Consider the following 51375-nt stretch of genomic DNA (forward strand, 5'->3'; position numbering starts at 1 on the left):
AAATAATAAAAATTAAACATAATAAAATAATTCTCACGACGTTTCGGCCACAACGCAAGCAGTCGTCCTCAGGTGAGGACGTAGAAGGGAAGTAATAAAATAATAAAAATAAAACATAATAAAATAATTCTCACGACGTTTCGGCCACAACGCAAGCAGTCGTCCTCAGGTGTTTCGGACACAACGCAAGCAGTCGTCCTCAGGTGAGAACGACTGCTTGCGTTGTGGCCGAAACGTCGTGAGAATTATTTTATTATGTTTTATTTGTATTATTTTATTACTTCCCTTCTACGTGACTTTACCGAAAGAACCAAGAAGATGTCGTCCGGTGTTGGGGCTGTTTGCGGCCCCGGCACCTTCGTGAATCGGCCGTGTTGGGCGGAGGAGGGGTGTACGACACACATTCTACTGACGCAACCCGACCCAAAACACCAACGACTCAGCATGGCAAGCGTTACCGGTGAGTGCAGGTATGCACAGATATTTAGGTATGTAAAAACACATCTCCGTATGCAGATGATTGCCATTCAGGAACACTAACTCTAATACTTATTAATATAGCCTCTAAACTTGCTGCTGCAATATCATTTGGAACGAGTCCTAAAAAATACATACATTTATATATTTCTTTAAAAGAGACATCTTTGGTGGAACACACGTGTAAGGCGGTAGTACAGAAAGCAGGTCACCCTATCAGCGTAGACTCAGGATGTCCCGCGGGTGCTCTGGCTCCTTCCCACATGGCCAACCAAACGCAGAGCCGACAGGCGTGGCGAAGCGTGGCCTGCCTTGGGAAATAGTCCTGAGACTCAACCGCACAAGGACTTGTTTCGGATCAAGACTCAACGTGTTTAATTAAACCAAAACCTTTTCAACACGTCGGCTTTCGCGGCCAATTATTCACGATTAAATCTGGCCGTCGCCTGATTATGCCGTTGTTGTGATCACCAGCGGAACGTCGTACTCGTTTGTAGATGTTGTGGGTTTGTTAACGCACAACCGTGTGGGGTGCTGAAGTAGTAACCAATTGGCACGTTTTGTTCACGTGACAAACCTTACCGATAGGCCGTGCCAGGTGGTGTTGGGTGTACGACGCAGTCACATTTACGCGATCTAACCCAAAAAACGTTACCGTGAATAAACAGTACCTTGAGAACACCCTCGTCTCAGCAGCACTGCTCAGAACCAGTCCAGGATGACAATCAGCCTACTTGCTGTACTACCACCTGCTGGTCATGTCATAGCCATACATGGGTGAGAAGTCCCGCAGAATTGGCCATAAATAAGCCCTGGGCAGGACCCTCCTGACATTGAGTCTTAAGACTCAGCAAGGCCTTCCCATGTAAAAACGCCTTTTTAATGTAGAAATCGCGAGTGCAAAGTACAAACTAAAATGTAATCCTTAAAATTATAAAACGTTAAATGGGCTCTCAATAATGCACGCGCATGGACGCGACTCGGAGATCACAAGGTCGGGTGAGCGACCGCCTTGCTGCACTGCCTCGAGCAGGCACGACCTCGTCACCCTGCAGACGGACGCCTCACAGAGTCTCCATCTCTACACGGTCCACCAAGCCTGCGTCCACGACACCGGCACTGCGCGAGCGCGTGGCAAGGCAGCCCCCCGAGCGAGCGAGCGAGCGGAGTCAAAAACGAAAGCAGAACATCGACGTCAAACACCTGGGCACGCGCAGCGACGTCCCAGGGCCGGGCCCTCGACAGACACGGGGGTTCTTCCAGTCATCGTCGCATCAGTCCCCCAGTGTCTGGTGCGAGGAAGGGCGAGCGGGCGGTGGAGGCGACGCCACCGGCGGTGCTGCGGCACGGCTCTCCCGCCGTGCTCGCGAGCCGTGCCGCGTGCCGTTCGTCGTCGTGTCCGACGTTTCGCGACCGAAGCAGCGGCCGAGGCCCCGGAGGAAAACTTGGGGCCTTTCGTGCGCAACGACGACGAAGTGGGCAGTGCAACTTGTGGGCCTGCCCACGGATCGGAGAGCAATTGAGGCTGTGGCCTCAATAGAGCCCTCGTTGAGATTGTGGTTTGAAGAGCTCTAAATTGAGATTGTCTCAACACAGCACATAGAGAATCCTGCCTTGATAGAGCTCTCATTGAGATCGTGCTTTCAATAGAGCTCACTGGCACTATTGCACCAATAGAGCTGTCACTGAGATCACGAGCCCCCATAACAGCTCTTCGTGAGATGAGTTTAAAGGGAGACACAACGCAAGACAACAAATCTCCTCTGGCATACTCGTTTGTTTCGTTTTGCGACTGGATCTGAATTTTAAGGGCGCCCATGTGGGCGATGCAGCGATGGAGCGATGGAGCGATGATGCAGTGAAGATGGTGTGAAGATGGAGTGAAGATGGAGTGATGATGGAGCGATGATGGTGCGGTGCAGCGATGGAGCCATGATGTGGCTAGCGGCCGCGTTCCGTTTGTTCCGTCGTGAGCGCCGTCCACGGGGGTGTAGGGGGGGGTTGATGTCTGCGTCTCAGCCGGCGCAGAACCCGCAGCAGACCTCCAGGCACTCGTCGTTCTCGCAGCAGGCGGCCGCCAGCTCGCAGTCGCAGCAGCAGCACGCTTGGCCGTCCTCGCCGGCGCAGCAGGCGTCCGCGCCGCACGCCTGCGCGCAGCAGCAGCAGCAGCACTCCTCGCACTCGCCGCAGCTGAGCAGCGCGTTGCACATGCTGAGGAACTCGCAGAAGAGGCACGCGAGCACGCAGCTGATGCAGCAGCCTGTGGGGCGTGACGGGGGGGGGGAGAGGGCAGAGTGAGATGACGAGGGAGTGAGAGAGTGGAGATGGAGTGAGATGGAGAGAGTGGAGATGGAGTGAGTGGAGATGGAGTGGGATGGAGAGAGTGGAGATGGAGTGGGATGGAGAGAGTGGGACAATGAGAGAAATTGGAGATGGAGTGAGATGGAGAGAGTGGGACAATGAGTGAGAGAGTGGAGATGGAGTGGGACGGAGAGAGTGGGACAGTGAGAGACGCTTCACGAATTTGTGTGTTATCGAGAGATGGGTTGGGACAGACAGAAACGCGACCAGTGAGTGAGACCGAGAGTGAGACAGACAGAGATGGCAGTGAGACACAGGGATAGACATGTCGGTGAAGTTGACGGGAATGATGATGAGTGGACATGATGGTGATGGTGGTTGGCATCGATGTTCGCGCTGAAGATGATGGTGGAGGTGACAGTGAATGTGATGCCGATTGGAAGCGATGGTAATGGTGGTTGGAGGTGATGATGATGGCAGTGGACGTGATAGTAATGATGGTGATAGCAGTGTACGTAATGATGTATCTTGACTCCTTCTTCCACACCGTACGTAGTCAACCCTGCGAATCGGAGGTTGGAAGTGACGGCAATGGTGGCGATGGCTAATGTGGTGGTGATGGTCGTGGTGATACTGGTGCAGGTTGCTGTGGAGATTTGGATCGTGATGGAGGAGTTGGTGGTGGCAGCGTTACAGGCGGTGCCGAGGCTCGCGGTTGACTTGACGCGCCGTCTGGGTGGATCTCAGCGCGAGTGTTCGGAGTCCACGCGTTCGTCGTGTGATGACGCAAAGCCAATGTTGTCTCTGCTTGCAACGGCCAATTGGCGAGCACGGATCGGTGGAAAATACAGCTATGATCGATCATCATCATCATCCCGACAAGTGAAAGTCAAAATGTCTGTGGGATTGTGGGTTTCTAGTCCGGGTTTGTGGTCTCGTGGTCCGGGTTTGTTGGGTTGCCAATTCAGGTTCTGGGTTCATAGTCCGAGGTTCAGGATTCTCAGTCCGGTTTCTGAATGCAGAGGTGTTCATTGTGCAGTGTGTAGGGTGTTCATGGTGCAGTGTGTAGGGTTTTAATGGTGTAGGGTGTTCATGGTGCAGGGTGCTGGGTCGACGTGGTGTTCAAGTGGAGTGCACGATGGACACCGGCTGATACGAGGAATTGATTGCGGTTTGAAAAATTTGGCCGAAGACGTATTTCATAATCCGTTCTATATTGTGAACTTTGTATATTTTTAACGATCGCACGCATCAATTTTTAATCTCGTAACGATCATGTTTGCCCACGAAGCACTCCGTGACAACGTTATTGTGAAGGGCGCCACGTGAAGTCACGTTGGCGAGCGCTCACCACCCGTTGGGGGCCTAGGCCAGCAGCGGAGTGGGGTCTCGTCTCTCTCCAGCAGCACGGCGAGTCAGTTGCCTTCGCACAAGTCGGTGGCGACCTCGTCAACCCCGAGACGACGACGACTCGTTGGGTTGACCCGTGACCACCGCCTGTGGTGGAGCCCCCCCCAACCACCCCCCCCAACCATCCCTCCCCTAACCACCCCCGCCCTGAACCCCTCCCCCAACCACCCCTCCCCCAACCACCCCCCCAACCCCCCCCCCCAACCATCCCTCCCCCAACCACCCCCCCCAACCACCCCTCCCCAACCACCCCACCCCCCCCCAACCACCCCCGCCACGAAACCCCCCCCAACCACCCCTCCCCCAACCACCCCCACCCAACCACCCCCCCCCCAACCACCCCCCCCCCAACCACCACCCCCCCCCCCCGACCACGAAGCAGGAGTAAGTATGGATGTGACACTGCTCACGAACTCAAGCGACTCGACATTGGAGTGTAAACACACTTTACTCTGTTCAAGTCTCAGGGTGGTTTGCGATTTGAAAACATTGCGGCTTTCGCGAGACGTTTCTCTTCTCCGGGCGCGCAGTTCACATTGTCACCCTCGTGCGTGCACATGCCGGGCGGGCGTCTCTACACACACGCAGCCACGGTGCCTAGGAGATGTTAACTACCTCGCCTGGTATGCAGGAGGTCGTGGGTACGATACCGACCCTGACGCCTGCTGCTGTGTCTCTCTCCCCGTGGTCGTGTGGACTTTTTCTCCGGATCCTCCGTTTTTTCCCTCGACATTTAGAGACGGACCCGCCTTTAGAGTATTTGGCTGCTAGAAATGTCCACGTGATTAGCCACTTCGTTGAGCTATCATTTGTGGCCAGGTCGCTTCTGAAAAAGAGCTACATAGCTCGGTGGGCCTTACCTGCTAAAATACAGCTTAGTTTAGGACACACACACACACAGCGTAACGACGCTAGCCCAACACTTAACAAAGCTACATCCTCATGGATAGTTTTCATTGTTCATACCGACGGATTTAAAAACACGCGCACACACATATACACACACACACCACACACACGCCACACACACACACATACACACACACATATACACACACACATATACACACATACACACACACGTATACACACACGTATACACACACACATACACACACACATATACACACACACGCACACACACATGCTCGCTCCATCCCTTGGGGACCGTCTCAAAGCCGGGAATCGCCCACGTGAAGAATTACAGAGAAGAGTCCCCGTGGACGGTAGCATCAGATGAAGAAACACAAACTCACTCTCTGCGTTTGTGTGTGTGTTGTGTATGTGGTTTGTGTGTTGTGTGTGTCTTGTGTGTTGTTTGTGGAGAGCGTCGGCGTAGTGGCTAGAGCACTGCGCTACGACCCCGGCTACCCGAGTTCGATTCCCGCTCACGGCCAACATCGGTGACGATTATCTGAACCGGTACTGGGCCTCGCCCTAGGTCGACTCAGCCTCAAATGAGCACCTTTGCGCGGTGTGTAGTAAACATCACCACTCGGCGACACGAAGGCTGTTGGGCGTGGTGTTGGCCACCCACCCCCTCGTGTGCCGTGCTGGCCTTCATAGGCGCTGCTCGCTAACAGCACTTGCTCCAACAGTCTGTTACAGGCTACACGGGGGATCTCTGACTTTGGTGCCAGGCACACCATCACCTAGCGTGCTGTGCTGACATTAATAGGCACTGGCTAACTCACACACACTCACACACGCTCACACACGCGCATGCACGCACGCACGCACGCGCCCCGGCAGCATCCTTTCTATAATTGGACGCCACGTGGGTGTTTGGGTGGGCGACCGCGCTTGGCAATGTTTCCTTTGTAAGTAAACGCATGGAAAACAGTGAAAGCACGAAAGCGATCGGAAGTGAAGCCGCGAAACACGAGTCGGTGCAGGCGCCCCCGTGCAGGAGGACTCGTTATTAAAAGTTGCAAATCTCATTACGGGCAAAGGCATGAATCATTGCGGGCGTTCAAAGCGGCCGCGGATCTCAGTCGGGAGACTTTAGCGCGGAACTTGAAACGCGCGAGTCAACTCAACGGCGCGGTGCTTTGGGAAAATTCTGCAAAAGTCCTGCCGATATGGCAGCGAGGAAGCCAAGAGGGCATTTCAAATGCAACCTGACAGCTCGTCCTCCGCTCACCCCCACGGCTGCTGGCTCGGTAACAAAGGGACGCAAACGCTAACAAGAGAAAGCGGTTTAACAGAGCGAGCAATATCCCGACGCGCGCTCGGGTCGGACCGCGTGACGTTCGGCACGGTGTCCGACGTTTCGCTCCACCCGCTTGGGGAGCCTCTTCAGGAATTGTTTCATCATCATTTAATCGAGCCGAACGCCAAGCGGTACGGCGCCAAGGACACATCGGAGAGAGGATGAGTGGCGGGCTGCGTCAGGACGGGTTGGGTGTGCAGCGTACGGCCGGAGGTGCTCGCCACGGAGTCATTTTAACAGCGTCAATTTCGATTTGTGATACAGATTCCCACCGTATGGATGTTACATACACGGTGATTGCAGATTTTTGTCAAATACGGCACTGAATGTTTTTTTTTTGCCTTATACCATATATTATGCATTCAAACAATCGCCGCTTAAATTGGCCAAGTGTGGTGGCATACCACCGCTGTACCGGGAAAATCAAATCACCCGAACATTTGGTATCTACGCAGGGGCTATCATGAAGGCGCAATGTTTCACAGACACAAAGTGCAGCAATTTCACTGTAGGGGGTGATGTTGCTATGTGGTTTTACCCGATTAAGTACTTTGCGAATAATTTGTTAAACTTCGCAAATTTGTACCGTGACTCCGGCACACACGGCCTGTTAGAAATAACGCCACGGGGCGGGGGGCTGGGACAACGTTCTCCTAAGTAAACGTTAACCCCCCCCTTGCATACTCACGGTTAACACATCCGGCAGTATTAACCTGGGGGCGGCCGACGGGGTTCGAACCACGAACCTGCACGACGAGCAGTGACCGCCCCACCGCCAGCCCGCCTGCCCGCTCGGTGCCGGCCCCACGTTGCGCAATGCGCGCGCGCGCACAGCGGCTAATTGTGGTGACACATTTCAGAGAGCTCGAAGCAGATCTCCAGGCAGTCCGCCACCTCCCCGCACGACTCCCCGCACGAGTCGCAGGAAGCGTCCTCCGGATGTCCGCAGCACGAGCCGTCGGCCCCGTCGGCCCCGTCGGCGCCGCTCGAGAGGAGCGGCCCCTCCAGCACGAGGGCGGCCGCCGCGGCTCCTCCGGCGCCGCCGCCGGCGGCTCCGGCGCCGCAGCAGCAGCAGCAGCAGCGACAGAGGAGGCAGAGGTGGTCGAGGCCGGAGAGGCAGAGCGAGAGGGCGGTGGTCACGCACGCCAGCGCGTTCGTCGAGCAGTGGCAGAAGAGGCAAGCCAGCAGCACGGACACGCAGCATTCTGGGGGGAGCGTGCCCTCCGCCGCGCAGCAGCAGCAGCAGTGGAGAGTGGAGAGTTGTTAGTGGGGAAACGAGCAGAGGAAGAAGTGTTAGTAGTTCAGGCTGCGATCGCATTAGTACCACGAAACCCAGCTTATTCGATTGTCTTGAACCAATGCTGCTGATGTTACGCGTTAATCAGAATGCCGTGTAGCTGATGGGATGTGCGACACATTTGTTTACGTGGATGGACAGATATGGAAAGGAGGCGTCTGGTCTTGTGTCATGACTTATACCCACCGCAGTGCAAAATTATTATTTGGGTTTATTCGTAAGCCCCGTGACGTAAGGATCAATCGTTGTGAGTGATGTGTCCAGTTTATACTACAGCACCTGCCTTCGTCGACCCACAGTGACTGGTGCGGTGAAGTATGGTCAAATAACCCCCAAGACCCACACGGCATGAGGAGCCCCTCATTCAGCAGTGATTCGACACAAACAGGGCTGTACACGTACTCGTACAGGAACGGGGAAATCCCACCACCCCAAGCTCATTTTGAGCACTCTGACTGGACTCAAGTATTATGGAGAAAGCGGCTCAAGATTATTGCTAACAAATAAATACTGAACAAATGACAAACGTACGCATTCATACAAGTGTATTTGTATATTTTTCGTTTCACCTTATGGGCCATCTGGAGACCGGGTTTGCACTTGCGGGCGTCATCAGTAGAGTCGGGCTTGTGAGATAAATGCCGTTGGATTTTCAGGCGTCATTGGCAAGAGCACTCCGAGTAAACTGTGGGACCCCCGTGCCGACGCAGTAAAGCAATACCGGGCGGGTGGCGACACGCCAACAGTGCGGGGAGCTGGTCAAGGAGGCGACTAACAAGGCCCCCGTAGTTTGAGAGGACGCAGTTCAGCAGGCCCGGCGTGACACATCGGCACGACTTCACGAGCCCGCGAGGACAACGGGGGAAAGCTTTGAGCGCTAAAATCGGCCGCGAGTTTCTGCGGCTCCAGTCCGGGTTGCCTGAAGCCATTTCGGCAATGACAGCGTGTCAAATATATTTCATTTTGTGCAATTTTAAGAGCGCAAGAGATCAGTGTGGTGAAAAGAAAGAGACATTGTATCTGTAAGTGGAGCAAGTCCTGGTAATGTGCTTAGATGTCATAGCTTATTTTATATATGTATATATATTCTTTCGTAGCAATAACTATGCGATGGTAATTTCAAGCAGGTGCCATTATATTCCAAACTCCATTAGGCGAGGTAAAATGTCAGTTTTCTTTATATCTACTAGGAAAGCTTTAAATATCCTAAGATGAACTTGACTCAATACATTCGAGAATACAATACTCCACAGGCTAATTTAATATGTATAATGTTTTGCAAAGACAGGAAATGTATCTGTATTAGGTGTCTTGACTAAAAAAAATGTCATCGTGTTTGTTTCTGAAATTATCTGAATACGATTTCCTTTTTATCTGAAAACGAGAGAATATTTAACTTGCGGAAGCAGGGCCGGCCGCTCCTTCGTTGCTAACGTAAGATATTGCGATCTAACTTGTAAAAATAAAAAATATTCCTTTAATATGTTGGGTATAATAATTTATAAAGAATACATTTAAAGGCTGACACGAGCATTAAACATTCATTTCGGTGGCACTACGCGCTTGTCATTTGTAAAAAGGAAAGTACTTGAAAATGAAATTAAACTACAATTTTTTTTAGACGTCCACCTTCACGATACGTGCTTAGCGCCGTTGCTCTTACAAGCGACATATCACGTGATACGTTGATTTGGCAGCGGTTCCTTTCTCGGTGTGATCAAGCCGGGCTTTCGTTAAATTAAACTGCTAGATTTCAGGGCATTCCGATAACAGAGAAGCGTTTGCCCCACAATTGTGGCAATCTTTGGCCGAGGAAGATTTTGTGAATCGCATTGCGGTCCCTGCCAACGACACCTAAAGTCTCAACGATGGCAAGAAAATACTGTACACAATGTACAGTACGTACACTCGATTGTGTGTGTACTTACGATGATACAAATCCTTGTGTTTCAGATTGAAGGTTATGCGGCCTTGATTACAATTAATATTCTAATTGTATTCGTGCACGACCGTGAGTGTGTGTGTTATTGTTTAAGTTGTTCAAGTAGAGGACAAAAGCCACAACCAGTCACAAAGTCATGCAAGTTCTGGTATGAGTGTCAAGAAACCTGCCTGTTCTACGACGGGGGAAAAGTAACTACATTACAATGGGCAGGAACAAGTTTAGAGAACAGAAATTGCCCATCGAAGCAATTTATCTCTGTATTCTTCTGATTGGCTTAACATGTTCATGGTTGACACTGGGACACGATAATGATTATACCTTGCCTGGGAATTGCTCTCGCACCTGATCATAGCAAGAGAGCCTGACTCCGACTGCGTTCACGCGCGCGGGCAGTTTCTGCACGGGAGGGAAAGGCGCCCACGTTCGGCTCGTTTGATGGCCGCGAGCCAGTGGCGGGAATTCGACATTTCTACGGCTGGGGACAGTCTCACAATCAGAAAAGCGTGGCTGATTTCTTACAAATCAGTAGATATATTGACCCCATAAAGATTCTTTGTTGCCGTCCCATAATTCATCTGTCTGATGTACATTGCTCTGATTTTACTGCCTTATAAATGCACATTTTTATTATATTTACAATGAGTCCTGAATACGTGTTGGCTATCTTATTTAAAATAAACCGTTCACATACAATAGTGTGACTTGCATTAGGGACTCACTCCACTAATTATGCACAAGCTACAAATAGGACTTATTATAATTAATTATTATAGAGTCTCAAATTGTTTTTAAAAGCACCCCCCACCTCCCCATTGTCAACCACTGTCCAGCCCCAAGTCACCAGTCTGCCTTTCCCCTCCGCTCCGCAGGAAAGGATAACACTGGCGGAGGTGATGCCCTTTTGTACCTCACTCACTCGCACGGCAGCGTGAATAACAATGGTGGTTATGAAACTGCAGCGTGCCATCCGCTCCCCGCCCGCGCCTCCCAACAACCCCAGCAACAGCCACAACCGTGTCACTTCCTGTGACACTTCCTGTGACACATCCGGAGGCACCGCACCACTTGATCCCTGCACGTGGCATCACAAGCGTGCGGGGTGGAGAAGCCTCAATCTCCGGTGCCGTAGCACGGTCAGACCGAAGGTTTGCCGCGCGCAATCACGGCAGCCCAAACGCGCCTCTTTTCGGCGCTTAATGGGCTCCCCCGATTGGCACGGCTGGCTACGTACGGTGCGAATGAAGTTCAACACACATATGTACATGCCAATTTCAGATGTTGAGCCACGCACTCTAATCACAGTCATACCTGGCCCAGATGGCAACAAACTGCATTGATAACCGTGCATGCAATTAAGTGTACGCATGCGCACAAACACGTACACGTGGACAGTAATACCTCGCTGAAAGCAGGGGGTTACGTTCCTGGAAAATGCCGCATTGGGCAAGACCGCAATTGACAAATAATAGAGCTTATGGGTAAAATAGGGTTTGCCTTCCTGGGTCTGAAATTACCACCCTCCCTTCCTCTTTGTTGAATTAATTCGACAATATTTCCACCCTTATTGTACGAAAGGATGCCAAGTCGCTCTCAAATTCGTGTGTGTGTGTACACTCTTAATTTTAAAATTTCACCTCAACACAAAATCCCCATCTCCAATCCTCTTCCTGTACCCACGCCCAACGCTCGCCCATGACACTGAATTTACGAACCTCGTTCCCCATTCGTGTGTACCTTCATGAACCAATCAACGCTCAAGTTTGGCGCAAATGGCTGCGGTCTGTCTGTGTATATCACGGTCACTTGAAGAACGTTAACAATTCACCTATCGAGGCGTCGATATGACCAACGTCCTCATCGAGCAGACGGCAAAACGCGTGCGTGATCATTTGCATTGTGCGTGAGCGTGTCAAGTACCACATGGCCAATGGCATTTGTCTCCCCAGTGGCGATGTTCACTGCACGTCGCTCCAGGTTGAGGCCAAGTCGACCTCGGGCGAGGCCCAGGACCGGTTCAGATTAATCGTTACCGGTGTTGGTGGCCGCGTCCGGGAATCGAACTCGGGTCGCCCGGTTCGTATCTCGGCACGCTAACCGCTGCACCACCGCTCCCCACCACCGCCGCTGCCGAGCTCCCACTTACCGTCAGCCGCCTCCACCGGGATCTGCGAGGCCGAGGCGATGCTCTTGCCGCTCGGTTTCCTCTTCTTGCCGTTGGCCGCCGCCATCGCTGTCGTCTTCTTCGTCTTCTTGCGGCCGCTCGGCCGGCCGGCGCCGCGCTGCTCGCCGGCGATGCGCTCCTCCTTGGGGGCGGACGGCGCCTCCGCCTCGCTCCCCCCCGCTCCGTCGTGCGCTCCCCCTCCGCACGGATTCGGCCGTCCCGACGCTCTGGGGGGAACGGTCACCACCGTCCCGTCGCCGCCACCGCCGCCACCCTCCTCGCTCCCCAGGCTCGCCAGCAAGGCCCCCCCGTCGCCGGCTGCGACTGACAAGACAGAGTCGATCGACGTCTTGTCACGGGTACAAAGTCAAGGGGTCATCTCGGGCAAGGCCCACGGGTGCCGCACGCGCACAAGTGTCCAGCGATGAACGAGGCTGCCGAGTGTGCTGTGAGGAAAACTAAAAGTCGCGAAAACGCGTTGCGTGAAGACCACGCGCTTCGCTAGGACTCACCGTACATGGTACGCGTGTGGCACCTCTTTCTAAGTGTTGCTGCGGTTTAACGGCAGTTCAATTCCCAGTCAGGGATTAACTCGGTCCTTTCAGTGGTTGTTACCTAAAGAGAGCGAAGCCCTCAAGGTAAAAAAACAATTTTGATCACTTGATCATTTCGCGGTTGTGCTGCTGTAAAAAAATGTCCCTGTCATGTATTTTCTTTGAGTTGTACCGAGCGTTGTTCGGCACGGTGTCCGACGTTTCGCTCTACGTGCAGGCAGCTTCTTCAGGAACTGAGATGAGCAGCTCAATTCCGAATAAAAAAATAAGCTCAAATAAATTTCTGAAGAACAGCGCACTTCCCAAAACCCGGGCCGTACAGCATGAACACACACGCTTCAACAATGTTTAACTTGCAGTATTTGCTCGTGTCAAATAAACTTCCAACTAATATTGATGAAGGGCTTTGCTCGTGTTTTTTTTTCCTGGCCAATGACTCATTTGTCTATTCCAGAAGTTACACAGCGAATGCTTGCAACACAAAAGTATTCAAGAGCCAATCCAAACTCTTTGATGGAAACATTAATCAAACGACGGATGGAATATTTTACTGCGGTGGCGCTGTTTCCTTGGCACGGCTCTTAAAGGAAGCGGTCGTGTTTTGAATTTACGTCAAAGAATCTGTTAAGATTAGAGATAATGCTAAAATCGGACACAGCTGCAGCTGCGGACGCACGCATTCCAGCGAAAAGCGCGGTCACGCATGCGTATCAGAGACAGCGGTCTGTGTTTTAGCCTCTTCGGCAGGGCAATAATAAGCAGGACTCCATTCCGTGGCCCTACGGGAAGTTGCTATGTGACGGTGGCATTGATGCGGAAAAAAGTATAACTCTGTACAAATGTGATTAGTCCATCGGCCTGTTGGATTTTCAGACCAATATTATCCAAACTAGACTACGTTTGACCTTCTGTGTCTCATAGGCCGCAAGGACCGATTCAGATAAATCATCACCGATGTTGACTGTGAGCGGGAATCGAACTCGACGGGTCGCCGGGTTTGTCGCGCAGTGCGTCAATCTCAATCAACAAAGACAAAGATCCCCCGTGTAGCCTGAACAGACTGTTGGGGAAAGTGCTGTTAGCGAGCACCTATGAAGGCTGGGACGGTAAACGAGGGGGTGGGTGGCCAGCACCACGCCCGACCGCCTTTGTCTCCCCAGTGACGATGTTTACACGCTGCACCAGGTACTCATTTGAGGCTGAGTCGACCTAGGGGAGGCCCAGGACCGGTTCAGATAATCGCCACTGGTGTTGGCCGTGAGCGGGAATCGAACCCGGGTCGCCAGGTGCATAGCTCAGCGCTCTAACCGCTACACCACCGCACCCACGCACGCAAAGATTCACCATGGACCATTTCACAGACCGTTGGAGCAAGTGGTGCTTAGCGAGCATGAGCGGGTGGTGTTCCAAGCAATCACGCCTGGCCACCTTTGTATCTCCAATGTTGGGTGTTTATACACCACAACAGGTACTCATTTAAGCCTCGGTTGACCTCGGGGAGGTCCACGAACGGTTCAGATATTTGCCACTTATGTGTGCCACAGGCAGGATATTAAATTCAGGTGAACGGGTTCGTAGTGCCAGCACGCTAACCGCCGCACGGCCGCCCTTCACACTACCCACACGCATGCTTGCACGCAGGCACACACGCACACAAAATATGCAGACGTATGCACGTGAGCGCACACAGGAACGTTTTACATATGCCCACACTCAAACCCAGCCATGCATGGATGAACACAAACACAAAGATTCCCCATATAGCCTTCACCAGACTGTTGGGGCAAGTGCTGTTAGCGAGCACCTATGATGGCCGGCACGGCACACGATGGGGTGGGTGGCCAACACTACGCCCGGCCGCCTTTGTCTCCCCAGTGGTGATGTTTACACACCGCACCAGGTACTCATTTGAGTCGATCTAGGGGAGGCCCAGGACCAGTTCAGACAATCGTAAACCTGGTGTTGGCCGTGCGTAGGAATCGAATTCGGGCTGCTGGGTTTATAGCGCAGTGCACTAACTGCTACGCTACCGCTCCCCATTAATACACACACACAAGCATGCACACACCGCTTTCACGAATACAATCAGTCTTCCAATGTTAACTTTAAACGGGTGGAAGAAACCGGAATCTTATCCATGAGACCACACACGAACGATGCCTCCTCCCCTCTCTGACGAGCCCCTCACAAGACGAGTGGCTCGAATGGGGATTGTCGACGTGGCAAAGGGGATTCACTCTCCAGCCGTGTGCAGCTCCCAGCATTCCCTAATGCCGGATAATCAAAGTAAATAGCAGACGTCCTTCTACAGGCACAAACACATCGTACCTTGGTACAGCACGGTCCACGGTACAGCCTGGCACAGCTAACACCGCACAAATTCGCCCCATTGCTTTTTTATTATGACGAGCAACTCGCACGTGCTTTGGATGTGATCGTCCCTCCACCCGTCTCGCCCAGCCAGCCAGCAAAACTTTTATTCTGATATCGAGCCCAGTCTCTCCGCAACTTTCTCTTGCCTTCTCTGTGCTGGATGTCCCAATGTATCTCGATGTATCGCTCTATCTCCATTTGTCTCTTCCTCTGTCTCCTCTTCCACCTCTCCATCCCTCCCTCTATATTCCTCTCCACCATTCGAGGCAGCAAGCCGCCCCATAACAAAACGTTTTTCAAACAAATTATAACTCTTGAGCAAATTTCCGAATCATTAGCTTACAATATACACCTTGGCAATTGTTGAGATTTCTGGGCAAGCTGCTTTGTCCGTACGGAGGTAGTCGCACAAAGAATTCCCCTGTCTGGTGTTGCCTGAGTGCCAACTAAGGCTGCCAAGGCTGCGGGCTGGAGGTGGCGGTGGGGTGGCCAGCTCCTCCACGCATGCACAGCCACACTCGTCACCGCGAGCTTATGTAATTGTCCTCCATTACCGCCCCAGGTACTCGTGTTTATTTTTGGCCGGAGTTAAACTGGCCGTGAGACGCTGCTACATCGTTGTTTAAGAATTAGCAGCGCACTGCACTTGCAACCAGATTCGATCTTCAAACACGTTGGCACGCCGAGTAGTGAACGATGGCTAACATTGGCATTGGGGAAAAACTGAAACGAGTGTTGCCCCTCCCCCCTGTCTTCACAAACCCAAGATGGCCAGCAAGGTGAAGTATGGTCGACCAACACACGCAACCAAACGTACAAGTGGAGAAGCCTTCATCCAGCAGTAGAGCTTAAGCTATTATTTTATTGTATATTGACAAAGACCCTCCCGATATAGCCTGAACAGACTGTTGTGGCAAGTGCGGTTAGCGAGCCCCTATTAAGGCTGGCATGGTACACAAGCGGGTGGGCGGCCAACATCACACGCAGCCGTCTTTGTCTCCCTCGTCGCGATGTTTACACACCGCACCTCGGGGAGGCCCCGGGCCGGTTCAGACAATTGTAAACTGGTGTTGGCCTCGAGCGGGATTCGAACTCGGGTCGCCGGGTTCGTAGCGCAGCATGTTCACTGCCGTACCACTACTCCCTGCCTCTACAGACACGTGCAGACGAGACTATAAACATAACTGCATTTCACTGTGGTGGGGTATTGTACGGTGTATCGGTTTGGCAAGTAGACATGAAGCCACAGGAGAGGCAGCTATGCAGAAGCTATCAGTTAACGACTGTTTTAAGACAAAGCGCTATTCAAAGCAATCTAAGAGGGCCTTGCTTTGGGAACAGCGTTCCTCTATTGGACTCCTGGCTGGGACCCATCACAGCCCCACACATTCCTTCACGTTGCACAAGATGTCTGCGTGCGCGTGTGTGTGGGGGGCCTAGAAGCCTTGATGCCGGCTACAGTTGCGCTGCTAAATGACCCAATTCAGACAGGGCCACGCAGCCACCCAGCCCACGCGGCGCTACGGCTCACACGGCCTCACAGCTCGTTACCACGATGCCAGGCAACCAGCGAAAACACCATAGCCGTGGATTTCTTAACATGCCCGAGTGACAATACCATACTTTACTCTTAGAACAACACAAACTCAAACAAAATCGTCAATAACACCGTGGCCTTAAAAAGAAATGGACATTCACGGTAAAAATTATTAAATGTTCCCGGCACAGTGCATTGTGGGAAGGTTTGTTCAAAGCACAATCCACCATCGGAATGCATTTGTGGACCCAATAAAACATTTCCCAAAGAATTTAACCGCTCTGCATTCCTGAGGCAAAGAAGTCCGAGATGTGTTGGGGTCTGTATTTGTTAAATTTCGCTTGCGCACCACCACTGCTCTACGCATCGCCATTGAGTTGTATCCATAACGAGGTAAGACCAAATGACGAGGGCTGTCTCAGATCTCGTCAATTCTCAGAAGCTAAGCGGGCATTGAGCCTGTAAAGTCCATGGATGGGCGGACACCGTGCGTAAACCGGGTTGTAAATACGTAATCAAAGTTTTTGGGTTTGATCACGTAAGTATAAACGTGTCGCGATCTAACCTTTGTCATGAATAATATCGGTCGCGAAAGCCTGCGTGTTAAACTGGGTTGTTATAGGCTGCTGCGGGACTAATGCAATGCTATGTTTCCATGTCTATGCTCATAGCCAACCCTCATTGACCAGTGGTGACGCATGCTTGGATGTTAGCCACACTGTGAGTGTCATGAATTATTGTTGTTGGCTTTCATCCTCGTTGGTTCTTCATTCTATCGATATTGTGAGTGCAGCAGTCATAAATGTCCTTGCAGTATTATTATTAAAATGTTACCGTATTTCGATTGGATTGCATCCATACTTGTAAGCGTTGTTTTGTTGTAAAGTGCTTTGAGATGTAATCAATATGAAAGGCGCTTTACAATATTATTATTACGTAGCAAAAGCAGACCCCATGACCTATGCCACGTGGGGAGGCCCTCATCCAGCAGTGGATTGACAAAAGGGCTGTACGCACACACCCGTTGAGAGCCAATTGAGCCCAGAAGGCTCTTTTTCAAGGGCGAAACGTGTTGGCGAGTATTGTGTAAGACGTAATGTGATAACAAAGCACATAGCAACACGCTCCTTCTTCACACCTATGAAGAGGGGGCCATTGTAGGAAACGATGCCTTTTATCATATTTTATCATATTTTCCACTTGAAGGCCACAGTGTTGCTGTACGTACGGAGGGTGAACTTTGTTCACACGCTGTACGTAGCCAACCGCGCTGATGGGAAGGTGCGCTTCGTTATCCGTTATCCGTGTGTGTTCAGCCTTTATTCGTTATCCGTGCTTGTGTGTGCACCACTGCCCAATGCAGCAGCGGGCAGCATCGCCAAACAATTCGATGTTGTAATCGGATGAACAAAAATAGCTGCCGGTAATCTCGCACTGCGTTGCCACCGAGTGAGTATTCAGCAAGAAATGGCATTATAATAACCTAGCGTGGACTGGCCACGTGCATGTTGTGATTAATCTGATGTAAGAAAAAAAGACTTGACTAAAAAAAAGCAAGAAGAAGCAATGATAGTGGTAACAGCTTGGCTTAATCTTATACAGATTTACATAGTGCCTGAGTCAGGGCAGTGGGCAACGAATCCATGGAGACCTCACCACAACAGCCTGCAGTCACAGCACAGCCGCAGACGGTAAAGGTGCAGCCCTGCAAGTGCCTGCTCTCGCCACCGCCGGTGGATGGGTCTCAAGGAGAGGGAGCTCTACACAGGCCCTCTAGCTGGCAAGACATCTCTGAGGAGGTGGGTAGTACCCACACGTCACCCCACCCACCACAAGCGCGACTCATCATGGCGTAGCCCATTCATGCTGCTGGGTGCACAGAGGGGGTCAGGGGGTAGGGGCAGAGGGGAAGTGATTTAAGAAACTTTGCTACTTTTTCAGCTGCCGCGCCGGGAGATTGAATCAGCCAAGTCCAGTGCGCTAAATCATCACACAATGGCAGCAGCTCTAATGATCAGCAAGATAGCATATATATATGAAACAGATGCACTTCATTTATAACCAGACGAGGCATGTCTGGTTTGCAAGAATAGCCTGGAGTACGTTACAAGTGGAAAAAAAACTAAACAAAATACGACGTATAGCATTTCGAGAAAAACATAACTGTTGCTGGGGATACTTCACCAACGGAAAACTGATTATAATGTTGTGAGTGTTTTAAAGCAAAGCACCTGAGGCGTTAACAATCTCACGAGAAAACGCATTTATCTTTTCGCCGAAGAGAAAAAACAAGAGACAGGAATTCACACGGCCACTTAAAATAACTTGGCTCAATCCCGTGTTTGGACTTGACATCGGAAAATATTTCAAAGCAAAGGAACAAAGTCTCACGGATGAAGAATCGCCGGTCCAGGTGGGTGGATCCGACGCAGATTAACATTCCTGCTGCTCACACCACCCTCCGTGCACGTGGAGACCTTTTCTTGTCGTTGTTGGGAAATTAAATGGGATTCTGAGTCCCACCGCCGACAGCACAACACTCCCCGGTTGCCTGTCGTGCAGGGGGACTGCATCTCAGCCATCTCTCCTAGTAATGCAAAGCGTCCCGTGGTTAAAATGAGTCCCAGGGAGGGCTTTCTCGTGGCTCTGAATCGGTGCTGAAAATTCCACATTCCTATGGCAGAGATCAGTTTCCCCATTAAGGTAAAAGATAAAAAGGGGCAAAGGTGCAGCCCTGCAATGTCTTGCTCATGCTACTGCTGGTGGCAGGAGGACCTCCACGAGGGGGAGCCACAGAGAGCCCTCCTAGAGCGTGGCTCTGGGAGACGTCTCCATGGCCCCACCCCACCTCAACTCGCTTCTCACATCTCCTTCCACGTTCCCTCCTCTTCATTCCCAATCTTTTCTGTCCCTCTTTCTCCCTGTGCCCAATCTTTTTTTCGGCCCTTCTCCCTCCTTGCAGCCTTCCACTGGAATCAACTTCCCCTGTGAATTGAGCAGCACTGCCCATAGACTCAACACTGCCCATAGACTCCACACTGCCCATAGACTCACCACTACCCATAGACTCACCACTACCCATAGACTCAACACTGCCCATAGACTCAACACTGCCCATAGACTCAACAATGCCCATAGACTCACCACTGCCCCTGTACATTAAGCAGTCCCCCTCCTGAACCGTTCCTCTCTTAATGCCCCACCTCATCTCTATTCCCCATTCTCTTCCTCTTCCCTCCTCTCGCCCCTCTAACTTCTTCCCATCCCTCCCCTACCTCTATCGTGGTCACCCATTATTCAGCCCTTGCATGCCTCCGCCAGCTAAATCATTCTATTATGTTAACCTGTATTAAACTACGTCAGGCACCTTGAGCAAAGACGCTCTACAAATGTAAAATAAGGTCGGAGTATATAAACAAAAGCTGCTGCTGACAACACGCATTCTCACAACGGACAATGATGTCTTCCATGCAAGACTAAAAATTACCGAGAAAATAATACCACTGGCAAATCTGAGCTGAGTCAGCATGGGCCATCACGGTACTACTCGTAGAGCCGAGCCAGAACCAAACCGCAACACGCCGGCCTCTCAAAGACGTCCCGATCTGCCTCGTGGGCCCAAGCGGGGCCGGTGGCGGGTGTTTGTGCGTGACCGCCAGCCGGGACTCCGTGAGGCCACGGCGTCGCCGCGTCACCGACTTGCGTGCGGTCACTGCGTGCGACGTCAGCGGCGCGCCCGTGTCGCTAACTCGACACGGCCCGGATCGCTTGTGCGGTGAAAAAGAGGTCTACGCGTACCCTACACGATACTCTCTGGAACACTGAGACAGATATGAATCTGCGTGAGCTTAAATTAATTGCGCGTTGCTTGCTTTGTGACAAACGGGCCGACGATGAGAATACCCTGGACAGCCTTGCAATCGAATCGTTCCATCCCAAGCGAGTTTACAGGTGGCATGTTTTTATAAATAAATCAAAATAAACATTCCCTTGTGCAAGCGCGACTACATTGTACGGACAAACTTGCTGCACAACTTGTCAACCTGTTCCCACCTCATTGCTCCTTCACGCTACATTCATTTTGTGACATGGCGCACACACACACACACACGCACGCCAGCCAGTCGGCGTTCAGTGTCAGTGCTTTTGTTAGCTTTGTTATCACTGCATCAGGCTGCTCTGCATGCGTGCCTTTGCAAGGTTACCTTCTGCACTCGAAACACAGCAGTGGTGCATAAGCAACTTTGCCATCGCGTGTGTGTGCATACGCAAGTCCATTTGTGCTACGAACCCGGCGATCCGAATTCGATTCCCGAGGCCGTGCGTGCGCATAACCACTGCGGTGAGCTGCGTTGCAAAGCGAACAGAGCAACAATACAGCAGGTGTAGTTTCAGATGCTCAAACACCAAATAGACGCCTATTGGCCGGCATCATCAGGTCGGCATTACCCACGCATCATCATGATTGCGGTGAAGGATCTCACGGACGGAGGCAAGGTGGCCGTACCTTCTCCGTTGAGCTCAGGAGCGGGTTCCGACTTGCGCTCTCCTCCCCGCTCATCGTCAGCGGCGGCGGCGGCGGTGGCGGCGCGCTGCCCCCGCTCCTCGCCGGGCGTGCGCACGAGTGCAGAGCTCTCCCCTCCCGGAGAGCCGGCCTCGTCCGCGCCATCGTCGGCTCGCTCCGACGGCAGGCGCGCTCCGTCCCCCGCTGCAACCCAAACATCACGCTCACGTTTGATTCTGTTGAGCCGGGCGAGGTGCTCGAGGTGAGCGGATGATGACGAGTCTCGTTTGCAAGAGTGACCTGGCTCGCTGAAAATGAGAAAAGCAAAAAGAATATAAATATATCGTTTTAATAAATATATATATATTTCATAAATAAATATATCTTTTATAAATATATATCTCTTTCATAGAAGAACAGCAACGAAGCAAATAGAAATAGGAGCGGAAAGAACCGCGCTTGCAGGAGGAACTGAAAATACCCATGACCGTGCATTGATAATCAGGGAAATAAATGTCCTGTAACACGTTGGCTTGGAAAAAATACTTTGAAATTGTATAACAATTTCGTTTATACGAATACGTGGTGATTATTGCACGAACGGTGTGCAACCAAAACATTACCAATTTCTATTATTTTCCATTTAAGGCCAATGTTTGTTGACAAATTAGTTGTTAAAGATCTAAACTAATAAGGATATATGTATGTCAAATACAATTGCAAGTACAGTTCACAGCATACATGCGTGCGTGCGTCTGTGGTATACGTGAGCAGCAGTGTGGCAGTGGTTAGCGTGCTGCACTGTGAACCCAATGAACTGAGCTCGATTCCCGTTCACAGACAAAATTGGCGAAATCTAAACCAGTTCTGGCAATGTGTGTTAACATCGTCACAATTGGGGAGATGAAGGCGGCCAGGCGTAATGCTGGCCAAATCACCTCCTCGTGTGCCATGCCGGTCTTCATAGGTGCTCACTAACTTGACCCAACAGTCTATTGTGAAGGCTATATGGGGGATCTTTGTGTTGTTTTTTATATGCACGTTTTAAGCACATATATAGGTTGGGAATGTCTTCCTAAGTTTGTTAAATAAAATTATATATAGGCTTTGTTTACATTAAATGCATTGTTTTGGTGATGGAATGATGCTAAACATTTGATTAAATGTTGAATTAATTTAATTAAATTTTATTTAAATGTATTATATTTTAAATACAAAAAAACGCAAAAAATTAAATAGATATCTCACAATCCATTATCAGAAGAAAATGTAACTCATCTCGAATAAAGTTGTATACCGACCAAGTCAGTGTGGCTACCTGCTCAAATATTCAGGCAATCAATCCAGAGCCAATGACGAACAGTTCACAATCCTATGGTGTGAGTCAGTCTCTACAGCACTGTTGACTTACCAAAAAGTAGTCCTCAATGTAATGATCTCAGGGGGATGATGAGCCGAGTTGACTCCCAGCCACAAGTTCAACTCACGATATTCCAACTGTGAGGCAGTCGAGGTCACGTCGCCATCACGGCAAATGTTGTTGATGTCGTTGCTAAGTTCCTGCTCTGAGACCTCAGAGTTGCTCTAACGTTGACACCTAACCACAAACAACGCTCTTATAAGATCCTACCATCAGAGGCTCTAGGTCAGGTGTCAGCAACCTACGGCTCCTTAATGACCGCTTCTGACGTTATTTATTAAGGACCAACCCGTCTCACATTCACGTTGCATTGTGGCTCTATTAAATATTTTTCACCGAATTTGACAAAAAAATCATCCACTTCTTGTTACTTGGTCTGCCGACCCTTGCCCTAGGCCTCTCCCCTTGGTTGTGTCACCAACTCCTGGTGCCACTCGGACGCCTGCCTCGGTAACATCTGCCTTGTTCAATCAAAGATGTACAGCGTTTACAAACGTGTACAGCGCCGTGATGATCCATTACAGGTGGCAGGTTTCTGACCTCAAGTTCAAATAAATCTTTAGTCTGACCGGGAATGGCATTTTAACTTGTTGGGTTCATTCTTCTTGTATTCGCGTGTCAAACTCGTTGGGCGCTGCACCCCTCATTGTGTTTCACAAGCGAGGGCTTTTTCTTTGTTCTACTTGTGTTTTTCATAACGGAAGATTTTATTGCGTGAAAATACATTTCGTTTCAAAGTAAATCGTTAACCTTTTGAGCGAGCAGCAACCTCAAAGCCAATGAAATGAAAAACAGGTGCCGGGTGAAATATTTAAAACCCTACCAAATTCCTTCTCCAGCAACAGCTGCAAACCACACATCACCAGCAGGGCATAGGCCGTCAGTCCAAGTGGCCCCATGTTCAGCTATGCAGCCACGGTCATTTCCACCGCCAACTGTGAACCAGTGGTGGACACTCCACATTCCTATGGTAATCCTTTGGCTTTATGGCTTTTCAGACCACTGTGATCAAGCAGCATTTGTTTCAGCATGCAAGCTCTGGCCTGGTTTAGAGCATCTGGGCTTCATATGAAGCTCAGTTTTGACACAAGCAACACATGGTTACATTACACTGATCGGGGTAAGGCAATTTCTTATACAAGCACAATCACTACTTTAGTTGTAAGTCTATGGACTTGTGTTTCTGGTGTTCATATTTTACTCTACCCAGGGAAGTGATGGGCACAGTCGAACACGGAGAGGTATGCGGTATTTCCACCACTGGGCTCAAGGCCAGCAACGCGGATAATAAACATTGCCCCATCGCTCGTTGGTGCAGGAAGACGATTTGACTTGTTTTGCAACTCCGGTGTGGATGGGATGTGTTTGTCTGTCGTCATTCCTGCGCAGGAGGGCTGAGATCATCGCCTCGCGACACAGGAGAACCCGGTTCGACCACAGGTGGGCTGGTAACACCCCACAACCAAGCACCCCCCCCCCTCCCCATTTAAACACAGAATCCCAGCATTGCTGGTCCAATCACTCGGCAACAATATTCAGAAAGTCTTTAAATTCACCCAGTCAACTCGTGTGTTTTTGCAAGTTGAAATGCACATTGATTTCGTCTTGAGAGTCTAATGCTTACAACCGTAACACTCCACTCAAATGACAACAGCTGATCTTGTTTGGGAGCATCAATAGCCCACTAAGCTAGCTGCGGAAGTGCCTTGGCAGTGGTACAGACAGGAGGCCGGCATCATCATCAAAGCCTTCATTAAGGAATCAATGCAAAGCCTTTCATGCATGCTTAACCCCTGAATCGCTAATGACTTACCAGCTCCAACCTGCACTCCAGCAATTGACCATTAAGTAGTCAATCTCTCGCCAAAACAAACAACGTCAACGTGGGAGTGCGCCCTTGTCTCCTCCCTCTAACAGTCCTCAGCCATTGGTACAAATTCAACATTCCTATGACGGGGGCCAGTTTTTTCTCCGTAGGATAATTGCTTCATAATTTCTCGCAAGGTGGTAGTCATTTTAGTGACCATGTATGGATGATGATGATGATGATGAGTTGACCCTTGACCAGGATTTCATCTCGTGACCTTCTGATTGCGAGTTGAGCCACCCAGTCGGATACTATGATAAACAATAATCACTCAACAACAATAATAATCACGTGTAGCCCCTTTCAGCCAACACACTGTGGGATGGGCGGCTCTCGACTATGCCACATCAGCGAAGGGGTTTGTATGGCCATACTTCCCCTTGCTGGCCAGTGCGGGCTTCATCGTGCACCAAGTAAGTAGCATCAGTACGTGGGTTTTAGAAACAACCATTTGCTCAGCGTTCAATTTACTGCAGGCAAGTACGATAAAAATCAATGTTGGGATAAACATTTCCCGAGAGCTGTTGTTGATTGGCTTTGCGTCATTTCCTTTGGCTTCGCAGGAAAATAAAACAAAGCCGGCTTGTGGTGGTTCTCCCACTAGTTTTAGAATTCTCGATAGATTCCCCGAGTTGGGCTCTCCCGAGTAATAAAATGTAGACCTGAAGCCTACCTTGTGATACCATATAAATCTAGATACGAAGATAAGATCAGTTCGGCTGAGGGAACACCGTTTGTAAATGTCTTTTTCCTTTTCATTTAGGATAGATGTAGCTATAAATTATCTGGTTCATTACATACTATTACAGTGTTAAATATATTTTTCTATTTGCAGCATTACATCTGAATCGTATTTTAAAATCGAGATCCATGATCTCATCTGCCACGCGGAAACCGTGTTTCCATTCGCGGGGAGAACCTCTCCACGTTTCAATGAATTCGCCGACGATCGTTACCTGGAAGCAAACTGGGGGCCCACTGAGACCAACGTCAACGTCTTGTGTGTGAGGGAGACGGGCGCGGCACGCGAGGCGGTGGTGCGTCTCACGACTCAAACGTTCAGCGCAGAATAAAAGGCAAGGAGTGAAGAAAGAAAACCCCAATGTGGCAACCAAACGCGACGGCAAAAAAGACGACATTTTTAAAATTAATGTGCTAGACACTGGTGACTCTAAAATTAAATGACTATTAATTTCAACAACAACAATAATAATCCTGTAGTAGTGGTAGTAATGATAAAGCACATTGCAATAACAATTCAAATCAGTTTGGAGGAGTTGCCGTTTTTGCATTTTAGATCGTGTGAGCTCGTTTGGTTTGGATCAGTGAAGCTCATTATCATAAAATATCCCTCGCCATAGGAATGTTGAATTTCCACATGTATCCGAGGAAGGTCAGCACAGTGCTAATTAACCAGGGGGACACTTTGCACAGTCAGACATGAGATTAAATTTTATACCTCTGGGTGGAGGGAGTGGTGGCGCAGTGGTTATCGTACCCCACTGTGAACTGGGAGACTTGGGACAGATTCCTGATGGCAAGTGATATCAACCCCCTCTTCATGAACTCGCACTGACCAGCATAGTGAAGTATGGTCAAGCATTGCTCCATGATCCGCACGCCAGGGGAGCTCTTTAAAGGGCAGTCTATTATTATTGACAAATTATTCAACTTTAGCCAGCAGTGGCCAGTGCACGCAATTGCAGGGCTGCACCGTTACCAATCCGACTTCTAACGAAATAAAATTCCGATACATTACATTGCCTATGGTACAAGGCTTTGTTATTCTTAAACGAAATGTCATGTATTCCGTACACTGTATCCTAACTGTTGGGCATGCATGTCAAGTTGAGTTTATGTACAGCGCTCCGAGACGCCTCAAATTGCTGTCCAGTGGGCTATCAAAATACGAGACGGAGCGAAGTGCTGAAGTTGACGAGCAACCCTGGCAAGGGAGCGAGCCAGCGAGTGAGCGAATCGCGCCGTGTACTCGCCATTCAGAAGAAGCGGCCTCTTCTCTTGCGTCTCACGGTCGTCGCGCTCTGAACAGTCGCCGGGCTGTGTGTCTGGACAAGCTCTCGAGCCTGACATCTACAGACCCAACAAACAGAACGGAGCGGCAGCGGCGGCACCAGAATCAGAATCTGTATTGAAACTGCAGGAGGAATCCGATGAGCTATGAAGCTCCGTCACACAGATGCCCAGTATGGGCGGGTCAGCAAGCTACAACAGCAAACAATACAACACACACCATAGGAGTGTACGCATAGAAAACATTGTAAGCAAGTCACTCAAGAAACACTAAGAGCGATTCGTTAAAGCTTGAGCAAGGGAGTAGAAAACAACAAAACAGTCCCAGATCACACCAAGGTAACGCCACACAGCAGCAGTCCCTCAATGTAATGGCACAATGACATTTAACCAACGATACACAGGTAAAGATGAAAGTTACAAATCACATTTGCAAATGTGACTGCTGTATCCTGCACTATTCTTCTGCTTCGAGATATTTTTGGAGGAGGATTTACGACGTTGAGGGAAGGAACAACGTCGTTCCACAACGTCGGTGCCGCAACAGCAAAGGAGGCTTTAGTCACCTTTTCCAATTCTCGTTCCAGGGATATTTAAAAGGCAATTAGATGCGGAGATTTTGTTTGTTGCAGTTCTTATTGTCAATGGCCCCATTATCGTTTACTGCATCGGAGAGAACACGATCCAAGATGCATTTAATTTGAATGCACAAACACAAACAACGACAACAACAACAGTATCGGTTGCCATTCCGCTCCTAAAGCGGCAGTGATGTCCCCTCGGCAGTTGTGTGTGCCAGGCCAGGTGCACTTAAGGAGGCCACACATGGCAGTGTTGGTCATACGCAACGGGACAGAAAAAAGTGTACACCCAGTAGTTTTATTATGCCATGTTAAGGCTTCTTCTTCAGACGGCTGATGTTCGTGTACAGCAACGGCTATACTTTTACATTGGAGGCGGTTGAGGCAGTTAGGGGAGTGGTGAATCATCGCTCCGATGACGACGATGCCTCCTCCTCCGTGTTTGTGAAACGGGCGTGTCAAGGGTAGTAATGTACAATTCAACATGCCCGTCTCACCAACAACGAACTTAAAATCGCTTTCAACCCTACCACCTCGCTGCCTCTCTGAGCCAACGTTTCCTGATCCTTCGAAACGGGCCCCAAACCTTGTTCGCAAAAGGGTTTTGCCGATAAAAATAGGCAACCCAACAAATGAGTGATAGAAAACACATTGTCTTGCGGAGGGAGGTGGTAGGAACGTTGGGTTGCTCGGCCAATGGCCAGGGTCAACGGAGGCGTGGTGTATTCCGCAAATGTGGCCAACTGTGAGGGCGGGCACAAGCCGTCGTGAGTAGGTTAAACGTTGAGTTTTATAAGGGCACCACGGGTGACCAGTATCCTCCCCACCCAGCCCTTCCCAGCCCCTCCCTACCCTCCCCACCCAGCCCCTCCCCATCCTCCCCTCCCCACCCAGCCTCTCCCTCCCCACCCAGCCCCTCCCTGCACGACGGACACAATAATCTCCTGTGGGCTGGTGTAACCAGGAGGTTCCTACCAGTAAAAGACTCCAGTTTAGCTCTCTGCGTGAAAATGGGCCCCACCGTGTCGGGCCTGTGTGTATCAGGCCTCACACTGCCGATGGGACTCAGAAAGTGAAATCCGGCTCACGCGTCTCCTGCACAAATGCTGCTGCAAAGCAATCATGTGGAATATTCACGCATCTTGGTCCGAGAGACGTAAATGTGTGGGATTCCTTTTTGGCAGCGAAACAAGCCCTTGTCTGTGTAATAATGATAATAATAGTAATAATTTATTATTACCCTGAACCCACTAAAGCAGCGAACAAGACATTTGCAGGCCACACTTTCCACAATGGAGAGAGCAAACTGCCCAACGTGTTTGCCTATGCATGAGCAGACACTTTTGACAGGTTTTTTTTTAATCCTACATTTCATGACCCGGTTTGAACTCCGTGGATGGGCAAGACTTATTACATTATATCTTTGCAATTAATCCACCTTGAAGAAATGCTTTTCAGAGGGGTTAACATTTCACACCGGCTGAGTAATGAGTGGTTGAGACGGCTCCAGTGGAAAGAGCCCCGAGGCAAAGTCTTCGCTGACAGAGTCTGCTGGACGCTGAGAACGTGCGCGCCGCCACTCGGAGCTGCCCCGAGTAACGGGCCAACGGATGCGAAACGTATTAAGGGGGCCTGTCCAGACGAAAGAATGACGGTGGTTGTGTTATCATTATTATATTCAACGCTCGCAAATCGGGAGGTTTGCGAGTTCAAATCCTGGTTGGCGGTCGACTCGGCCCATCAACGCTCTTGGGGTCAATAAAACGAGCACCAACTTGTCAACGGTTCTTTTCCTATGACTCAACCGCCCGCCATAAGAATGTAGAATTTGCACCACTGGCTAAGAGCTGCATACAGGCAATGAGTACCGACTCGATGCTACTTTGAGGAAGGAAATCACTTGGGATTTTTGTGTGATTTCCATCCTCAATCAGCTGAAGGGTCCACAAAATCTCCGATTGTCCTTGGCCCCATTCTTTCTATTATCCAGGAGTAAATTCACGGGAAACCCTGCCAATGATCGGATCGGCGACACTGGTTGCACACAATTCCGCGGATAACAGAAATTATCCTGTAGTTCTGTGGAACGAGCGCTCAGCTCACGAGCGGAATGCTTCGAGTTCAATTTCCATCTGGTGCGGGTGGGGGGGGCTGTGGTTGTGGTGGTGGGGGAGTGAACTCAGCATATCATTCCTCCAGGGGTGGTAAACCGCGTATCATCTTGTGGGAGGTCAACCGTGATTGCCTCATGAAGCGACTGGCATGTGCACAAAGGCTACGTAATTTCCCACACTGCCTGAGGAGCACCAATGGGGGTTTCCAAGTGTCTTTATTTTGTTTAACTGGGTGGGAACGGAGACGGTTGAGCAGTGATTGAGCCGGCTCGTCTGAGCGTGAAGGCACTTTGATAACAGGTAAGGGACAACTGCAAATGGCATTACCGCTTGTGCGGGTTACGTGCTAATTCAGGATTTGGACGGTGGGAACAAATCCCAAGTACTGTATGTGCAAGTGTTTGAGCCAGAGAACGAGTCAAACGGTGAGGCACTGTGGAAAAAGTGAGCTGCTGCATAAACAAAGACGAACGTTGGTTTTAGGATGAGGTAATGCGAATATGCTGGTAATGATTTACACCACTCTAAATTTCAGTCTCTTGCAATTCCTCTTTTTAGTCAATATAGTTCTTTGTTTAGTCGGGAATGCCTCAGCCGAGCACTTATTAAGGATGGCACGGCACATCGCGAGCAGGTGGTGCAGTTGGCACCACGTCAGCCCATCTGCCTTCAACTCCCCAGTGCACCTGGTACTCACGTTAGAATGAGTCAACCTACAGAGGGAGGGTCCAACCAGATTTAGATGCCACATTTTATGGCACGAGTGTTGTTAATTGTAGCCAGGAATTAAACCCACGTCATCACGATTGTAGTGCAGAGTGTGACCTACTTTCCAAACCACGCATAGACACAACAGTAGACATTTCCTACTCAGTGGTGGTGATGTTACTATAGTGCTTGTGCCAGGCTCGGTGCACTTTGATACAAATACATTTTCTGTAAAATACTACAATGGGCAACGATGTGTGTAGCCACTTCATGAGATATCATCAACAAGTCCATGCCTGACATAGAAAGCAATGACTGTCCTGATGAAACTGGATTTATGTCTACATTGTACCTCCGTAGTCTAAATCACTCTTTTCATAATTGTTCCAAGGCTCGAACCCCTGCCCAGAATAATTTAGGTTACTCATCAGATGTGTATTTTCCTCAGACCACTCATTCCCAGCAGAAATAATTAGCATGGCAATTAGACACTGGTTTATCTTTAAGACATACATTAACTGGGGAAAAGCCATGTCTAGTGAGGATACATTTTCCAAATATTTTTCATCAGATTTGTCTGTATTTTTCAAGATGTCTGAATTCCTCAATTCTCACACCAACACTGGGAAGTGATTTAAACTGCTTGTAAAACATTACATTAACTTCATCACCAATACAGTTGGTTATCCTCAAAAACGACCCGGTGAACTTTGAAAACAATTACGTACTTTTACATAACATATAGATTGTGTTGTTAGAACCACTCCAGCGTGTTAGGCCATGGGATTCCTTAATAATCCTTTGTACACCACCATAGTGATCGGTAGGTAAACCCAGAACAATAATAAACTCAAGTCAATATTCAAACCCAGGCCAGGGATTTGACTGGGCCCATCATTAAGTGGTTCACCTAATAATTATGCATCAGTGTTCCTCTGCACCACTCAGGTGCTGCCCAATCCATTACATTCTATGCAGCTGCTGGTTTTGCCCGTGGGCCAAGGCAGCTCTTGACTGCAGCGTTAATACGGATGCCTCATTACGCTGTGCCCCCCCCGCCCCCTCTAACGTCCTGACAACGTGTAATTCGTAATTACGGTGCAGAGTTATCAAACGCGTGGCCCCATCTGCTTAGCGAGTGTTGACATAAAATACCGCACGTTCACCATGTTCGCAAGAGCAGACCCATTATGTGACAGCGGTTGTAATAAAATAGCAAAGCCTCCCCTCCTCAGTCCCTTGCAATAAATTGAGTAATTGTACCTGCATTAAAAACTGGGCACATTCCCGGGGCTAATTTGCCATGAGGAAATATTTGCCACTTTTTATAATGAATAGGAATATAAAATAATTTACAGCCCTTTAGCAAAATCCACTGCGCAATAAAAGCCTTGTTGTGTTGGTCATGGGTTGTTTTATTTTGACTTATCAAACCTCACCATTATTGGATCAGTGTGGGACTGGCTCAGAAATCACTCATCTCTGATTAGCATTGGTCACAAATTGATCTCAGGTCACCATGTTCATCGCGCAGCACGCTATGTGACGCTGCTCCATCCATTCATTATTATGAGTATATAGCATACACTCATCTTGTTGGTAGCTCTGCAGTTAAGAGTCCTGGCCTCACAAACAAGGTTTTGAATTCATTCAGTTCGTTAATTATCTGTCCAGGTCAATAAAATGCGTACCCCGTTGTGGTAATTCTTCTAATCAAGTCACTGGCCCATGGAGATTCAACAACACCCCACCATGGGAATGTGGAATGGTCATCACTGGCTCAAGATTGCTGCTCCATTGCTCCCAACAATATACAGACACTTCGCCTTCACCTTTTGACTATGCAGCCAGTCAAAAGGTGACTCAAACTCCTCCATGTATGTTTTCTAAAAGTAATTTGATGAAAAAAATTATATAGCGCCTGAAACATCGGGATGTCGCAGAGTGCTTTACACACGATAAGCGACTTGCATCATTTCTCATATGTGGAAGGGCACCCCCAGTGGCAGCTGTCCCTGTGGGTACAAAGTGACTTGGCACCTGGCCTGCAAACTGGAATTCGTCGTCTGCCAGTAGGGGTCAATGATTGCTGTACGTAATTCCAATTGATTAATTTGTGGGTAATGTTTCGAATTTGGCAATATTTGGACGATGACGCTATCACACAATGGCTTACGACAGCAGAACTACAATAGTCTGAGCTTTTATAATCCGTGAACTCCTGTAACTTATGACCTAACACAGACCCATATGGCAGATTCATGCCTTTTGGGTCTCAGAAAAATGCATAACCTCGGAATCCACAAGTTTATCGCAAATTAATTTAGCTGCTAGTTCCGTGCCCACGCTACTCCTGTAATCGGCAATATTTTTGCTGATGCAGTCGGCAAATCCCTCCCCTAATCCGAGCACACCGTGGCGGTGTGACTTTTAATGGATGATGGATCTCCCGCAGCGTGCCGCGGGTTTTGCGATACGGTTCCACCCCACCCCCAAAATCGCCGCAGATAATTATTGGAGATCTGCCGGAGTTTCGAATTACGTCAGGGGATCTTTAACGTCCACTGTGAAGTGGAGGTCACGTAGTATTTAATGGTTTGTACCTGCCCTGGTATTAACCAGGGTGGCCGGTTGGCTCGAACCGCCAAGCTCTGCGACAAGCAGAGAATGCGCTACTGCTGGGCCACGTCACATAAATGATAATATATAACAGTTCATAACAAAAATGATGTGCGTACTACTAAAGGTCTTTGAAGATTTGTCATTGAAACGTGTTAAATTATGAAGATGTGTTTAATGTCCTTAATATGCAGTTACAGACATCTCAATTTGCAGTGGCATACTGTCGGTGGCATTCACGCGGAGTGATCTGGACAACAATCCCTACCCACTTGCATTGTGGGGGCAGCAACAATGAAGAGCCTGATGAGTGGTCAAGCGTTAATGCCGTCTCGCTGTTGAGATCCACAAACGTGCAACTTAGAAGCTCAATTTCTGCAACGTGCACAATCACCGGTGTGTCATGCAACTCCTGTTCAAGGGACCACCTCGGTGTAGGACCGTGCGCAACGAATGGCAGTGCAGCCGTATAAAACACAGCCACACGTGACGACATGTGATGACCACGTGCCGCTGTATAAAACACAGCCACACGTGACGACATGTGATGACCACGTGCCGCTGTATAAAACACAGCCACACGTGACGACATGTGATGACGCACACGTGACGACATGTGGTGACTCACAAGGGAGGGGCGCAGCCACCGTGGGTGGGTTGTGGCTGTCTGGGCACTGCCAACATTGTTAGAGACGACCACATTTTTGGACAAAAATAGTGGTGTCAAAAATGTTTTTGTTATTATTTTACTTATGTCATCGGCCTGTGCAGTACACACGACCCCAGGGACAGGACACGGGCGTCCGTATGTGAATAATGATCCTCCGATCATTATTCACAAATGGTTTTGATCCCAGATACAATTTCATCCTATCTCATCCTATAATCCGCGTTGGTCTCACTTCTGATTGGTCCCCTTTTTTCACTCCACCCCTAATACCAATACCCCGCCTTTCGCCACCAAGTGGCGGTGACGTCACCACGGCGCCTGTGCCAGGCTAGGTGCACTTTGAGGCCACGTAAAGTGTCAAAGACTTGCTGGCAGCAGGTCTCGGGACAGACCCGGGTGCCATGGGTTGGCCGACTGAGATGACTGGGAGATGCAGCAGCTGTGCCCCCTACTGTGCCAACTTCTGTAATTTATCCACCCAGCGCTCCGCTCGTTGTTGTGAGCGTCGCTCCTCTGCCCTCCGTTATTGCTAGAGGGCGACTGCCTCCAGCTGCCCAGTAGCAGCGTCCTTCACGAGCCTCCTCCACAGAGGCCGATCTTGACACCGCAGGTACCAGTCATCGGCAAGTCCACTCAGCTCCACATCCTCCCGTACCGTGGTGAAAACACCAAACAAAATAAGCTCGTGCTAGAGACTCCACCCCAACCCCCTACAGACACCGCTGGACAATAATTGATTGGCTCAACTATCTGCAGTGTAACTCACGGATAAGAGGAGTTTATGGGAAAATGCATCCCAATTCAACACACAACATGCTCAGCACCATGCAGAAAATACCCCAACGCAGGATACAACAAGCGACGTGCCTTCCTCGAACGCGTAACACACCTGTAAGACAACATCCCCGTGCATGCCTGTACAAGATCACAACACACTCATCAATAACCCCAAATAAGACACCAACACAATACTATGACACGGTGCTTGTGTATACACACCAAACCTGTCAACCCCTTATCAGTCCCTACCCTATTACAGACAAATTAAGACCATATTGATCACGCCGTCCATCCTCCAGCGTCCCACCACAAGGGAGAAATACAAACAAATAGACAAATAGTTATTGTTGCCCTATTGAAACAGCTGTACGCCGTATGGACCTCAAAACTCAATTTCCCTGGACAAGAATACGAGTAATCCGCATGGGTTGGCAGATCTGACGCAGTGTACCATAACGTGTGTGCTGAACCTCTTTCGCACCGTACGTCAGCCAACCGCGCTAATCGGAGGTGCACCATAACATGAAACCCAAAACGCAGATATACATAAATCAAATAACACGTAAATCAGAGCGTATGTGATATATAACACGTGAACTTGTACAGTTCTGTACTATAAAAACAACACTCCTTTACATCAAACGCAAACATAACTGCCCTTACAATGACACACCCATTATGTACTTACAGAAACTGGCAGCATTATCCACCTTGTGCTGTACATAAGTGACAAATGATAATACCACACACACACACGTACATAAAGTACGATAAGACTCTTAGCGACAAATACTATGTACGATTCATAATTTACATAGATATTTTCTGGGTCTCGGAGTGAAATGTGTGTGTTTGTCGTCCACCCTCCTCCACCCGACACGGCCAGACACACACGCGCTGTCACATTGCCGAGTGAGCTGCGTGACGAGCTGGGCACAGCGGTCCACACGTGCGCGTGTTGTGTGTGTGGGGGGGGGGGTGTATGTGTGTGGGGGGGGGGGTGTGTGGGGGGGGGGGGTGTGTGTGGGGGGGGGGTGTGTGTGTGTGGGGGGGGGGTGTGTGTGGGGGTGTTGTGTGTGTGGGGGGGGGTGTTGTGTGTGTGTGTGGGGTGTTGTGTGTGGGGGGGGGGTGTTGTGTGTGGGGGGGGGTGTTGTGTGTGGGGGGGGGGGGTGTTGTGTGTGGGGGTGTTGTGTGTGGGGGGGGGGTGTTGTGTGTGTGTGTGTGGGGGGGTGTTGTGTGTGGGGGTGTTGTGTGTGGGGGGGGGGGGTGTGTGTGTGTGTGTGGGGGGGTGTTGTGTGTGGGGGGGGGGGGTGTTGTGTGTGTGTGTGTGGGGGGGTGTTGTGTGTGGGGGGGGGGTGTTGTGTGTGTGTGTGGGGGGGGGGTGTTGTGTGTGGGGGGGGGTGTTGTGTGTGGGGGGGGGGTGTTGTGTGTGGGGGGGGGGGTGTTGTGTGTGTGGGGGGGGTGTGTGTGTGTGTGGGGGGGGGGGTGATGTGTGTGGGGGGGGTGTTGTGTGTGTGGGGGGGGTGTTGTGTGTGGGGGGGGGGGTGTTGTGTGTGGGGGGGGGGTGTTGTGTGTGGGGGGGGGTGTTGTGTGTGGGGGTGTTGTGTGTGGGGGGGGGGGTGTTGTGTGTGTGTGTGTGGGGGGGTGTTGTGTGTGGGGGTGTTGTGTGTGGGGGGGGGGGGGTGTTGTGTGTGTGTGTGTGGGGGGGTGTTGTGTGTGGGGGGGGGGTGTTGTGTGTGTGTGTGTGGGGGGGTGTTGTGTGTGTGGGGGGGGGGGGTGTTGTGTGTGGGGGGGGGGGGTGTTGTGTGTGGGGGGGGGGTGTTGTGTGTGGGGGGGGTGTTGTGTGTGTGTGGGGGGGGTGTGTGTGTGTGGGGGGGGGGTGATGTGTGTGGGGGGGGGTGTTGTGTGTGTGGGGGGGGTGTTGTGTGTGGGGGGGGGGGTGTTGTGTGTGGGGGGGGGGTGTTGTGTGTGGGGGGGGGGGGTGTTGTGTGTGGGGGGGGTGTTGTGTGTGGGGGGGGTGTTGTGTGTGGGGGGGGGGTGTTGTGTGTGGGGGGGGTGTTGTGTGTGGGGGGGTGTTGTGTGTGGGGGGGGGGGTGTTGTGTGTGGGGGGGGGGGGGTGTTGTGTGTGTGGGGGGGGGTGTTGTGTGTGTGGGGGGGGTGTTGTGTGTGGGGGGGGGGGTGTTGTGTGTGGGGGGGGGGGAGTGTTGTGTGTGTGGGGGGGGGGGGTGTTGTGTGTGGGGGGGGGTGTTGTGTGTGGGGGGGGGTGTTGTGTGTGGGGGGGGGGTGTTGTGTGTGGGGGGGTGTGTTGTGTGTGGGGGGGTTGTGGGGGGGGGTGTTGTGTGTGGGGGGGGTGTTGAGTCACGTCAGCACCAGCGTGTATGAACATGTGTGTGTGTGTGTCGGGTGGAGGAGGGTGTACGACACACAGCCTGGCCATACAACCTTGCGCATTCTGGACACAAGATTGAACTCGCCTGTGTATAACACACACACACAACACACACGCACGGCATCACACACACAACACAACACACACGGCATGACACACACACAACACACACACGGCATCACACACAACACACACAACACACGGCATCACACACACACAACACACACACACGGCATCACACACACACAACACACACACAGCATGACACACACACAACACACACACGGCATCACACACACACAACACACACACACGGCATGACACACACACAACACACACACACGGCATGACACACACAACACACACACGACACACACACACGGCATGACACACACACAACACACACACACGGCATGATACACACACAACACACACACACGGCATGACACACACACAACACACGACACACACACACGGCATGACACACACACACGGCACAACAGAAGAGCATCCAAACGTTTAACGCAGCAACACAGCAGCATTGAGCACGCTCCATTAAATAACAACAGTGACGACAAATAACTTCGACGAAGATAAACTTCGCGTAGGAGACGACTCACCTGTACATCAATCAAGGCAGGGCTCTCCCAAGTCACACTTCGGACAGAGCTTCGAGACTTCTACGACGTCGTCTCAAGCGTGAACCCGAGCCGCGTTCATTCCCGATCTTAAACTTTGCTTCGCTTCCGTCTCGTCTTGCCACTCGTCTCTCTCACCTCCCCTGTCTGCCTGGCGTGTCCCTGTCTGCCTGGCGTGTCCCCTGTCTGCCTGGCGTGTCCCTGTCTGCCACCCCCCCCGCCCCGTGTGCCTCCTCCTCTGGGCGTGCTGCTGATGCTGCTGCTGCTCCCACTCAGTCCGACTCCGGGGTTTGTGGACCCCGTCCGCCTTAACAGGAGCTCGCTAACAAAACACTTGTGAACGAAGAGGTTGGGACCTTTGTGTTGGCAAGCTGCTGCTGCTGCTGTTGTTGTTGTTGATGATACTGGAGTTGAAGAGCCGCAGTGGAGGGGAGCCGTAGCAGCAGCAGCCTCGCTAATTCTCTGCGTCTCTCGCCCCCCCCCCACTGCACAACTCACGGCGCTGAGGCTGCGTCTGGGGGGGGGGCATCGTCGTGGTCGGGGCTCGCCCCAGTCCATTCCCCTCTCGAGACCCAGCCCGGCCACTGCCGTCACATCCGGAGCACCGTGTGTGCGTGTGTGTACACGTGTGTGTGTACACGTGTGCTTAGACAGCAAGTCATGTGTACACGCGTGTGTTTGTGCTTAGTCTGGCAGAGCAACTCGTGTGTACACGTGTGCATGTGTGTGTACACGTGTGTGTGTGTGTACACGTGGGCGTGTGTGTGTGTACACGTGTGTGCTTAGACAGCAAGTCATGTGTACACGCTTGTGTTTGTGCTTAGTTGGCAGAGCAACTTATGTGTACACGTGTGTTTGTGTGTGTACACGTGGGCGTGTGTGTACACGTGTGCGTGTGTGTACACGTGCGTATGTGTGTGTACACGTGCGTGTGTGTGTACACGTATGTGCTTAGTCAGACAGAGCAACTCATGTGTACACGTGTGTGTACACGTGTGCGTGTGTGTACACGTGGGCGTGTATGGGGTGCGGTAATGTAGCGGTCACCGCTATGCCGCGTTACGAACTCAATTCCAGCTCACGGCCAACACCAATGACGATTACCTGAACCGGTCCCGGGCCTCCCCAAGGTCTACTCAGCCTAAAATTAGTACGCCGTGTTTAAACATTGCCACTGGGGAGACAAAGGCAGCCGGGCGTGTTGTTGGCCACCCACCCCTCCGTGTGTCGTGCCGGGCTTCATAGGTGCTCGCTAACAGCACTTGCCCCAACAGTCTGTTAATGCCACACGGGGGTCTTTGTCTCGTGTGTGTGACCCGCTGGGTACACTGTTTATTTTACCCTCTTTCACCAATGCGTCTACCTTCCCAGCACTTAATGTTACGCCCCACACACCACTGCAAGTGGTAGGCGGTGACTGAGAGCGTCTGTGATGCAACGAGCTGAACGGCTGTGTGCAGGAATGTGTGCGCACTGTACCCATGAACCCTCCACCACCGCCTTGCGATCCGCACACACGTGGGATCAATTAGCCCGGGCCAGCGAAAAAAAAACCCACCACGCTCGCAACGCACGGCAAGCAGCCGTGTGTTGCGGCCGCTCCATCACTGCCTGCCTCGCACAGTGATCGCAGAGAAGAACGGTCATGATCATTAATCCAATGCTCTTTTTTTAATTTCTAAAATGTGAAGGGGCCACATAATTGGTGGGTTTTTTTTTCCGAAACACAGCATCGCAGGGTTACGCTCAGGGAGATGCAGTCCGATTTTTTTCAATCAGGTGCCTAATGTATGTCACATCCTACTTACATGTGACTCACACAAAGACCCCCACCCAACCCCCCATAATATGGCCTTTAACAGACTGTTGGGGCAAGTGCTTAGTAAGATCGGCAGGGCCCACAAGGGGGTGGGTAGCCAGCCCCACGCCCGGCCGTCTTTGTGTTTACACACCGCACTGGGTGGCCTCGCGTGCACACTGACACACACACATACACACACATACACACACACACTGACACGCACCACGCGGCGAGAGAGCAGAGTTACTTTTCAGAAGTAACTGCAGAAGTAATGCGATGACTGAGACCGTATTCTCAAGATAATCAGACGCACAAACCCTTGCCGGTCCACACACACACGCGTACAGCTACCGGATTATAAGACGCACCGCCAAAGCTCCTTTAAAATACAGGGAGGGTGAAATGTGCGTCTTTTAATTAATCAGCGTAATATGGTAGATGTAACAATGCAATCTTACAATGAATGACTGGGATAAAAAAAATAGCCACTGGATGTGTGTGTTTGTTCGTGAGGTCCTATGTAAACAAATTAACTCCCCCTCCATCCCTCCCCCATTGAGACGAGTCGAGACACGCTTTTGCTCACATGAACCGAAAACGGATGACACCATCGATTCCTCCTTTGTGAATGTATTCTTAAATTTAAACACAAAACGTAATGCATGAGTAAGTGCACGCTTAGTAAGAGGAATCTGACTACACGTGGCTGTCACGATACGGGATGGGGGTGGTCCTATGAACATTGCAACATGACATTAATTTTCGGCCACAAGTTAACATCTGTGGCGAGTGATATCTGACCCGGTTTTGGGCCCCCTTTTCACCAACCGGCCCCACTGAGTGGCATGGTGAAGTAGGGTCAAACAACCCCCACGATATGACTAGCAGTGAACTGACAAAATGACTGCACATTATTTGCATGTTTATATAAGTGCGATTGTTGGACGGCCATTATGTTTCAGTATGGTGCGTCGGCAATTTAAGCAAACAGACGATCGTTTTTTTTACGGAACGAATAGCGTAAATGAGAACAGTCGAATCTCGATTAAATTTGGCAGCTATGTTGTCTCTCTGGAGACGAGGCCCCCCCACGATGTCTTATGAAATTTGGTCGTGTAGTTTTTGCCGCAAACCACAAGGACGTTAACGTCGAGTTTTGCCAACTTTGTAGAGGGGGCTTCAATCGTTGCAGCCTGCGTGGGAGACACATAGATAACATGCCCTAAACACTGTTTTTGTAAAACAAAAAAACGTGATTTTTCTGTTCTTGTAGTTACGTAACTACTGGCCCACAATTAAACGATATTATGGGGGGAAACGTTTTGCTGGATGACTTTCTGCCTGGATTCCTGCCTGGCTGGATGGTGCGCGGGTAATTGGGCACGAAAAGCACCGTCACTTAATGGCACTTTTGGAGGAACAAAACGCATACGTGATGTCACTTCCTCGAACACCATGTTTTAGGATCAACCCGAAATGATATTTTCTTCAGACCATCGTAAATGTCGGATCTAGGCCCAATTATCTCGATGTTTCAGCTTAATCCGAAAACGGTCATCAGATCCGTCGTAAGCGGCATTTCACGAACAACTTGCAAGCCAAATTTCTACCTGCAGAAAAGCGTGGCCAAATGTTCAAGAAGATTTTGCTATGCACGGTCAAAGTGTGGGCGCGTGTGTGTGATTCAGAGATTTGTTGTGATTGGGTGGTAAGAGTAAAAGGGAAGGAGGGCGGCTGAGGAGGCAATGGTGCCAGTGAAGGGTGCCGAGGTGAACACGGTCGGTAAGAACGTCTCTTGTCACCCCACGTCATATATGATTGATGCAGCGAATTGACGGATTGCCAGGGCTGTCCGTGTTTACTTTAATGGAGACAGCTGTGACTGCCTGAACGTCTGTCTTTATGAATGAATGAATGAGACCCAACAGCTTGTTAAAGCTTCCAGAGGCGCGTTGACTCTGTGTGTAGTCCCTGGTGTATAAAACGCACGAGCGTTGCAAGCTGTTGCTTTCAGAATGCGAGCATTAGGTTTCACGCCGTGGTTGATTTAGCTATCAATGGCGGAGGATAATAGCGTGTCTTATTTGGTTAGTCGTATCCTGCAAATTGGTGGCAAACTGTTTTATGAAGTTGCAGAGGGGAGATTGCTCGGCATAAAAATTGTCAGTTATTTCTTAAATATATTGTCACTACTTAAACATGATGAATATTGTCGTACGAGTATATGCGGTACTTATATGGTCGCATAAGTAGATACATTCATTCTCTCTCTCTCTCCTTTCTTCTCTGTGTGCACAGTCTCGTTTCCGATATTTCTCACTCCTTGCACCCTACAACTGGAATAAACTTCCCCCGTTTATTAAGCAGCACTGCCCATAGACTCAACACTGCACCATAGACTCAACACTGCCCATGGACTCAACATTGCACCATAGACTCAACACTGCCCATAGACTCAACACTGCACCATAGACTCAACACTGCCCATAGACTCATCACTACACCATAGACTCAATATGGCCCATAGACTGAACACTGCACCATAGACTCAACACTTCCCATAGCCTCAACACTGCCCATAGACTCAACACTGCACCATAGATTCAACACTGCACCATAGACTCAACACTGCCCATAGACTCAACACTGCACCATAGACTCAACACTGCCCATAGACTCAATATGGCCCATAGACTTAACACTGCACCATAGACTCAACACTGCACCATAGACTCAATATGGCCCATAAACTCAACACTGCACCATAGACTCAACACTTCCCATAGACTCAACACTGCCCATAGACTCAGCACTGCCCACAGACTCAACACTCCCCATAGACTCAACACTGCCCATAGACTCAACACTGGCCATAGACTCAACACTGTACCATAGACTCAACACTGCCCATAGACGCAGCACTTCCCACTGTACATTGATCAGCCCCCCTCCTTAACCTCCTTCCGTTCCTCTCACCAAACCCTTGCCCCATCTCCATCGCTCATTCTCTTCCTCTCCCACTCGCCCCTCCACTCCGTCCCGTCCCTCCCCTGTAGCCCTTTCGTGACCCCGTGTGCCCTCACTCACGGTCACTCGTTCCTCGACCCTTGCACGCTCCTGCTATCTAAATCGCTCCAGTTGTTGTCACGCTTTTCAACGTTGTTATAAGATCGCGATGAGATTAGGCGCTCTTTAATGTAACATAAGATAACATGTAAAAACACACACACACCTACAACGTACACATAACTACAGTACAGGGGCATACACACATGCTTAGCCAGGTAAATATATACACACATATCCCACTACAGCGATACAGACTCGTGATGGTAGTGGACACATAATAAAGCCAGCACAATACATGTAGATGGGCCATGCAAGTATGTAATAATAATGTTCAATATACTGCTGGATAATAGCCTCGCGACATGCTGTGTCAGTCAGGGTTTTTTTTACCATACTTCACCATGATGGTTCAGTGTGGGTTCGGTCCAGAACCAGCTCCAATATCCTCATCGCTGCTGTTAGCTGTGGCTGGGAATCCAACTCGGGTCTCCTGGGTTTTAGCGTAGTGCCTTCACCAATGCACCACCGCTCCACCCAGAAAATGCATAAACAGCATGGTACATAGAGATTCAAAATAAAATGACATACATTCAAGCACAACAGATAAATATTACAAATCAAGAGTGTAATGCACACAAACAGCACTACATGATACAGCTCTCGATCTGAACGTGTCCATGGACGACTTTACACATCCAGAAAGAAGTCGTCAACACAAATGGTGACTCCGTTTTCGTCTGCCCTTCTCGTCCTTGCCCCGCACCTCCGATCAGCACGGTCGGCTACGTACGGCGCGAAAGAAGTGCCACATCCACGCATGCGCACTGCATTCTCCACAATCGGATGCCACGTCCAGGGATACCGCAGTGTGCATTTCCCCCCTCTCCGCGCGCTCCAATCGCGCCGTGCAGCAGTGGAGGAGGCACGACGGAGCCCCCCCCCCCCCACAGACACAACATATCTGGCCAACGTACACGTACGGTCCGCTGTTGTCAATCCACTGCTGGATAAGGACCGCCCAGCAGCCTGCAGATGTTTGGCCACCCTGCACCATGCTAGCCAGCGCGGGGTTGGCAACGGCTGTGGGGGGAAGGGGTGCACACCGATGCTCGGCTATGCTGGACTGCCTCTATACTCTTCCCACAGTGCCTATAGCACCTGTTCTCTGTACATGGTGGCCACCCATTGGAGGGCGCCGCGGTGTGGAGATGTTAACGCCATCGCCTGGTATGCAGGGGGTCGTGGGATCGATCCCGGCACTCACGCCTGCATATTTGTAGTTTGAGTGTTCTCCTCACGTGATGATAAGCCACTTCGTTGAGCTATCATTTGTGGTCAGGTCGCTTCTGATAAAGAGCTGTATTGTTCAGTCGGTCCTGCCTGGTAACAATAAACAAAAATAGTTAGTCGTTTTATGGTAGTTTATAGTTTGAGCAATACAATCCTGGCTGAACCCTCTTTATCTTCTGAGACCTGACGAGATCGCGATCATCTGCGTGATTTAGCCGGACGGCGGTGGAGCACGCTCGTGGAGGCCGCTCGGGTTGGTGGATCACCGCACACATGTTGTGAAACTCCCTCCTGTGGGCGTCGAGGTTGCCATACCCCAGTGATGAGCAGGCGCCAATAATTGTCCAAGCTCTGCAGTTCTCTATATATTAAGGTGTTATCAGCCAATTGACGAGTGTTTACATGTGAACGGAAATCAGGGCACCTGGAGAAAACACACGCATGCAAGGGGGAAACGCTCTATCCCACACAGAGGGAGAAGGTGGAGTCAACATGTTTGCTGTAATGCCTTCTCCTGGCGAGCCAGGGGATGACAACCGCGACGCCGACGGGGAGGAAGTTAGCCAACATCTGTGCCGGTGATCCACGGTGCTGGATCGCGGGCTGCCACGTGCATAGCCGACCACCACCCGGCTAATGTGATACAGCCGTTGTCTCAGAAGGCGCTGCACTGCGGAGAGTAATCGGTGGGCCGGCCACTCTCAAGTAAACATGGCACGGCATTTGTGCATGCCAGCGTCGTCGTGCTAAAAATGATCCACAACACTTCATGAAGTTGAGGATAAAAACGTTGTTTGCCGAACAATAAAGTCCCGTTGTATAAAATAGGCAATTTAAAGCCGATTTAAACTGATTTCAGAGTTGAGAACAAGGCCTGTGATGGGCTGGAGACAGGGCCCGTTCACGTGACACCAAGCAACCGCTTCTGCGGTCAAATTTCACGTTTTGACAAAAATGGAACAAGCACGACATCGCCATGTCAATTTGGCACTATTTTTTGGTAAAAAAGAAATCTGCAAGTGTTTAGACAAATTTTTTGATTAATTGGGGCCCCCATAGGGCTTAACGTCCTTAAGTGTCAACATGACATGACGTCTTGGGGTCATGCGTTGAGACGTTGCCTTGCACATTAACACAGTAACATCATGGAGGTGGAGCTGGAGCTTTGCTGTTGCTTGTCCATGCCATCGCTGTCCGAAGGGCCTTGGCTAAGGAGAGCTCAATAGATACTCTCTAGAGGGCATTAGGCCTACTCTTCCACAATAGCTAATGAGTATAAAGAATTTTGTTTGTGCAGTCATTGGTCAGGCGACAATTTTGTGATTGTCATTTTTTGTGAAATTCACGGAAAAGTCACACCGCCCCCACATATGGCATTCAAGAAAAGTAATAAAGAAAAACGCACAGCGTTTCTTTTGTGGGACTCTGCATGTCTCCTTATCTGTGTGTATCTACGTGTCCCTGTGTGTCATCTCCGTCTCTGTGTATGTCTATCCCCGTGTCCCTGTGTGTGTCTATCCTCGTGTCTCTGTGTCTATCCCCGTGTCCATGTGTGCGTCTATCCTCTTGTCCCTGTGTGTATCTATCCCCGTGTCTCTGTGTGTATCTATCCCCGTGTCTCTGTGTCTCATCTCCGTGTATCTCTCTCTGTATCTATGAGGGCCAATTTCTCACGGTTACCAGTTTCCCCCCCCATCCCAAATCACCTCCTCATCTTCCACTGTTTCTACAGAGCCATTCCCAACATTTCTCAATGGACATTGTTCACACAACAGTGATTTCCCTTAACGCCCCTGACCTCAGTGACAACATACACGATATTCATTTGCGTTGTTGTGGAGAATATAAATAACAAAATACATAAGCCAATGCCTTTTTTAAATGTGTCTCTCCACTTAGAATAAATGAATACAATTATTGTTTGCATAACCCCATCGGCCGGACAGCTAACTGGCAGTGCTTGATGTCCATCAGCAGCATTGATTCAGTGCAAGCAATTCGTGAACTGGCTTCCACAAACGGTGTCTCATCAGCAGACTCCACCTCGCTTTCATACATTTCTGGTGCACTGGTGGATGAAACTGCGTATATAAAAAATACTTGATATATTTTGATATGGAGAGACATATATGGAGACATTGCTCGATCTACACGTGAGATCCGGCTTTAATCGCGAGCCTAGATTCAAACCCAATAACCCTGGCAATGTCAGCCGAGCTCACCCGCCCCTACTGGACATCTGTGTGAAAGAGCTTTATAGCTCATCGGAATCCTCCTGCAGTCCAAATAAATATTGTAATTATCTCACCATAGCCCTTGAGCCGTTGAGCCGCCTCTTAAAACTCATTTCATTTTGCCATTAATTGTGCCAACTGGCTAGTATATCTGCAAACAGAGGCTTTTACTTCAATGCACTGGACTTAATCAATTTGTATTAAATATTAATGGGTACTCAGAAGGTAGTTACTTCCATATATCTCGCTGAGGTAAAGCACAGCAGACAAATATTATTGCGATGTGATCTATAACTTGTTGAAACGTGGCAGAGAAGCAGCATTTAGGTATAAAATGGTAATTAAATAGGCAGCTTCCTCACTACAAGTACTTTGCGTTTCATAATTTATCACCGCGCCATTAGAATTTCTCACCCGTTCACAATTTATACATATTAGATATTTAAAAAGCAGAAATAAGCTATTAACATGAATTACAGTGTGCACAGCCTAAGAGAAGGCGCGATAATAGCAGGCATCATCCAGATAACGTATGCCTTGGGCATAAATACTATACGGTTCATTTAAAATAAACTGAGACCCATGGCTATGCAACACTAACTGCAGTTTAAACTCGAAAGGAATTATAATGGTGCAATGCACACAGATACATTTCAAAATTATGTATGGGAGATTAATTCTAACCCCAAAAAAATCATAATCTCGCATCACTTTTTTTGGCACTTCTTTTCCGATATGCTGAGAATTCATTGCAATTTATAAGTTGAAGGGTGAGGCATTGCATTAGTCCATTAGCATATATATTAATAACATGCGAAGATAGACTGCGCTATTAAGAACGTGTAAGAATGTATACGCGGTAATATATGGGAAGAAGATCCTTGGGTAGGCAACACGGCGTTCGTATGCACGTGCCATGCCGCATGCCACATGCAATTGTGAATTTGACCGTTTTACAGAGCGCGCAAGCAAGCGTGCAACTGCAATAGAACAAAAATTGCCCCGGTGCTGTGCAATGCAATCGTTGCTACTAAGGGATTATTAATAATGAAGAGAGATAGGATCTCATTTGTCATGAGTGGATGGTGGCAGCTTGTTTGAAAATAGTGGGAGATAATCCACCCCCCCTCCTCCTCCCTCCCCCAAAGATACAGAGCGAGGGGGACGGAACGATTGCCTAATAGAGTTGAGTGGAGAGGAAAGAATGCGTGTGTATATTTCTCTCTAATGTGATGCAGATTAAATGAGATGTAGGTCAGACCCTTCAAAGTAAAACTTTCACACGAGTGCATTGGGTGGGCGTATCTGTTGTATGAGTACATAACAGACGCGTTGACATGCACGTTCAATGTACACATTGCACAGACTGTACGCACATCACCCGACTATCCGAATAGACTGTTGGGAATGTGATTTTAGCAAATTAAGTCGAGGACTGCACAGCACACTAAGACTGCGTTTCGTTTGTTGGCCTTCCCCCGCACCTCCGATTATGACGGTTGGCTACGTACGGTGCGAAAGAAGTTCAACATACACACGTACTCGGTGTGGCCAGCAGCATCACAGCCAATCAACGATCGGTGTCACCCCAGTGCTGGTGTTTGTACACCTGCGCCAGGTAATCATTTAAGGCTGGGTGGACCCAGGGGAGGCCCAGGACAGTGCTTTTAGAGTGGAACACGCAGGAGGCTTTCGCGACCAACATTATCCACAATAGATGTTGCTGGGTTAGATTGCGTAAATATAAATGTGTCGTTAAACCCGCCGCCACCCGACACAGCCAATTAGTAAGATTTGTCGCATAAACAGAATGTGTCAATTCGTTACTAGTACAGCACACCGGAGTGTTGGAGAGTTAATCCACGACATTTGCAATTCGAGTACGACGTTTCGCCAGTATAATTACAACTAGCATCATCAGGTCTATGCAGATTTGTGTAGAAATCCTCCCTATTTCGGTCTTAAACATTGTCGAGGGATAAATGCGATGTCGTCACTTGTGAGCCAAGTAATCTCGATGATCTTAACCGTTGGAGGGGTCTCATCGCCACTGGAGTTGTCACGATGTTCAGCCTCAACGCGATTCAATGATTAATGATCGTGACCTGCGGCCCGCGGCCCAATCCTGCGAACGGTGTTCTTCGTTTTGTGTTTTGGATGTGGTGAATGGAGCGGCCTCTAGTGGCTTCAACGGGTCATGTGATTCCGTTACAAATGATAGACACGCATTGAACAATGTGGATTCTTACATACGCAATTCGATACCTGTTCTAGTGAGCTTAAGAATCGATGTTAATCGATGACATTCATTTAAGGCAAATACAAAGATGCCCCATAGAACATTTAACGGACTATTTGGACATGGGCTGTTAGTGAGCACCTATTAAGAGCGGGTTAGGGGGGTGATGTGGCCAGCAACAGTTCATGACGTATCTGGTTTGTATTCTAATTCCTCGTCTTCATCTGTCGATCAGCGTAATTAAAATATGCATATACATACTTACTTGAATATCTTAAAATGTTGTTCCATTTTCTCGGTCAATAGTTGTTACAGTATTTTTTATCATTTTTTTTTTATAATTTTGCCTCATGCACTGATTAAAAAGTCTCCCTCGTGCCGATATTTACACATCGCACCAGGTACTCATTTGAGGCTGAGTCGACCTAGGGGAGGCCCAGTACCGGTTTAGAGTGAGCGGGAATCGAAGCCAGGTCGCCGGGTTCGTAGCGCAACGCGCTCACCGCTGCACCACTGCTGCCCAAATCACTACCCCACAACTCTCTCCACACACACACATATATTATACATCCATGATAACAAGGCACATCCATACATACATTCATAACACATGCATACACGATGCCGTTCACAAGTGACACGCGTTTGACTCTGCACACAAGATCCTTGCTGTTCAGGTGCCAGGCACCGTGTTGACACTCGAGGGAGTGTTTGTCACATCATTGAGACATCAGCACGCGTCGATGCAAAATTTATCAGCGCCCCTGCCGCGGGAGGCAGGGGAGTGTCGTTACCGCCGTCGAGACGAGCCCGCCCGCCTGCCCGCCCGACTCCTCCACAGAGACGGATCATCGTCCAGGTCCACGTGGCGCAGAGACGCGCGCGTGCTCCTGTGGGCCACGTGGTGTCAACGGCAGCAGAGTTGGGTCAGGTGGCAAGGGGCACAACGGCCACGCTTCTTGCCAGTGAGCCCAGGGGCATTGTCGCTGAATTGGTGGATAATTATGGGCGCGTTTAGAGACATTGATGCTCCTGCTGTTTTGGAGTGACTCATGCAGCCAGCTATGGCTACAGGGTTTTGGTGGTACATGTTGTTTATGTCGTTTATTATTAAATTTCGGTCACAGTTCCTTTGATCACTGTTACATTGCTTTTATGGCTTTATTTTGGTGATTTCGAAAAGTTTTTTTGGTTTGGCCATGTTTGTTTGTTGTAGTACGGAGTTAGACTGATGGCCTTAATCTAAGTTGTCTTGTGGTTGTTGTTGTTTGACTTGCATCCCACTGGGATTTTTGCACACAGCGTTGGTGTACGGTGCTTTTTCTGGAATATTTTTTTGATGTTTTTTCCTGGATTTTTCTGTTTGCGCATAGTCACTTTAATATGTTTTTTTGTTCATGTTTTTGCTTTTTGTTTGTTGCGGGGATTGCACCCGATTCAAGAGCCGAATGGCTCACAGGGCTATACCTAATAAATTATACTGAAAACTGATGCCGCTGATGTGCGTTTGATGCACGCGCCGATATTTGTGGATATATGTGAAACGGGGAGGTGCTCGATTAAAATCGCCGTCAACGTCGTCGTGCAGTCAAACGTACAGGGGGAAAGGGGGAAACACCTCCGTCGTTGGAATTTCATATTGCTGTGCCAGTGTCTCAAATGTTTAGGCAACCACTTGACATCCGACAATTCGGTGAGAGTACTCACCAGTGCCCGATTAAGCTAGTGCGCGCCCTGTAGCATATGTTATAAAGGGACCCTAAAAAACACAAATATTAAAACACACATTTTTAACTTGCATAGTAGAGTAATTGCATTTTTTCATTTGCAATACAGCCAGATAATACCACAAATCGCTAGCCTTAAATACCCAGTCGTTCATAAAAGTCGAAAGCAGTCTAGTACTATAGTAATAGACCAAGTGCAGAATCACTGAATTTGAATTTATAGCTTGAAAGCATTCAGCGCGGGGCCCTTGAAAGTGCAAGGCCCGTAGCTACTACAACACGTGTAGCTACTACATGTATAGCTACTTTTGCTACTCGGATAATCCGGCACTGGCTCTAACGTGTATCGACCACGCTGCCGTGGTGTGACGGTGAGCACACTGGTCTTGCAACCCAGAGATCGCCGGCTCGATCTCCTGGCGTGGCAGTCAGAACATCGGGCATGCTTCTTAGACCCTCCCTCCACCTCTGTCCCCTGAGGCAGCGCTAAGGGGTACAGAGCAGCTGGGCGGAGAGCCGAGTACGGTGGGGTAAAGTGTGCTTACCTTCCGGTATGAGAAAGGAGCTATATGCACCTGTAAATCTAAATATAATTACGACTATAATTAGCCACGAATATCTGTTTGTGTGTAACGCGGATGACGTCACTCCACATGCCGCACCCCCCCCCCCCCCCGTCATTAATATTCATGAGCGGGTGGATTTTTACACTCACGCAGAAGGTCGAGCGGATTTTTTTTTCGCAAATTCGCTTTAAGTTTGACGTTTCTTTATTCTACGCAGCAACTAAATAGATTTGGTGTCTTTATTTATTTATTTAGAACTTGATACATAAGGGAAGTCTAATTTATGTTTCTACATTATATTAAAATAGACATTTCTCGGTGATTTTCCAGATATTATATCGAATTACAATTTATATGAAAGCTACGGATCACCGGGTGCGGTGTGTAAACATTGCCACTGGGGAGACAAAAGCAGCCGTGCGTGGTTCTGGCCACACCGGCCCCTCGTGGTTAGCGCACTGCGCTCTGAACCCGTCGACCTGACTTCGATTCCAAACCATGGCCAACACGAGTGGCGAGTGATGTCCAAACCCTTCATGAGCCTCCCCGAGATCGACTCAGCATCAAGTGAGTACCTGGCGTGACGCGGGACTATTAGGAACGGGGAGACAAAAGCGGCCCTCTCCAATCCTTCGTGCGCCGTTCCGGCCACTAACGTGTCCCTGCTAACGGCACCTGTGGTGGGCCCTAGGGGGCAGTGCAGCAGAATCCATTCGACGTTAAGTCCTCGCTTAACGCGTGGAGTTCACACAACGCGTTTTTGCTAATAACGCGGTAGTTCGACTATTCGGGAACACTTTTCGCACAAGGCGCCCGTTGTAACGTGGCAGGAGCACCGTTCTACCGCGGTTTCTTAGCGTCAATCGACGACACACTACTTTCTTGCGCTGCGCAGCCAAGCGGAATGGCGCCAAAATAAATGTACTACATTAGGATTATTACATGATGACCGGCTGTTTAGAATCTGAACGCGAAGCTGCGTCTCTGTATCTGTGTGTTCGGTCGGAATTTTAAATCTCGACTTTAACATTTTTTTACGTGCAAATTCACTTTTGACTGCTGAAGAGAGAGAGAGAGCGCGCAAGCGAGCGAGTGGTGATGACGAGCGCTTTGAACCGGAGGAAAATTGCTTCGTGCATTTTTCATGAGTTTACTCATTTGACCGGATTGGTTGCAGTGTGTTTATTAAATAGATCTCAATTCTAAGGGCTTGTCGCTAGCCGTGGTGTTAGAGATGCCATTGGCCCAGCGATGGCGCAGTTCCCGCTTGTTGTAGAGGTTCACGGTTCGATTCCAACTACTCTCGCCTAGTATACAGGAGGTCGTGGACTCGATCCCGAACCTAATGCCTGCTGTGTATTTGGAGTTTTCATGTCTCTCTCCCCGTGGTCGCGTGGATTTTTCTCTGGGTCCTCTGGTTATTCCCTCCACATTTACAATCAACACGTGTTTAGAATATTTGTCTGCTATACATTTCCGCGTGATAAGCCACTTCGTTGAGCTATCATTTGCGATAACCAGGTCGCGTCTTCAAAGACGCTATATAGCTCAGTGGGCCTGACCTGGTAACATAAAAAATTCGAATTAACACTGCGGTGTGAATTCTTTTGCTACTACGATAATATAATCCGGGACTAACGCGACCTGGAGAACATCGTCCTCACCCGACTCACCACGGGCAGTGCACATCTCGCTGTAGCTGTGGCTACTGCTCGCCAGGTGCCGCCGACTCCAGCCGACACGCGATTCGCGATATATTCGGTGAGGAATGAATCATCGCAAGCGCGTGCATACGTGTAAGAGAGACGTCATGCAAAACTGGCTACGTGTATATAACGTAACCTGGCCAGAGAGCTGCCCG

General features: G+C 49.7%; 1 protein-coding gene across 2 annotated transcripts; it reads right to left on the reverse strand.

Moving 5' to 3' along the window:
- Positions 1–233: 233 nt before the first annotated feature.
- On the reverse strand, positions 234–37171 carry LOC144944272 (uncharacterized). 2 transcript variants are annotated; one of them, XM_078872290.1, is made up of 5 exons: positions 36571–37171; positions 26053–26149; positions 20775–20975; positions 11786–12127; positions 234–2737 (listed from the first exon to the last, which is right to left on the reverse strand). In XM_078872290.1, the coding sequence occupies exons 2-5, from the start codon at positions 26147–26149 to the stop codon at positions 2493–2495; spliced, it is 885 nt and encodes a 294-aa protein (XP_078728416.1). In that variant the 5' UTR covers positions 36571–37171; the 3' UTR covers positions 234–2492. The 2 variants fall into 2 exon arrangements, with proteins under 2 accessions (XP_078728416.1, XP_078728415.1); XM_078872289.1 differs by lacking the exon at positions 234–2737 and adding an exon at positions 4566–7605.
- Between the last annotated feature and the right edge of the window lie 14204 nt (positions 37172–51375).

The sequence above is a fragment of the Lampetra fluviatilis genome, chromosome 34 (assembly GCF_964198595.1).
Source record: "Lampetra fluviatilis chromosome 34, kcLamFluv1.1, whole genome shotgun sequence".
Taxonomy (NCBI): Eukaryota; Metazoa; Chordata; class Hyperoartia; order Petromyzontiformes; family Petromyzontidae; genus Lampetra; species Lampetra fluviatilis.

What these genes read in the sequence shown, in the direction of transcription:
- LOC144944272 (XM_078872289.1), bottom strand. Translation starts at nt 26,149, where the DNA reads ATGTCAGGCTCGAGAGCTTGTCCAGACACACAGCCCGGCGACTGTTCA. An exon ending in GAGGCCGCTTCTTCTGAATG is followed by an intron (nt 20,976 to 26,052) that starts GCGAGTACACGG and finishes TTTGGGTTGCAG; the next exon opens with CGGGGGACGGAGCGCGCCTG. An exon ending in TCCTGAGCTCAACGGAGAAG is followed by an intron (nt 12,128 to 20,774) that starts GTACGGCCACCT and finishes CTGTCTTGTCAG; the next exon opens with TCGCAGCCGGCGACGGGGGG.